At 38.5% G+C, this 72089-nt stretch overlaps 1 protein-coding gene and 1 pseudogene across 19 annotated transcripts; one reads left to right on the forward strand and one right to left on the reverse strand.

The window, feature by feature from the left end:
- LOC109835151 lies at positions 7929-12436 on the forward strand (annotated as a pseudogene).
- Positions 19626-23903, reverse strand: LOC109834176 (translation initiation factor eIF-2B subunit delta-like). 19 transcript variants are annotated; one of them, XR_002245485.1, is made up of 8 exons: positions 23382-23903; positions 22868-22932; positions 22705-22755; positions 21421-21517; positions 21278-21332; positions 20381-20589; positions 19932-20150; positions 19626-19796 (listed from the first exon to the last, which is right to left on the reverse strand). XR_002245485.1 is itself a non-coding variant. In XM_020402115.1 (4 exons), exons 1-4 carry the CDS (start codon positions 21807-21809, stop codon positions 19764-19766), a joined length of 375 nt encoding a protein of 124 aa, XP_020257704.1. In that variant the 5' UTR covers positions 21810-22698; the 3' UTR covers positions 19636-19763. The 19 variants fall into 19 exon arrangements, 1 of the variants encoding a protein (XP_020257704.1); XR_002245483.1 differs by having other exon boundaries at positions 23376-23903; XR_002245489.1 differs by lacking the exon at positions 23382-23903 and adding an exon at positions 23313-23345.

The following is a 72089-nucleotide window of genomic DNA, read 5'->3' on the forward strand; positions in this document are numbered from 1 at the left end:
CAGTTCGAACTGGGCAAAGATGAAGAAATTATTGAGAGACCGTTTCTTACCTTCTAACTACAAGCAATGTCAGGTGTCTTTAAAAGATTCTTTTACCTTAGCTGCTACCGTCCTTCTAGCAAAGAAGGTGGATCGAGAACTTGAGCAGAAAGACATATGACCTTTATCATGGATGTTTTTAGAGAGTTATCAAACTAGTTATGGTTATGGAAAAATTAAGAAACCTCAATTCATCTCTGAGAAAGAGTTTGGATTTGTGAAGAGCACCGAGGAAGTACCAATAAAGACTTAATCAATTATGTCAATCATAGAACAGAAGTCATTTAAGATAGAGATTGCTAAGGAGAAGGCTTCTCTAGTGACAAACAACAAGACGCTCACCCCCAGAAAGGAAGATTTTACCATCATTAAGATTCATTCTGAGGTTCCTGATGTGATGATGATATGTTAATGAAGATTAATATTCTACATGATATCGTGAATGATATTACACATATTGATATTATCCTGATGGAGGAGAAGGATAAAATAGAGAGTGAGACAATTGATGGTATGTGTGCATTTCTTGGTGGAGAGCTTGAGATAAAGGAGATGAAAGAATTGTGTATGGAGTATGAGGAAGAAAACTATTTTTTTGGAAGCAATAGTCATAAATAATTTCAACAATGGTGAGATGATACCGTCGACACTAGAATATAGGAAGCAACAAGGGAAATATTTGGAGGAGTTTTTCATGTCGACTACAAAGCCATATGCTACATGTTACATACACATGTTATAAAAAAGATTCATACACAAGTTTGATACAAAAGAAGTCCTAGCGGAGGAGGTAAAAGAACAAATGGAGAAAATCAATACTAAATACAAGGCGGATGCTGATCGTTGCAAAAGAAGAAAATTATTTATCAATAAAACTACTATTCTAACAAATATAAGCTCGGGGTCGAGCTTCTTTCAATAAGGGAAGACTGATGTAGGACGCTTAACGGATAATTTTATGGAGAATTCGGAGAATCATGAGCTACACGTATTATTGACTTCTGTAAAGAAATAATCATATTTTTCAATCCGGAAGGCGAATTCTGACATATTATATATGTAAATCACCTATCTCGATGATACAGAGCCAACCAGATTGTTAGATTTTTAAAATCTCATTAGTAATACCCAGTTTTGACTAAAATCTGAAAATAATCAGCTCTAATTTATTTTTAGTAATAAAATTAGAATCTATTTAGATTAAGAAATAAATTTAATGTTAGAGTCCAATTAGATTAGGAAATATATTCAATTTTGATTCATGATTTGTTTTCTCTATTATATGGAGTCTTTTTAAGATAGAATTTAATACTTTCTATTTCTTTGTAATTCTAGTCTTACTAAGAGTCTTATTTATTTTTTCTATTTAAGAAGAGCATTGTAACCTCAAAGGAGAATAATAACTTTTGATCAATAAAATTTCTCTTTTCAATATTTTCTTTGTGGTTTCGAAGTTCTTCGTGGATTCGAATATTGTTCTTTATGGATTCAGAGAACGCCATTGGTGGATTCTGAGGCTATCACTTCCGCGCTGTGTCAAAAAGAACACCAAGATTTACATGGTTCGGTCGACCAACTTTGACCTACATCCATAGGCAACAATATAAGAAATCCACTATATATCAGAGAGAACTACAAGAGGAATTAATCACTCAACTCTCGTCTCTCAATCTCTCAACCTCGCATACATAATCAACTCTCATATTATCTCTAAAGTCATCTCCTTACAATCTTTTGAACGGACAAAGACTACGAAACCCTCTCCCAATAATATATTAATCTTTTACACGGATAAAGACTACAAAACTCTCGCCTCTCGTACAATATTCTTGAATCAGGCTACGCCCTCTGCTTACCCTAGATTATAAGAATATTGGCTCTCTCTCTCTCCTCTGCATGGATTTCCTCTAACAATAGAAGAATATATATAGGGAAACCAAAACTCTATCTCTAGCCTAACTTCCTAATTAAAATAGGTTTCAAACTCCCAATTATGATAGGACCCAATCTCTTAATCATGATAGATCTCTAACCCTATCTTATTCTCATGAAGTTATACAAAGAATCAAAGACACAATCGTAACAGTTATGAGGGGTTATCTAATAATAATCCAAACTTAAGGTGGTTTCTGAAACTAAGCCTTCTTTCCTTGTATGTTTCTCTTTAGGGGGGAAAATCTTTGAATGTGTTAATTTGGCAATCTATCAAGAACAATGTTAGGATCAGTCCCGACCTAGTTTAGTCATAAACTAGTTTTAGATGGTATTAGAAGAGGGGCGACCAAACTAAAATTAGTTTAGTGACTTTTTTTTTAGCTAAAAAACTTGGGTAACTTTAATTTAGTTCAGTTTTTTGACAAATAAAAAAGTATCCGGAAATCGCAGTTTCAGAGCGTTGCCAAATACACCTTTTGTATTGATCCTTCGCCACGTTTTCGCTTAACACAGCTGTTCAATGGACAATCTACTGTAACAGTGGGCCCCAAGATAGCATCTCGCACACTGCTTCCCCTCTCGCAACAACCGCACACAAAATAGAATTTACTGGGGACAAATATGAGCGTTCATACTTTGTCCGCGTGCAGCATTCATTTATACGCTTTTTAATATGTTTGTTTCCTTCATAAATCATCTAAATAAATATCTTAAAAGACCGACGCGCGGCTTAGGGGTGTTTGGTTCGATTTCTAGAAATTATAGGAAATGTTTTCCACCTAAAATATGATTTCCTTGTATTTCTTAAAAAAAAATATAGGAAAAGTTTTGAGAAATCAAAAAGTATCAATTTTCTTGTTTTTTGTACTTTGCTTGTTTGATTCAAAACAAGAAAATAGCTCATAACTTTATAGAAAATAACAAGATTTGGTAGGTTTTTAATTAAATATGGTATGTGTCAGATTTCTGGTGATTTCCTCTCATTTTGAGAGGAAATTGCTTTTTGTAAAATTTGGTAGGTTTTGATATTTTATAGAAAATATTTCTGTAAATTTTTTGTTGAACCAAACACAATTTACAGAAATCTCTAAAAAACTTTTAATTACAAATTTGTCATTGTTAAATATTTTGAGAAAAGTTTTCTCAAAAAGTGCGCAACCAAACAGCCCCTTAGAGTGCAGAGGAACTCATGAGCCGGGTGTGAGAAATATGAAAGTGATGGGAATTGGTTTTGTTGATTCGTGGCAATTTTTGCTAATTAATTCATTTTGTCTTAAAAATCTTACACCTTTTAGCTACCCTTACTCTTCAAAATAATAGTATAAATTTGAGTAGTCATTTTAACACGTATCATAAAAATTTCAAATTAGTTTTCTATGATATGAAGAAGTCCTGGCCATATTTGATGTAGTGCAACAAAACCATTTTCAATCCTGGCTCTAGTTTGGCAAAACACGGGTCTACGATTTTAAAGTGGTTTTGTTTGGATCCACCCCCACCTCTAATAAGCTAGAACTAAATTGGTTTAAGTAAAAACTTGTCTGGGAGGGAAGTTACCAAAATGACACTGAGAATCCATTATCATAAATCCTTTGGAAAAGAACCTTTCTAGGCTAAATAGCACAGAATTCACTTTTTCCAATTATAAACGTCTGTCACTGTCGGTTGTAATTGTTATTTATATGGAAGAAAAACGCGAATAGGTGTAACTAACAAAACTTATACATTACTAGTTACAAATTTCAATGTTTCAGTTACTATGGAATGTTATGATAAAAAAAAAAGATAACTAACAAGTTGTCATCCTTTAATTTGTTAGTGATATTTATCAGATTAAGATCATCTTCGCTATCAAAGAATTTTAGCGGTGAGACCGCTATTTAATCATAACTATTGATTATCTAGTGGATGATTATGATTTTTTTTCCTTTGAGTGTACATTAGAAATGAGTGCAGTACATAGTAGATACGGTGAGTGTTAGATTTAGAATGTATCACAATCACTTATTAGATAATTAACGGTTAGAATTAAAACTACTATCATCCTTTGTAAGGAAGAGGATCCAAATTGACATTTATCATCCTCCCAGTGGAAATATTTTTGTTATTGCTAAACTAGTTGACAGTGTTTATTGTTAGGGGTTGTTTGGTTCGTTTCCTAGATATAGGAAAATGTAATTCCATGTAAAGAAACACAAGTTTTTAGTTTTGCAAATTTTTCCAAGAAATAGATTGTTTTGGTTTGGTTCGTACCCAAAAATGGTGAGAAACCAATGTATTTACTTTTCTTGTGTTTGGTTTGCATGAGAAAAAAAGAGAAAACTTTTGTTGATTTGACATTTCCCACTTTTCTTGTGTTAGGTTGGTTTTGAAGGAAAAGTGTTTAGAGTCACCATGGTAAGATTACCCCCCACTATAGACAAAAATTATTTGTGCTAGTTATGGGATGTAATCTTAATCATATAAAAGTACGAATGTATCATGAAAAAATAATAATATCCCGAATGAATTATAAATTTCTGTTTGTATTAATGAAACCATACGAAACCTAAAATCATATGAAACTTACTGTAACATGCACTGCGTACGTGATTTGACATGAAACATACCTGTTTGAGATGAAAATAATCACACAAACTGTTTTCCAATAAAAAAAATAAACAAGACCTGTAATAACCTGATTATTCATAAATTTATGAAATATGTACCTGAATTAGCGAAAAAAATCTCTGAAGCCTATAAAAACATATAAACAGCCTGAATAGCCATATTTTAGTATATAACATAGCAAATAGCATCGAACCTGATAATTTATGCATGTTGAACTTTATGTGCAAAAAATCATTTGAAATTATTTCTTGACATCATGTCAAATAAATCAGCCACATGTATATGCGAATTATGGATGTGGGCTCAGAACTTGTTCAATATCATCATTGTTAGCCATCCAGTGCAATATCAACAGATATTGCAGGTTGCTAATCTCAGATAAATTGACAATCATCATAGCCTAAATTGAACACCCACAAACAGTATCATAATCAACAAACAGTGCGTAAAATCTGAACACACATAGAACTTGAGCAAAAAAGAAGATGTCATATGTGCACAAAATATAGCACAAACCAGAGCTCACAAAACTGATGTGCACAAACATGAGCTCAAAGAGAAGTTGAACAACAGAATATGCAATCAGGAAACACCCACCAACCTGAACAAATAGAAGTTGTCACAAACCTGGACACAACAACAAACCCAACAACCAACCAGAAAACACTCACTAGCCAACCAACAACACAAACCAACCAACCACCCAACCATCAACACCAACCAACAATCCCGAGCATATGTAACCAATGCATCAGATTGTTACAGCTGGAATGAAATCACAAACCCAACAACCAAAAACAGAAGGAAATCAAAACATCTTTTAGCAACCACAAACCATAACATCTTTTAGCATCCTGGAAGGAAATCACAAACCCAAATATGTAATCAACACAAACTCAAATATGTAATCAATCACAAACATCTTTTAGCCTCCTGGAAGGAAATCACAAACTCAAATTATGTAATCAACGCAAGCTGCAAGCACATTCAGTGTAACACCTTTGCGGCCTCGAAATTATGCAACAAGATTAATCGAAAGCATTGCATCAACATGAGTCTCATCTATCATACCAATGCAATCCTATAATACGTGTATCACATTACTAAGTTATCATTTATTTTCATTGCTTATACATGTAACTGTGGTTAAAATGTAGATATACCTTGAAATAAGGATAGTATAGCTGATTGTTAACGATCTCTTGGGGAGTATCATTGATGGCTTGTCTCATGTAGTGTCCACGCAAACAGATAATTGCTTGTAAAACCTTGTTGAAATATCTACTGACTGTCTCCCCTGATCTTATGAAATGAGATCTCACAATGCGATTTTTAGATTTATGACCAAAAATATTCAGTGTCATGATAAGTTGTTCTTCCATTGTTATATTCCTTGAGTCTTTTAGAAGCCTATTGTTCCTCATTATACTTACTAGCTTAACAAAAGCATCACTCCGTATTCTAATATAATTCACACAACTATCACTAAAACCATTATAAATACGCTCTATATGTTCAATTCTAGACCTCTCTTGTCTTTTTTTTTTCCTCACTTGGACCACTACGTATTGATTTACGTCTAGCTTGCATTCTCCTTATGAATGTAATTACTATAACAAGAACGGATAGTGCAGCACCTTGAACCACATTAACAACACTTTGTTCATCGGTACAATCCCCATCACCATCCATCTACGATGCAAAAATCAAATTGAAATAATTAATATACCTACCAAGCATTTATATGCAATGTCAATAATCAAAACTTAAATGACACATAACAAGATCTAAAGTTAATTTTCAGTTAATATTTTCATCAATATTTTCAGTTTCTTTTACGACCATTTAAGATAATTCTCAGTTTATTTATGTTCTCTTTTCAATTATATTTATAATAATTAATATAATTTTTAGTTAATTACAATAACATTTTTAGTTAATTACAATTATATTTTCAGATAAATTTCTGTTAATTTATAGGTAACTATAGAAAATGCAAAATTTCATCCTAATAATTCAAATCATACAAAATTTTTAACCAATCAATTCTGAGTTGAGAATCATATCTTAGGTCTGAAATCAGTTTCCAGGAAGATCAAAGTCGGCAAAAAATCCCAAATTTTTTCTAATAAAGGCGCTGATAAAATCCAGCAAGCCACGAAATCCAGCAAAAAATCCCAAATTTTAGCAAAATCCAGCAAAAACACCAACAAATAGGAACTCCCGCAAGCCACGAAATCCCGAGATCTGACAAAATCAACAGTATAGAACTCCCGCAAGCCACGAAGAGAACCCCCGCAAGCCACGAAGAGAACTCCCGCAAGCCACGAAGAGAACCCAAGGCGCGAAGAGTGAAAAAGCGAGGGAAAGAAGAGGAGGTGACCCTAGCCCTCAACTGTGTTTCCCCCAATTTACCCGAGATCTGACAATAGTACAGATCGGAGGCGATTTCCTCTCGTTTTTGAAGGAAATGGGGCGAAGAAAAAAGTCCGATGTGGAGGGGATTTCCGCAGCTTGAGGGACGAGGGGAAGAAGCGAACCAAAGCTGGGAAACGAAAACCCTAGAATAGGTTTTGTCGATGTGGAGCGGGTGTGAGGAGGAGAAAAACATTTCCATGGCTCAAAACAGCGAACCAAACGGACCCTTACACAAGATGAGCATGTGCACGCTAAGGGTGACACCTAAACGTAGGGGTTTTAATGTGCAAAAAATGGGGGATGGTGTTTTAAGTGAGGCGAGGAATATCAGCCCGAAGGCCCCCTTCGAACCTCACTTAAATGGCGACCTCTTCAAAGCATCAATGTTTGTTTAAGGTGTAAACATTGGGATAAACCACCGGCAATCACAAGCCCAAGCACGATCAGGCTCGCATTTCTGCGAACTCTGCTTTCAAACGGGTTAGGGTAACGAAGAGGTCCACGGCCCACCATCCCCTGGCGCTGGGCGGCATTACGCACCTTGGTTATAACCAATTGACGATTGTGTCTGCTTTCCGATGTGGGACTAACTTTTTCAGCCTCCCTACTTGGGCGGGGCGGGGCCCCGGGGGGCACTCAAAATAATTTGTACCCCAATATCAGGCCAAAATTTAATCTGCAGTCCTGGTCGGGGTCAAAACGAAATTCTCCCCTCACCCAGCTCGTACTTCTGTGAGCCGTGTGAGGTGTGAAGAACACGTCAAAGTCTCACCATAAAAACCCCACCAAACATCCATTCCACCAAAGAAAGAAAAAAATAATAATAATAAGGGAGAAATTTATAAAATTAAAAAGAAGAAAAGAAAAAAAAACCTAATTTCTTTCCAATTCAAACCTACTATCGATCGAAAGAAGAGAGAAGGACGATGCTCCGATCGTTGTTCCGTCCTCTAGACCGCTGCTTCGGCCGCCTGAGCCCCGGCGACGCCCTCTGCTGGCACCTCGAACCTGCGAAAGCCCCACTCCTCCGGCCGACTTCGGTCCATCGCCGTCGTCCAGCCAATCCCTCGTTGGGGAAGACCAAGGGGCCAGGTCTTTCACTCTCCGTCGCCGGACCTAACGTCGGCGTATACGACGGCCCACGGCCGCGGACCCGAGCGCCCTCCCGCCTTCGTCAACTCCCGCCTCTTCCCCCATCTCCAGAGTACGAACCCTAGCCCTAACCTTCAAATTTCTCAATAAAATGCGACCAAAGTTTCGACTTTTCTGCAGAATTCGCGTTGGAGCAAGGGGGGTTGTCGGCGGACGTCATAAAGAAAGCCTTCGACGCCACGGAGGAGGAGTTCTTGCATTTGGTGAAGCATTCGTGGGTGTCTCGGCCGCAGATTGCGTCGGTGGGGTCGTGCTGTTTGGTGGGGGCGATTACTGAGGATGTGATTTACGTGGCCAATTTGGGGGATTCGAGGGCGGTGTTGGGACGAAAGGGGGTTGATGGGAGAGTGGTTACCGAGAGATTGACGAGAGATCATAATGTGGCGGTTGAGGAGGTGAGGAAGGAGATGGCAGAGAATCATCCGGACGATTCGCATATTGTTGTTTATACCCGAGGTGTTTGGAGGATCAAAGGGATCATTCAGGTGAGGAAAAAGTCTCAAATCTTTGATTTGGTGATTGGGTTCTAGTGTTATGCAGTGAAATTGTCTGGAATTTTCGTTGTGCTGCAGTATAGATTACTTGGATGGTAGAATTTATAGGTTGGTGGTCTACTGTTTTGAATTCTCTAATTTTGGATGTGACTTGAATTAGAACTAATTAATGAGGAACTAAGAAATTGCTTTCTTACTCTAACGTTTGTTATGTTGTTTTAAACATCCATTTCACTAATATTTATCTAGTGTCACATATCAGGGGGAAAACTTGTGTTTAGAGTTTTGAGCGAGGACTAGTTTGTATGATTGTTTTAGGCATAGGTTATGACTTAAATTGTTAACGGCCGTGGTTGGTTCCTTAGATGGAAGATTGGTGTTTCATGACATTTCTTATATTCTACAATCCGGAATAGGGAATGAATTATAAGTCATCTTCTTATTATCGTGGACTTTTTGTTGAACAGTTGATTATGGCTGTAAATTTTTCTGAGGAGTTGTCAGATTTCAGCAAATCATTTAATACAACTCAACATAGGTATTCAAAGATAAAGCAGATTGGTTGATTTGAGGCCAATAGGAATACTTTTTTCCGGAGGAATAACCATCACGTTAATCTTGTTTATCATCTGATATATTCCTCTAAGGCGCTCAATACAAAATATAAGCCAGATGTTTGCAGACACCGAGTCCGTTTCAACTTTTATCATTTAATGTTTGAGCTCTTTGTTAGATTGATTATTCCTTCCAAATGTGGAATTTGGTTTATCATTTTGTGAGGCAAGGGAGTATTACTTTCTTGCAGCCATGATGGATAGGTAGACAGGCCAGACAAGAAAGAATATTTTCCTGCTGCTTCAATGGGTATTGTCCACCAGCAGCACGTGGCGCATTTTATTTGCAAGAAGATTTAAATGCTCATCCTTCAGTGCTACTGAATTGGACTTTAATGAAGGTCTTCCATGACAATAATGTCCTTGATAGAAATGTCACATGGATAAATGGAGTAGGACCTCCACGAGTGTTATGTGAAGATTCTTGTTGTTGTTCTTGGTCCTTTATCCCTGTAACAATCATTATCCAGTCAAATAATCTATAGGAATAATGCTCGTCTTTGATAAAACTTTAACATTCTTTTATTTTAAGAGAAGATATCAGCAAACTGATGCTGCTGCTCTAGGCAGTCTCAAGTTTATTTTCATGTTTTTAAGTTGAGGTTTGTTAGAAAGGGAATGATTTTAGTTTATATTTTACGTTCTATTAGATAGCTTAGCTGGGGTATTTGGGTGAATATGCTGATCCTGTTGTGTGTGTAGCCAATTTTTGCTGTTACGCGTCAAGTCAAACATAAGATATGAACCCCTGTCGCAGCTATGCTAAATGGGGCAATTTAGTCCATAAAGGAAACAATATAGATTGAGTTATTTGTTTTAAAATATTTGAGTTATGTCTTTTGATAATGATGAAGTTAAAAGTAATAGTTCTGGAAGTTCCGTACAGAATGATTTGTTTCAATATATAGTTAAACTTTTATTCCTTGATGGCTTGGGATTTGGGACCTCGCTTATCATTCTTCTAGCTAATGATACTGAAGTTGCATGCTTCATCCTTTTTTATTACTGTAATGATGTGATTTTCTTCTCCCTCAGAAGCATAACTATTATTAGCTCAACTGTGAGCTTTAACATCTCGTGCTAGCTTGACTTGCTATAAAGTTGTATTCTATTTGCCGGATAAAATTCCTGAATTTATTTCTTTTTCTTTTTGTACTTAATAATATCTTCATGGTTCCTTTGTAAGTTATTATGCATCTGAAATTCTCCTTTCCGAAAGTTAATGTTATGCAGTATTAGCTTTTGAGATCATATTCTTTAAAGTAAGAAAGCTATGCAAGTTGTAGCATTATTTGTTATATGGAAATCTTATCCTCGCCATTATTATTAATAGCACTAAACTCGAATCTTTCTAAACATGGTTATTGAGACCACATCATATTGTATAGCTAATCAGTTGTTGCAGCCTTTTCGCCAGAAGCTACTAGTCGCTTTCCGAATTATTCTGTTTTATAATCATTCAAATCTATTCCATGTTTTGCCTTCTAGTGGTGATCTCTTTAATTGGAAGGGTATTGCTTCTATGCCTCGTGAGATTCTCATTACGACCTATTGTCCTGTCCCATATTCAACATTCTTAACTTCGAATGTGAAACTGATGGTCATGTACTGATATTCTGATCTAAATAGAATTGAAATTTGATGCTTCCTTCGAGTTTACGTTGCACTACTTTGAGAAATAACGAAGCCATTTTTCCAGAGTACATTGATATTATACAAACTCACATGTAATCGCACCTTTCTGCTACTTAATCAAAAATTACTTGCTTTAACCAATAGATTCAAGTGCAATATGGAGAACTGTTGGCATCTTTAGGCAATCAAGCACATTGCCATCTTATAATTCAAATTTTTTGTTATTGCTGCAAGAAATCTAGCATGAATATCAATGATCAAAGCTTTTCCCCCCCTCTAAGCAGGTATCAAGGTCTATTGGCGATGTATATCTGAAGAAACCCGATTTCAGTAGAGACCCATTATTCCAGCAATTTGTAGCTCCTGTTCCATTGAAGCGACCTGTCATAACTGCAGAGCCCTCAATTGGAATGAGAAAGCTTAAGCCACATGATCTGTTTGTGATATTTGCATCTGATGGCCTATGGGAGCAATTAAGTGATGAAGCTGTCGTCGAATTGGTCTTCAAGAACCCTAGAGCAGTAAGCTTCCTTCCATCTCTCCTCCGTTCAATTTTCTTGAGGTGAAAAGCTTTTATATTTTCAAGAGGTAATTATGAATAGTTAAAAAGAAAAATAATCTTACTGACGGCTCCCCATAGAATATGATACGGGGAGGAAAGCCAGGTTGACGTCTGACATATCACGAATTTTGATGCACAATATCGATAATAACTGTCAATATGATCACTATTATCAGTCAGTTGTGCTAGTGAATGCACTTAGATAGTGATTCCACTGATATGACAGGCCTTACCATCCTCTTCTTCTTCCCTATATGAGATTCTACGAGGACCCTCTTTGGATATCATGCTATATGGTTTTTATTTGTATTCAAATCTCTGTTATTGTCATATTTGATTACTTGATTTGTGGTCAATCTCAATTATGGAATGATGCTCTGTTTTCTTTCAATTTTTGTTTTAAAGGGAAATCATGTCTTCCAAAACTACTTCAGTCTTTTAACATTCTTCAAAATTTTGTAGGGGATTGCGAAGAGATTGGTAAGAGCGGCACTAAATGAGGCTGCAAAGAAAAGGGAGATGAGATATGATGACATTAAAAGATTAGAGAAAGGAATAAGGCGGCACTTCCATGATGACATAACCTGCATTGTGATTTACCTAGACCAACATCAGCAAGGCAAGCCATTGAGATCCGATGGCAAAAATAATTATGACTATACCAGTGCTCCTGCTGATATCTTCTCCTTCAATTCTGATGAATCTGAGGATCCTCTTCGGCCTGTGAAATGAACTGTGAAGTCATGTCGTAAACAAAATATATATACACATGTATATCTAACAAAAAATATGGTGGGTGGCAGAAGTTGGATAAAATAAATTTGCAGGTGATTGTGTACATATCATGTGAGTGCTGAATCTGTTCATAGGTTAGATTCGCAAATTTTGTGTTTTTGTAGGAACTTTTCTTATTCATGGTTTTGCATTGTTTTCTTGTTGAAGTCGAATAAAAAATTGATCTGTAATGTATAATTTGATCCTTTTGAGTTATATCTGTTTCTTCTCAAGTCTGCTGATGCTTACGTTTATGTTACAAAGTAATACATCCTACGTGTGGAGCAAAGTGTGTATATATATATATATATATATATATATATATATATATATATAATATATATATATATATATAAATATATTATATATTAATATATGAGAAAATGAGTATACCTGGTACAAGCATAAATTTTATGCTGGTAAGTGAGGTGTTCATTCCATGCCACAGTCATTCAATTAAGGGGACCGCCTTCACCCATGTGAATGTGGTCCCCCTAATTTGAATAAGTGGGAGACTAATATGCACCTCACTACCAAGCAAAATTTTATGCTTGGTACCAGCATACCCGATATCCCCTCTATATAATATAATATATATATATATATATATATATATATATATATATATGATTATATTCTTATGGTTAGTGATTCTTGACTCATATTCGATAAATTTAAATTTGTGTTCAGATTTTTTTTGGGATACCATTGAATATGATTGATAATTGGAGGGGAAAAAAATAGAAGAAGAAGAAGAAGTTAACCTTCAATTTTAGTTCGTTGTATGTCAAATTAAGAAGAAATGTATCACATCAGCTATTCCTCAATAATTTTGTACTATATGGATTATCATCCATGTGCATTAGATCATCACCATTTATTGCATATTTGGGTGCCAATTTGATTTTGAGGTATAGCTTGTGGTCTTTTGTGTTTGTATTTTAAATAAAAAGATAGCAAACGTCTATACTTCGTCAAAATGAGGACGTGAAATTTATGGCTTCAAAATGAGTGGAGAGGGAATGGAAAGTGATGGAGGAAGGGAAAGAAAAGATTAGGACCCTTCACTAGAAAGAACGGTCTCTCTTTGTTGAATATATTCTCACATAAATAAATGCACCTATATTTCTTAGGAAATAAAAAGTAGCTCTGAAAGTTCTGACTTCTGACATGCTTAGGACATGCTTCATTATAATAAGGATGGGAGGTATCCACCTTATTCATTAAAAATGTCATTTTCTTTGTTTCTTTGAAAAACATAACTATATTCTCCTTTTGCCGCTTTGAAACATACAAAAATGCCACTACTCTTATAAACTAGCTGATTATTAGACTCTGGTAGGTGGTCTATTCAACCTACCAAATCTAAAATTTTCAAAAGTATTCAATCAAAACGAGGATATAAAATACGTGTAAGGTATACAAAGACAAATTTCAAAGTCTTTGTATCTCTAACATATAGGGCTGTCCATTCTGTCCCAAGGCCTAAACCCGGCCGGACCAAAGCCCGGCCTGGGCCCGAGCTATCTTGGTGAAGCCCAGGCCTGCCCAGGCCAGGCTCAGGCTGTCTTGGTGAAGCCCGGGCCCGGGCCGGTATATATGCATATACATATGTGTACACATATATATGTATATAAATATATGTGTATATACATATATACATATATATAGGTATGAGATTAATGGGTATCCTTGTCATAGGAGAGGATTTCCTCCTTGACGCCTATGTGGCACAATCCCTACCATCCTCATAAAGGAGGAGAAAGAAAAAAAATCCCTTTAGAGCTGTTAAAATGAGCTAACCCCTCAAAATGAATAGTTTATAAATTCACATATTTATACGGATTAAGAGATAACCCCTCTATTAGAGAAAATGATCATAATTCTTTTTATCCCCAAACACGAAATAATAACCACAAGAAATAAAATAAACTAACTTAATGGATTAAAAAATATAACCCTTCAAATTAATAAATAGACTAACTATTTTATTCCTTCCTTTTAACCCCTTCTCCTTAACCCTTTGCCAAAGGGGGCCTAAAGTATTAAAGTTAAGAAGTGTAAACTGTAAGATATCAAAGTGTGAAAAAACTTTGAGATATTAAAGTTAAAAAGTGTAAACTTTAGAAGATGAAATTTTTTAAAAAGAATATGAGCTTTAAGAGATAAATCATAACTAAGGGGTTTTGGTCACTGAATGGTCAAATTGCAAGTGTCCCAACTCCTGAGGATTTGAGAGACTAATGAGCAATTATTAAGATTTGAGGGATTAATATGGAATTATTGAAGATTTGAGTGACTAATATCTAAATAACCATATTTTTCCGAGGGTTTTCAAGTTGAGCATTGCTCCAGTACTTCTATAGCTCTATTTATTGTGAATAGACCTCCCTGTTCTAGAGGGGGGGGGGGTGATTAGGGTCTTATGCTAATCTAATCCAAATTAATAGCAATTAAAATTATGTTGATCAATTTGTTCTTGCAAGAATAAATATGATATGAATATGAGCAATAAAGATGAATAATATGTGAGACAATCAAAGCACAGACACACGATATGTTCACGAGGTTCGGTCCCCACGACCTACGTCCCCGCTCCTCACCTCGAGGAGATATCCACTATCACAATCCGGTTTGGAAGCCGGAACTTCTACACACTCGGTTTACAAGTTCACCGAAAACTCTCACACTACACAATCACTCAACAATCACACTTTACACACTAAGTGTAGGAACCTAGCCCGTGTCCTCCTCCTCAAGTGCTCGATTACAACCTCTCCCTAGGTTCGTCAATCGACGCCACTCCTATTGGATTTGACCCCGTCTCTCTCTCCTCACACTTCTCTCGGTGTACAAGTGTGTTACAAGTGAATCTCACAAATAAAGGTTCAATACAATGATTTGTTCTCAATTAACAAGTGAGAACACAATAAAGCTCACACTCACTAAATCCCACACTACAACCCACAATATATAATATGAGAATATCAAGCTCAACAAGTGTGTGTTAATAGTGAATGAAACTCAATAAATATAACTCAATGAATATAGCTTAATCAAATGAAAGTGAAATAATAAGCTATATAGGAAAGAGTTTAGAAAACTTCTCAATGAACAAGAAGAGCTGAAGAAATGATGATTCCAATAGGGTTTGAAAGTCTCTTCTTGTTGTAGAAAAACTTCTCTTGAAAATAGATTGATGAAACAACTCTTAAACAGCTCTTATACGCGATTAATAACTTGTTAAACAACAAACTTGGATTTCTTGGATCTTAATGAGGAAGAGCAGCAATGGGGTATATATAGCACCCCAATACTACAGCTAGAAATAGGTAAAAGACCAAAAGACCCATTTGAAAAAACTAGTCGTTAGGCCGGTCGACCGCTTAGTTCAAAAAACTCAGAAAACGGGGAATTAAAGCTGTCGGTCGACCGACGAAAAAAGCGGTAGACCGAATTGGAAATTTTGGTCGTCTGATATAAATTCCGGTCGACCGGAGGGCTCTCTGGAAGTTTACTCAGAAACGGAACAACAGTCGGTCGACCGTACCGGTCGACCGAATTCTGATATATGTAAATATACAGGTTTTGGGACTAGTTTGAAAATCCAAAAAAAATGTCAAATCAAGTTCAAAAATAATGAAACTTTGGGGAAAGTTTCTAAATGATAAAATAAACATGTTTAAAAAGAATTTCTGGAAAATTAATTTTCGTTTGTGAAAATTACCTGTTTTTGAAGAATGCTTAGAAAACCTGTAATTTTATGAAAGTGAACTTTGATATAGGGGCTTAGAAAACCTGTAATTTTATGAAAGTGAACTTTGATATAGGACTTGTAAATATTCATATATATATTGTGCATATAATATATGTATATAGTGAAGTATGAAGGAGCTGTAAACATGAGACAAAGTATTTTAACAACGTTTAATGAAAAATCATCTATATGATAGAAAACGTCAAAAATCGTGTTAAGGGTATATATATTGAGCTTAGATATAATCATACTATATATGTAAGTAAACTAAACATATACCTAGGTAAATCCACGCAAATGAACTTGAATCTTTAACGCTTGATTAACGCGTGTTGAAATACCTGAAAAAAGAACATAAACACAAAACACTAGAAAACTTATTAGTAATAAATTGTTTGTCAAATCATCATCAAAACTATAGGGTCAACAATCTCTCCCTTTTTGATGATGGCAAACAATTTATACATGAATATGAAATATATACTGATAATCCACATATAAGCCAAAACAAGAGTAAATCATAACAAGACCATATATATATATAAAAGAATCAATTTGTAAGCTATATGTGGTATTTTCTTCCCCTTTGACAACATCAAAAAGGGAAAAATGAAAGATAGGAGCAATGCTCCCCCTGTAACGTCCCGCCCCGGAATCCCGGAGTCGGTACGCTATTAGATCTGATGGACTGGCCTCACAAACCACTACATGTCTTTTCAGCACGTTTTGTCCTCACTCACGCGCTCCCTGGAAAACTTCCCAGGGGGTCACCCATCCTAGAATTTCTCCTGTCCTCACTCACGCGCTCCCTGGAAAACTTCCCAGGGGGTCACCCATCCTAGAATTTCTCCAGGCCAAGCACGCTTAACTTTGGAGTTTCTAAGAGTTGGGTTCCCGAAAAAAAGATGCATCTTGGTGGTATGAGTATTCCAATCAAATCTATCAATACTAATTACATCACCCTCTCAAGGGTTGGGGTATTACACCCCCTGCTTATAAGCATAGATAAAAAATAAAGAATTATATGTCAAAGGCTCCCCCTGTCAAAAAGACTGAATGACATCTACTGATCATATATACAGGAGCTAAACCAACAACTATCCATCAAACATATGCAAAAATGATACGAGTAACTCAAATTCTATAAACAAAACATGATTATAGTCTTAACCATGCATTGATCATAACATGATAAACTGGCATAAGTAATTACAAAACATCATTTTAGCATCATAGATTTGCATAAATATACAAAACCTAAACAGTGCAAAGAACTCATGACAGGCAACTAATATTTACCACACATCAAATTATGAATGTTGTTTCAACAATGCATTGATTTATAAAAGTAATAAATTAAACACAATAGGCCACAAAATATCACATAAGCATTAGAAGCAATATAGTTTTGCACAAAACATGAATTCGTTCACAAGATAGTAAATTTTACATAAAAGATCACACAAAACCATACATAGTTTGTTCCACAAAGTATCATAGAGTTATTACACTCAAATAAAACAGAGTTATCAAATCAGTCATCTCCAAAAGAGAACATCAAAAACAAAGATAACCATCACATAAAGAAACTCAAATCAGTCATCTCCAGCATCATCACCACCATCATCACCACCATCATCATGACCACCAGAATCAGAAGAGCCTGAGCCATCAGCAGAATCCTCACCAGAATCAGACTCAGAATTAGAAGGGATCCCGAGAGACTGACGCTGAAATGAAAGAATAGTCCTAACATCCTTCTGAATAGATGAGACTTGCTTCTGAATACCTGAGTACTGAGTCTCAAGGCGATCCAGACGGTCACAAATATCAGAAGTGGAAGAGGTTGAGGCTCTAGAACGGGAGTGAGAAGATGATGAAGGAGTGGAGTCAAGGGCCATCTGCATTCTAGAAAGAGAGACCTTATCAAAGAAATCTCTCGTAGATTCAATCTTGGGTTCATTTGTAAGATCAACATTGAAGTGTTTGAAGATATATTAAGAATCCCCGCAAGTTCGTTGGCAGAAAAGGTAATTTCAACATTTTTAACTGATGATGTAATGGTCAAACTACCATCAGCAGAAGATGTTGTGGACAAGTTCGCATAAAACAGATAAACAAGAAATGGATAATAAGGAACTTTATGTCCCTCATCTAGCAACCTGTCTAACCCAACATTGTGAAGGATAGTCTCAGTGTTATACATGAATAACTCAGAATATTTGATATATCTGGTAGGAATGATTTTCAATTTGCACAGTTCCCTGTATTTCCTAACAAGAGATTTAAAAAGTAGATAATCCTCATAATGTGAGGCTTTTATAGATGAGGAACTCGACTCTGGTTTTGATCTCTTTTTAGGGGGTTTGGGAGGCATGATGAGTTAGGGTTAAACAGATAGAAGAAATTTTCTCAATTTCCTGTAAACAAAAATAAATTTAGAGCAAATTAACAAAATGCCCTAAAACTAAAACCCTAGATGAGAAAGTAGACATAAGAACTCAGAAATCAAAAGGTAAAGGAAGAAATTACCCACAAAACTGATGAGAAATGACTGAAAGTAGCAGCGGTTGAATCCAAACGGGCGACCGAAAAATTTTGGAACCCTAGGTCTGCGATTTCAAAAAGAGGAGGAAGAAGAGGGGTCGGGTGTTTTGGGAGAGAAGACAACGGCTGGGATTGAGAGGATGATAGATCAAGGGAGATGTAGAGTTCAGGTTTAAAAACAGAATCCAATAACACAACCAAAAACCCGATAAAGAAAACAAAGTTGCTGCAGTATTTCATTTCGGTCGACCGACTCGGTCGACCGAATCGATTACAGAAAGATCGTCGGTCGACCGGGTCGGTCGACCGAGGGAGGGTAAAAGAGACAGGTAAAGGGAAAATTTGTTTTTGAGAGATTTTTCAAAGTAAACCTTTTGGAAATTTGTTTTATAACATATTAAAGGTTTTATAAGATATATATAAATCACTACAAGAAATTACATCTTTAACGAAGGGATTTCCCTTCGTTAAAGAGCTGAAAACCTTCGTTATTGTATGCTAACGACGGGAAAAAATCCCTTCGTCACCCGTCGTTGAAGCCCTCTTCGCTAAAGGGTCACGACGGGATATACTACCCATCGTTATAGAGTCTATAACGACGGAACATATTACCGTCGTTAATATTTATGACGGTAATTATCACCGTCGTTACTATCAGTGACGGGAATATTTTCCCGTCGTTACCATCAGTGACGGGATATTTTCCCGTCATTACCATTTATTACGGGGATATTTTCCCGTCGTTACCATTAGTTACGGGGATATTTTCCCGTCGTTGAAGACTAATTAATGACGGTTGAATACCGTCGTAAAAGTCTTCATAATGGATAATTAGTAACCCATTAACGATGGTGCTTTCCCTTCGTTGATGAACAAAATACGGTTTATAAAACCGTCATTGTAGACTACAAATTTCTAATATACATTAATAATAGTTTTTCCATTCATAGGAAACTATCATATTATTCTCAACCTGATACTAAGATTCACAACACAAATATATTAAAAATACCCAATAATGAATAAAAGAGAAAATATAAATTCCATTCATTAATAACATCAATAAATAAAATTCCACCATCCTCAAATATTCAATACTAATAACAAGAGTTAATATCCTAATTGTTCCAAAGAAAAATACATGAAACTATCTATAACAAATTAAAATAAAAGTTTGTGGAAGACACATTCTTTCATCTCTAATCATCGTCAAAAGAAGACTCGGTCTACCCCACCTCTCCTAATCTTGCATGGATAACCTGAAAATTTTAAAAACAACATATAATTAAGAAACATCAATTAATAAAATATTATCTTATTAAGTAAAATTCACATTTTTTAGTGCAAGTAGTCAATCACAAAAGTATATAAGAGATTTTACAAAAAATAATTACCTAGTCCTGCACATGTTCTCGAGTTTGATGAGTCAATGAAGGTGATTGCCTAAAAAAAAGTTCTTGCTCATCCTTTGTTGTTGTTGTTCTATATGTAAGAGGAATGCAAGGACTCTCCAAGGTGAAAATGACATCGTACCAATTCCTCAACCATATCATTGACCTCCTGATTAAAGAAAGTTTCTAACTGCTTCATGCTCATTCTTCATTTACTTCTCACTAAAGAACACGGATGTACAATATATACTCATTAGGTAAGGTGTTGAATTAATGCCAAGAATAAGTTTATTTTCACGCTAACATGATGGAATGTCATTAAAAGAATGTATTGTTGGGATATCCACGGGTAAGGCAATTGTCTATACGGATCATGAGCTAATTGTCTCGGATATTAAATGGTTAAGTCAAGTGAAAAACTACACAAACGAAGTGGTTACCATGATTCATACCAGTAATACCATCACCTAGAAGATGTTTCCAACTTTGATGGCCTCCATTTTTTTATATATCCTTCTTGCTCTGTTCCATATTTGCCTCAGTATCTTTCATGCGCTTCACAACCACAGTCATGTGACTGTGACCCCTTTCTGAAATTCGTTCAGTATGTCATAAAGTGGAAGATCACCATATACCCTTGTCGAAAGAACAAATTATTACCCTGGTCGGAAAAGAAATTGCTTTTATAAAGAAATACAGCTATAAACCGTGATTTTTAATATTATACTATTAGTTCCTGAGAATTTACTCTAATCTTTGATACTTAAGTTCAAAGATGGCTTCTCATGGCTGAATATTAAACTGAACACAGAATCCAGGGGTTAGCGGATGAAGGTTGCCTAATGCACAGAAACATATATAGCACAGATACTCTTATCTCCAAATCATGCCACACTGAAGACATGATAGAGACATAAAAACTCTTGCAAGTACCGATTTTATTGATAAAGATCGTGTGACGAATGGAAATTTATATATGGGACAAGAAATCTGGCACTACACCATGTTGTAATCGATGCAAGGATGCACACTTCCATCCCAACTTTTCTGAACACAAAGTTTTGAAAATTGTTTTCTCTTTTAGAAGTAGTATAGATTCAACTATTTTTAACAAGTCCTTCAATCTTATCCAACAAGAAAATTTGTATTGTTCTTCCAATCAATCCGTTGGAACGTGGTGATCCTACTAAGGCATGAAAACTATCCCCACACCCTAATTATATTCCTAAATAACTAAATCATTAATTCATATTTTTATGTTAGAGAGAATGTAGGCACTAAACATTAACAGATAACATAAATTCCATGAAACAGATTCAGAGTTTGAGAAAGTAGTAGAAATTACTCACCATTCCGTAATCTGTAACAATCAATGATACATAGTCATTAGGTGTCGTATCATAACTGTATACAACATTTCAGAATAAGGTCTCCCAAAATGTATCTCATTAAAAAACAGGTAAATTATTTAATAGGCAAAGTAAGAAGTTACATTAAGTTTAGAAGTTGAAGATTCTCATCTTCAGCCCAATTATCCAGATGATTCAACTCTTGCCTTCCAGTGACCTTTGAAATCATATCTGGATCCCCTGTGGAATAAAAATGTAGGTTTCTTAGAAATGTCCACCAAAGCAGTGACTAAGAATGAAGAAAGATGAAGACAAACCCAAAACAAAGATGTTTAGACGTACCAAGTTCATTAGAACATATAGAATCTAGTTGCACCCTCTCATGAAATTTATATGCCTCGCAGCATATCAGAACTGGAATATGGAATGCATGAGCAACCATAGCAACACATGTTGTTCCAACTCTTGAGTAAACTGTTCCGTTTGATAAAACAGAAGAAGCCCCAAGAAAAACTCGTGTAACTTTATGCATAATATAAGAGACGGCATTTATGTGAGTGTAAGTACAGCTGAGCCCCTTTCAAGGGCCACCCTTCCTCCATTATTTTTATGTTAGAGAGAATGTAGTAGGAATTTATGTTATCTGTTAACGTTTCAGAGAATGTACACACACATCAAATTAACATGAGCAAACGCCACAATCCCCTCATTGCTAAATTCAGCTACTATTTGGTTTACTATCCACACTCCTTATTTTCTACCAAATTTAGCAACCTGTTACTATTAAATTATGCTAATTATTCTCAAACTCAATTGCCAACCCTTCATCATTCCTCTTTATAAGATGTCCCAGACTAGCTTTGTCTTTCAAGGGCCACCCTTCCTCCATTCTTTTTATCCTTCTTTTTCTCCTTATCTTTTTCTAGCAATTTTTTTCTTTTTTTTGTTATTTTTGGAGTCATGTGTGCTTTTTTTAACTCCTATAATCTACCACTCTCAATTATGAAATGAAAACCCTAGCTCCTTTCTCCTCTACCTGTAAGTCCCTCCAAAGGTTGGAGTCTAGAAATCGGCCGTTGTCTCACTGGCCACTGGATATGTGCTTTCTATCGGAACTAAGCACAATCCTCTACTTCTAAGGTCCTGCCTTGGTCCCTCGTCGTCCTTGGATTTTTCTGAACTATGTGTACAAAATCAAACACAAATCTTATAAGAACACTCTTTGTACGAGTGGGATGTTCCAAAACATAAATTTGGAACTGCCCCTCTACTCTACTTGTGAATGGCTAAGAACATCATGCTAAATACTCCAGAATCCAATAAATTTTGACTATTTAAACATGTTTGTGCTTAATTTGTTTTCTTCTATTGTTTATTTTGTTCTTGTTAAAGAAACATGGATAGAAAAACAATGAATAATATAGTACTTGTTGATGTTGCACGGGATGCCCATTCTTCAAGTATGGAGAGCTCAAGAGCTAAAATCATACAAAATATCAAGAATTGAGAAACAGGTTGATTTTATTTTTCAACCAAAATGTAACTGCTATATCTTAATTAAGAGGACAATTAATTAAGCAAAAAACTTACACTGACTTGCTCATGTAGGAACTTAATGTATTCAATTGCCTATGAAGAACTGATGCTGTATCAGTCTGCATATAATAACAAAGTTAATTAACCAAGGAAATTAATGAAACTAAAAGATGAAAGAAGAAGGAAAACATATATCATCTATCCAAAACGCGAAACCAGTTGCTGGAGTGTGGTGATTCTGTCCCCTAATTTTTCTTTTCTAACCTACAACCATAAAATCCCTAAAAGCTATCACCACCAATTTTAAAGAAAAGGAAAAAAAGGATCAAAGTTACAATCAATTGAAATCTACACGGAATCCATCCTTAATTTAAAGGTTGGCAAAGGCGATGATGCTTGTACTCGAGTTAAGTTAAGAAAAATAACAGAGTGAATCGAGAATTTAGATGAGGCATTTAAACGAACAGGTAGAGTGCAGCGCAAACACACATACCTTTACCTGAAAATGATGGAGACACGAGCAGTTTTGAAGACAGGTAGAGTGCAGCGCAAACACACATACCTTTACCTGAAAATGATGGAGACACGAGCAGTTTTGAAGCTAGAAGAGGAGAATAAGAGATGTCATCCGCTGAAAATCCCGCCATGCGATCATCTTTCTTTTACCTCTGGATTTGGATTCAGCGCGTCCTTGCTCTTTCACCGACCATCTCTTCCTTGTGGTAAGCCCGTTTTTAATTATGGCGGTGCTCGACGATGAAGAGGTCTCGACGGCGAAGAGATCTCGACCACGAACTGAAGATGATGATGAACCGGACTTCGAACTGGAGCCGACAACGAATTTGAGACGACGACGAGTCTCGACGTCGAACTGGATTGGCTGACGACAAGCTGGAGATGATGACGAGTAGGAGCCGACGATGACCTTGAACGACCACGAGTGGGAGCCGACGACGAGCAGGAGACACACGACAAGATGGAGACGGGCGATGGTGATTTTTTAAAACTAGGGTTTAATTAATATTGCGGTGGTTATAGGGATGATTAGGAGTAGTTATGGGGGATTTTGGATTTCAGGTTTCGGATTCTACTTGGGGCTTTGGGGATTTTGGTTGTGGGTTTTGTTAATTAATAGTAATTGGTTAATCTATTAGTCCTATTAAGATTAGGAGTATCATTAATGACGGTAATGGACCCCTTCATCTTTAAGGAGACCCAATAATGACGGTATTAGGATCAAATCAATGAAGGGATTAGAAAACCGTTATCACATCTCACATCATTTCTCTAATTTTTGTAATCACTTGACGAAGGCTTTAAAACCCGTCGTTATTATATGCATATTAATGACGGTTAACTGGTCCCTTCACTAATTTTGGTCGTTAAATACCAGATTTCTTGTAGTGAATGATTTTGACTATTAAAAAACATATAAATAATTTATTTTGACAAAAGAATATAATTTGTCATTTAAGCAAAAAAAAATCAATTATTCAATAAAACAAATCAAACCAAAAAAAATACTATGTAAGTCTTTTTGGTACCCACATCATTTTGGTACCACTAGAACTTGGGACATGACCCCTATTATTTAAATTCAAGGCCCTAGGGTTATGAACCCGCTTGGGCGTATTTTGTGCACCGATACGATCAAAGCAAAAATTGTAAACGTGACCCATACGATTGCAATTAGTGCAATGTAGAGGTTTGAATGGTTTGCGTTGACCAAAATGGAGTGCACGTGGTTCATTTGCAAAAATAGATTTTTCTTTGTAATTATTTTGCAAACGAAAATTTCTTTTTAAATCGAAACAAAACATGGCCAAATGACCAAAACGACCACAATAATCACATTTGTACACATAAGCATGTTTATGATTTACACTATGTGTGTGTACATGTGTATGTGATGAAGAAGCTTGATGGGATGCACAATCATGGTCCATAAGCTTTTTATTATTAGCAATACAAGTATTTAGTGTTGAATCTAAGGTAGATATTCTTTTTCTCATTTGATTCAACTCATCATTGTGCATACAAGCATTGCTACTAGAAGTAGGATAAACAAGATTACTCATCATAGATTTCAACTTATCTACTTCTAACATAGCATCACGTTTTTCATGAAGCAAACTAGCATTTTCAATTTTCAAATTTTCATTGCATTCTTTAAGAATTATATTTTCATTTGCAATAAAATTAAACTTAGTAGCTAGTGTTTCATGAGTGGATTTCATATTAACATACTTACTCTTTACATCAATATAGCAATTGTGTAATTTTTCAAACTCAAGAGCAAGTTCATCAAAAGTAATAATATCATCGTTATCGCATACCTCACTAGGGTTATCACCTAGTGGTATTGTACATGGAGATGAGGCTTCCTTAGAACTCAAAGCAGGATTTTCCAACGCTTGTTTAATAGCCTCCAATTTTCCTTCATGTGCTTCAATAAGTTTCCATAAAGCATAAGCACTATCAAAATTAGCAAGTTTGTTAGAAAACGATGAGTGAAAAGCGCTAATCAAATATTCTAACAAAAGCTTATTCATGTTAAACAATCTTTTATCATTCTTACACCATTTGGATTTTTCCAAGGTGGGAACAACATAGCCATCCTCAATAATTTCCCACAAATCAAATTGATTAGATTGAACAAAAAGTTTGAATCTAATACGCCATTGAGCATAGGGGAAATTATCCAAACGAGGAGAAATATTAATAGCATATCCTAAACAAGATGAATCATACATATCCATATAGATGAAATGCAAGAAGCACAATGTAAATAAAATTAGATTGGCACAAATGCAATAACTTGGATCTTTAACTCAAGACGGTTAGTCCTTAAATCAAAGAGCACCAAGCTCTGATACCAATTGTTAGACCCTAGAGAGGGGGTGATTAGGGTCTTATGCTAATCTAATCCAAATTAATAGCAATTAAAATTATGTTGATCAATTTGTTCTTGCAAGAATAAATATGATATGAATATGAGCAATAAAGATGAATAATATGTACGCCAACCAAAACACAAACACACGATATGTTCACGAGGTTCGGTCCCCACGACCTACGTCCCCGCTCCTCACCTCGAGGAGATATCCACTATCACAATCCGGTTTGGAAGCCGGAACTTCTACACACTCGGTTTACAAGTTCACCGAAAACTCTCACACTACACAATCACTCAACAATCATACTTTACACACTAAGTGTAGGAACCTAGCACGTGTCCTCCTCCTCAAGTGCTCGATTATAACCTCTCTCTAGGTTCGTCAATCGACGCCACTCCTATTGGATTTGACCCCGTCTCTCTCTCCTCACACTTCTCTCGGTGTACAAGTGTATTACAAGTGATTCTCACAAATAAAAGTTAAATACAATGATTTGTTCTCAAATAACAAGTGAGAACTCAATGAAGCTCACACTCACTAAACCCACACCACAACCCACAATATAATATGAGAATATAAAGCTCAATAAGTGTGTGTGATAATAGTGAATGAAACTCAATAAATATAACTCAATGAATATAGCTTAATCAATTGAAAGTGAAATAACAAGCTATGCTGAAGAAATGATGATTCCAATAGGGTTTGAAAGCCTCTTCTTGTTGTAGAAAAACTTCTCTTGAAAATAGATTGATGAAACAACTCTTAAACATCTCTTAAACGCGATTAATAACTTGTTAAACAACAAACTTGGATTTCTTGGATCTTAATGAGGAAGAGCAGCAATGGGGTATATATAGCACCCTAATACTACAGCTAGAAATAGGTAAAATACCAAAAGACCCATTTGAAAAAACTAGCCGTTAGTCTCTTTCTGACAACTCGGCGGTCGACCGGTCCGGTCGACCGCTTAGTTCAAAAAACTCAGAAAACGGGGAATTAAAGCTGTCGGTCGACCGACGGAAAAAACGGTCGACCGAATGGAAATTTCGGTCGTCCGATATAAATTCCGGTCGACCGGAGGGCTCTCTGGAAGTTTACTCAGAAACGGAACAACAGTCGGTCGACCGTACCAGTCGACCGAATTCTGATATATGTAAATATACAGGTTTTGGGACTAGTTTGAAAATCCAAAAAAAATGTCAAATCAAGTTCAAAAATAATGAAACTTTGGGGAAAGTTTCTAAATGATAAAATAAACATGTTTAAAAAGAATTTCTGGAAAATTAATTTTCGTTTGTGAAAACTACCTGTTTTTGAAGAATGCTTAGAAAACCTGTAATTTTTATGAAAGTGAACTTTGATATAGGACTTGTAAATATTCATATATATATTGTGCATATAATATATGTATATAGTGAAGTATGAAGGAGCTGTAAACATGAGATAAAGTATTTTAACAACGTTTAATGAAAAATCATCTATATGATAGAAAACGTCAAAAATCGTGTTAAGTGTATATATTGAGCTTAGATATAATCATACTATATATGTAAGTAAACTAAACATATACCTAGGTAAATCCACGCAAATGAACTTGAATCTTTAACGAGGTAAATCCACGCAAATAAACTTGAATCTTTAACGCTTGATTAACGCGTGTTGAAATACCTGAAAAAAGAACATAAACACAAAACACTAGAAAACTTATTAGTAATAAATTGTTTGTCAAATCATCATCAAAACTATAGGGTCAACAGTGATGTGTCACATCCTCATCCACTCACTACACATGTGAATTTGTTCTCACATTTAAATAAGTGGAGGGGGATTTGACACACTACTACCAAGTATAACTTTTTATGCTTGGTACCAAGCATACCCATATTTCTATAGTGTACCGTCTTATATACCGCCGTCATAGTATACGCTATAACTATGAGAAAAACGATGGTCGGTCATCACTTTGGTACCAAGCACAAATTTGATGCTCTGGTAGGTGACGGGGGTGTCTCATTCCCATCTACTCATTCAATTAGGGGCGACCACATTCAGACTCATGTGTCAAATGGCGTCGCCCTCATTTTGAATGACGGGGTGGAGGATGAAGTTATCGCCACCTCACTACAAGCCCACAAATTTGATAGAACTTTGGCAAGCGTAGTAGACCGGTCAGTACTATACCTGATGATGATACGTAGTAGGTGCATTGGGAGAGTCTGATCACGGCAGTAGCAGGTCTATAGTCTATTACTTAGTATAGCTGACCGGTATACTATATATTATATGGGTATACAATATATAGTATATACTATATATTATATTGTAAGTATGGTAGGTGGTGTGATTATGAGCGCAGGAATATGCTGGAGGGCAGGCGCTTGTACACAGTTCTTTCACTTGGAACGCGTTGGTAGTGAGGTGGCAGAATCTTGCCGCGCTACATCAGTGCCTCGGAGATGGAGGCCCCGCTTTTTTGAATGGTCACTATGATAGGATGAGCGCGTCTGCTCTCCGAGCTCATGATGGTTCAGGCGTCGTTATTTGGCACCTCACTACCAGAGTTTAAAAGGAGGAAACTTGGTGACAAGGCTTCTCCATATTTCTCTCTCTCTCTCTCGGCTGGTTAGTACGGCGTATGATTATGATGGTACGTCAGTAGTCAGAGTATGCCTGGTGGACGCGTACTTGTGGTTTTGTCAGTAGGTAGGTATATATGGTGTCTGTTTTGTGTTGTGTGTGTGGTGGTTGTGTGTGTGGTGTGTGTGTGTGTGTGTGTGTTGGTGGCGGTTATTTTTTGTATTGTGTGGGACTGATGATGGAGAGAGACTCTTGTCAACTTAAGTTGATAAGAGTCCTTGTCCACCAACGTTTCTAACCGTTGGATTAAGTTTTCAGTTAAAGATTTGATCAATATGATGTGACATGAATTAATTGCAAAAGGGGTATTTTTGGAAAATAAGAACCACACAAAACCGGAAAGAAAAAAATCTCTGAAATCTCTCATTTGTGATTCTCCGATTCCAGAACCAAATCAGAGACAACCCAAATCTTTCTCCTCTCCGATTCCGAACCAAATCAAAGAAGCGACGCTGCAATTAATTCATAGTTTCCAGCCATCCAAGGGAACTCCTTTGCATGTATCAACTAAAAAAATAGAAACTTTGGTTGCATAATTTCCAGTCATCTAAGGGTTCGTTCTCCTCTCTGATTCTGAACCAAATCAGAGAAGCAACACTGCAAAAAAAAATTCCAGTCATCTAAGGGAGCTACTTTGCACGTATCAATGAAGCATTAGGTATTGCGCTAAATTTAGTAAAGTACTTTGAACATTCAATCTTCTATTTTTTCATATATCCAAAATTTATCAAATTGTGTTTAGATATGCTGATATTTGTATTAAAAAATACATTCCTTCATACTTTTTGTAGTAGTTTTGTTTTTAGCTAACCCAAAGATGTTACATGAATTGAAACTTTACCTATTATGTGACTCTGTGCTACAAAATCCTCAAATAAAAGATATTTAAGGCTGTAGTAATCAGATTATGCAATCTCACTTTTATACTAGGATGAACCAACGTCTCAACTCTTTTTTCTTGTTCAACTGTATTTCATCATCAATTTACATGTTAATTTGTAATAAAAAGTCAACATTATGATTTGTGTCATCTCTGCGCAGATGGGTCCAAAAGTTGAGGATGTGAAGAAGCCTGTCAATCCATTTTCCTTCCTCTTGCGTTTCATTTTGGGTACCATCGCTGCAACCTACTATGTCCTGGCGCCCATTTACATGTGGATTAAGGATCAGATATTCTTATGCCAATATGAAGAGAGCATAGGCAAAGCAAAGAGAGATGTCATTTATCACTACAAGAAATTACATCTTTAACAAAGGGATTTCCCTTCATTAAAGATCTGAAAATAGGGCTTGGCATGGTTCGGTCCAAACCGTAAAAAAAGACCGAACCGACCCGAAAAAATCGGTTTTATGAGTAGGACGGTTCGGGTCGATTTGAAAACTTTTCAACCCGAACTGAACCGAACCGACCGAATATAGTGCAATACTACCCATTCTGATCTCAAACCCTACCTGACCAGTCTCCAAAGAGTCAAAGACTCAAACTCTAAACTTATTTTCTGGATCATTATGGGTTGAATACAGTATCATTATATTAGTGTTTAATGTTTCATAATCTCCTACTTTGTTGATATTTTTTTCTTTAACACAGTTTGTTGTTTGATAAGAAGTTTGATGAAATTAGAACCGAACAAACCGAACCGAACCGCACCGAACCGACTTGCAACAGTTAGGTTCGGTTTTGAATTATAGGTGGTTCGGTTCGGTTGTTCAAATTTTGGTAAAAACCGAACCGAACCGACCGTTGCACACCTCTAGCTGAAAACCTTCATTAATGTATGCTAACGACGGTGAAAAATCCCTTCGTCGCCCGTCGTTAAAGAGTCTATAACGACGGAACATATTACCGTCATTAATATTTATGACGATAATTATCAATGTCGTTACCATCAGTGACGGGGATATTTTCCCGTCATTACCATCAGTGACGGGATATTTTTCTATCGTTACCATTAGTTACGGGGATATTTTTTCATCATTACCATTAGTTACGGAGATATTTTCCTATCGTTGAAGACTAATTAATGATGGTTGGATACCGTCGTAAAAGTCCTCATAATGGGTAATTAGTAACTCATCAACGACGGTGCTTTTCCTCCGTTGATGAACAAAATACAATTTATAAAACCGTCATTGTAGACTACAAATTTCTAATATACATTAATAATAATTTTTCTATTTATAGGCAACTATCATACTATTCTCAACCTGACACTAAGATTCACAACAAAAATATTATTAAAAATACTCAATAATGAATAAGAGGGAAAATAAAAAGTCCATTTATTAATAACATCAATAAATAAAATTCCACCATCCTCAAATATTCAATACTAATAATAAGAGTTAATATCCTAATTGTTCTAAAGAAAAATACATGAAACTATCTAAAACAAATTAAAATAAAAGTTTGGGGAAGACACATTCTTTCATCTCTAATCATCGTCAAAAGAAAACTCGAGCTACCCCCCTCCAAATCTTGCATGGATAGCCTGAAAAATTTAAGAAAATCATATAATTAAGAAATATCAATTAATCAAATATTATCTTATTAAGTAAAAATCATATTTTTTTAGTGCAAGTAGTCAATCATAAAAGTATATAAGAGATTTTATAAAAAATAATTACCTAGTCCTGCACACGTTCTCGAGTTTGTGGAGTCAATGAAGGTGATTGCCTAAAAAAAAGTTCTTGCATAGCTTTCACTTGTGACTCCAACTCAGACATCCTTTGTTGTTGTTGCTCCTGCTCATCTAAGCGTTGTTGAAACATCTAGTTCTTTCTCTTTTCTTCTATAACCCGTGCTTCCAAATCAGATCGACTAGGGAGCGGTCCTCTCAAATCTTTTAAAGTAATCCCACCACCAAATACAGTGATGTGACCATGAGATTGCTTCCCCCAGATTTTCTCAACTATCTCAATGTCAGAAAGTGAAGGGTTTGCTTGTTGACTTGAATAATTTCATCCTATAAAAATTAAATTCATATGTTAGTGCTATATAATGCATCATTATCAAACTTAAATACATATTCTACTTACATATTTATCTTGATCCCCGGTATCTAGTATTTCATTAGCTTTCTTTCGAGTTTTATGAAACATTTTGCCACATCAGGTGGATTTCTTGACTTGCCACCCTTATTCAAATATTAAATAAAAATGAGTACAACATCAAACTAAAAAACAAAGTAGTTTTAAATAAATAGGAAATTAGTTTTGAATGTATACCAATTCCCATGCAATTTGTCTAAAGGGTTTGCTGCCTGTGTAGTGGAGCATCTTTCTTTTGCCTCTGTTAAGTGTATTTTTTTGGCTTGCTTTCTATACATCAAGATTAAAAGATAATTTTAACAATCCAACAATATACATGGAACAAAATTAATAAAATTAGGAGATTAATACCTAAAATTTTGAAGAAAAATAATGTTCCTTAACTAGCCAATCCCAGTCATCAACACTCACTTCTATAGGTTTATTTCTAAGTGCAACTTGCAATGAATTTTCTTTCACATATTTTCTGTGCATGTCACCACGCCACTTATTCCACAAATCACGCAAGTGTCTCATTATTGACTCTCTCTTTTGCTCCATGTCCTCAGCATCAAATTTATCCTATATCAAATTTGAATCAAAATTTAATTTATAATAATTAAAAATAAATTGCAAAAAATTAATTTTCAATGTACCTTAAGGGATGCCCACATACAATCTTTATTTTGTTGTGGTATTTTAGCCCAATTCTCAAAAGTTACTTGGCAAATATTTCTATCATGAATAATAATTCTAAGATACCGTGAAAATTCTAGTTCAATAGCTCTATTCTGATAAAAAGTAATGATTTTTTCTCCCCATGTGACAAATTATTCAACTTTAGACACTTATTACTACCATGAGGTAGATTTTTTTTCTTTTGAGAATTATCAGCTGCATACATCATATCATATGTTAGAAACAGGATATAGTTTAAAAAATTGATAAAAATATTCCAATTTTCAGCGAAAGTTGTTTCCATTGTCGATTCTACTAAAACTTCAATCGTTTACAGAAAATTACAATGGAAAATAAACAAATTACAACTCTCGAGAAAATAACATAGAAATCGTTTATCGAATTCTGTTTTGTGGGACTTTGCCTGTGCCGGGAGTGCTTTGGCTCGTGGACCACCGATTCACAGATTCTGATTGAATCATGAAGGTTTTGGGGATTCTTCCTTCGTTTATCGAAGTAAGAATTTGAAGTGAATATCTTATCAAAGTAAGACGATCACTCTTCTTAAGATCAAATCAAAGCTCGAATCTCAAGGAATTGCCAGAAGCTCAAGTACTCTGCTCTGTCTGCTCCAAAATGCTTAGCCCTCGTCAGTAATGACCTTAGGGGGTATTTATAGCCTCCAGGAGCAGTTCAAGTAAAAACACAAAGTTTTAGAGGAAACATGCCCGCGAGACAGCATTTGCTGTCTCGACGACCGAGACAGTGTTTGCTGTCTCGGCGACCGAGATAGAGTTTACTGTCTCGGGTTCCGAGGACCGAGACAGTGTTTGCTGTCTCGGCGACCGAGATAGAGTTTACTGTCTCGGGTTCCGAGACGGTAAACACTGTTTTAGAAAACCCAACTGCCTAGCGGTTTCCACTGTAACTACCTTCCCACGTTTAAACCTCTGTTATTTTGATAGTTATCCACGTGATTCTCACCCACTACGTTTCCCATGTTCTTTGACAGTTAATGGACACGTGTCGACGGTTATACAAAACGGTTTCTGATCCTTCGAGAGCTGTCTCATGTACGAGACAGTAAACACTGTCTCGCGTGTGAGATAGTAAACACTGTCTCGCGTGCGAGACAGTAAACACTGTCTCCTACATTGTTCCTTGTGTTCTTTTGATCTTTGGATGATCTCCTCTTGAGCTGTATTTGGATATCTTTCAGCATTTTTTAACGCCTACAGATACCCCCTCCAAAGTATTCCAGACTTATTCTTTTATAGAGGAGTCTGAGATACTTTGGATAAGATAGATTTTACTTACGATCTCTTTAATACTTGGTTGAGTAGATTGTGTAGAAGGATCCGTAAATGGTTTCAACTCCTGATCTCTTCATCCCTTAGTCTATTCAGTTCCTTGTAGAATAGCTAATATTCTTTCGGTACTACGTTTATCGTTTGACCGTTGTCGAGATCTTGAATCGAAGCTGGAATTTGTACTTGTTAATTCAGTTTTTGTCATCAAATTGATACTGGATTGTTAATCACTGTATCAGTCTTCATAAGAACACAGTTTATACTCATGTATTTTTTGGAGTTTTCGAGAAATAGTTAACCTCATATACTCGTTGGGAGGTAGCCAGGTTATTCTTAAGAATATTCTAAGTGATATTCTCCAGAAACTTCCTGTTGAGGGTAGGAAAACAGTTTAGACTCGTGTACCTAGTTGGAGTATTAGGTTATTCTTAAGAATATTCTGAGTGATATTCTTCAGAAACTTCCTGTTGAGATTAGGGAAATAGTTTAGACTCGTATACCTATTGGAGTATTTTGGTCTCTTTTTTGTTGGTAGAGGTGAACCCGGTGATGGAGAGGAAGAATTTTATATTCTATTCTCCTGGTCTCTTGTTGTTGGTAGAGATAAACCCAAAAATCAGAGAGGAAGAATTTTATATTCTATCTCCAGGTGTAAAGAAAAACTCAAAGTGGAATCTCCACTTAGAGAATCTGGACAGGTTTGAATAATCCTAACTGTCATAAGGTTTGATTATTCAACTTGAAAATGGACCCCTCGTTCGTGTAATGAATCGAGAGAAGATTCTGGTTATGGTCCTAACTGTAGTAAGGTTTGACCAAGTGGGGGTTTGAGACGATCCTAACTGTTTAAAGGTTTGATCGCTCGATTTGCGAACTTCTCGTTCGTAGAAGGAATCTAGAAGAGATTTTGACTTTGGTCCTAACTGTAGGAAGGTTTGACCAAATGGGAGTTTTGAGATGATCCTAACTGTAGGAAGGTTTGATCGCTCGATTTGCGGACTTCTCGTTCGTGGAAGGAATCGAGAAGAGATTTTGGCTTTGGTCCTAACTGTAGGAAGGTTTGACCAAATGGGGGTTTGAGACGATCCTAACTGTTTAAAGGTTTGATCGCTCAATTTGTAGACCTCTCGTTCATGAAAGGAATCGAGAGGACATTTTGGCTTTGGTCCTAACTGTAGGAAGGTTTGACCAAATAGGAATTTTGAGACAATCCTAACTGTAGAAAGGTTTGATCGCTCGATTTGCGGACTTCTCATTCAAGGAAGGAATCGAGAAGAGATTTTGGCTTTGGTCCTAACTGTAGGAAGGTTTGACCAAATGGGGGTTTGAGATGATCCTAACTGTTTAAAGGTTTGATCGCTCGATTTGTAGACCTCTCGCTCATGGAAGGAATCGAGAGGGGATTTTGGCTTTGGTCCTAACTATTTAAAGGTTTGACCAAATAGGAGTTTTGAAACGATCCTAACTGTAGGAAGGTTTGATCGTTCAATTTGTGGACTTCTCGTTCATGGAAGGAATCGAGAAGATATTTTAGCTTTGGTCCTAACTGTTTAAAGGTTTGACCAAGCAAAAGTAGGGAGTTGAGGTACAAATAACAGTAGGAATGTAGATTTGTACAAATCACTCACAAGATGTTTTTGGTAACCAGTGACGAAAGAAGATTTGGCAATTGTCATGGATTGAAATTTTGGGTGTTGTGTCAGAGCTCAACAGTGGGAGTGTTAAAGGCTTGGACACAGCGGGAGTTCAGATGGATTTAACCACAAAGTATTTTGGTGGACCCACCCCAGTTAATTTGATCGGTGAGGAATTTTATGGTGGAGGACTGTGAATTATCAAGCACTTCGCAATTAGAACGTAGGAGTTTCGTGAGGAAAAACTGACCTAATGAGGTCATTGAATCTCATCTCAACGATAAAGTGCTTGGAAAGTCACAGTGGGAGTTGACAAAATTGATCCCAACGATTGAAATCAATTAAGCAGCAGATGAATGATTTCAGAGTTTTGTGAGGGAAGATCAACTTGATGAAGTCATTGAATCTCATCTCAATGAAAGAGTACTCTAAAAATCACAGTGAAAGGGTTTTAATCATTTTGGACATGATTAAATAGCCACAACGGGAGGTTCTTAATCATTTTTTGTCATGATTAAGGGTGGATTATTCAGATGATTGGTTTTCACCTTGAACAATCGATTAGTTTTGGGTTATCCTTAAAAATACCATATATAGTATTCTCCAGAAACTTCCCGTTAAATAGGTTACCCTGAATGTACTAGGGATAGTACTTTTTCAGAAACTTTTCGTTTGTGAGCAACGTTGCTGTTCTTGATATAGAATCAGGTCTTGGTTCCTGTCTTCGTATTCAGCCATGATAACCTCATATCCACCCCCAGCTTTCAGGTGAACCTGAGTCTAATCACATTTGGAAGCAATTTTTAACCTCTTATATCGGTCGGAGGTTCGGGAAACAGTTTATACTCGTATACCCTTTGGAGTGTATGGAGAAGCAGTTTATACTCGTATACTTTTCGGAGTTAGGGAAAACAGTTTATACTCGTGTACCCAATGGAGTAAAGGTCGTCTTTATTTAGATTGTTTCGCCGTTATGACGCCGGAGTCAATTAAGGCTTGGATTTTGTTTTTGAGTCCAAAGCAAACCTTGGTGGGATGAAAAACCCTTCTGTGGTACGCACAGTAGTTCGGATCCGTAATCCTCTTAGCTCCCTCCTGATCTTTAATAGGTGGCAACTCGATTTTGTCATTGTCGAGGAGGTATTTCAAGATGGTTGGAGTTTCATCATCTTTGAAAGAATACTCTTTTTGGAACTTCGGATCGAGAGTTGCGTTCACAGCGATTGCGGATATCGTCAGTTGGCTTCTCTCAGCTTTCTTTCTTTTAAGAAAGTGTTCAGCTTGTTCGCCACGAAGTGATATCGTCAGTTGGCTTCTCTCAGCTTTCTTTCTTTTAAGAAAGTGTTCAGCTTGTTCGCCACGAAGTATTAAATCTTTCCAAGTGGTTGAAGGCACAACCCCTAGGGCTTCCAGGATGTCGATGGAAAGATTGTTGTGGCATGTCTGCAGGATGAACTCCTCTGTGACAGGATCTCTGCAATTCATCGCTTTGTTACGGAAGCGCTTGAAAAAATTGTCGACTGACTCTCCATCTCTTTGCTTCTCATCCAGAAGGGTTCCGATTGACACTTCGGTATCATCCTCGAAGAAATTACTGAGGAATAAACTTTTCATGTTATCCCAGCAATTGATGCTCCCTGGCTTGAGACGTCGGTACCAATCGAAGGCGGGCCCACGAAGGGTGCTAACGAATGACCGGACCATTAAAGCCTCGTTTCCAGAGATCATGCCTAAATGAGACTTGAAATAAATCAAGTGCTGAATAGGCGAGCTCTTCCCATCAAACGGTGTGAAGTTAATCAGATTGAACTTTGCCGGGTACGGTATTGAATCCCATTCTCTTGGATAGGGACATGGAATATCCGTCTTCTTCACTTCTTGAGCCGTCATCAAAGCGTTGACTTTGTTTTCAAGCTCTTTTATTTTTCCGTCATCGTCTATGTCTTCATTCGAAGGACGTTGAGGAGAATGAGTTAGACCACCCCCTGTAAGAGGTGCCATTGAACCACCCCCGATATCATTATTGGGAGGATCCGTTAAACCACCCCCAGCGTTATTGCTATTAGGAGGTGTATCAGCCATAATGACTTCATCCACTTCTGGATCACTGTCATCTATAACATTCTGAATGTGGCGGCTGGATTCAGGAGGTTGAGACCATTGAGCTAACAATTATCTCATTTGTTGGATAGCCAACTTCATCTTTGTCTTCATCTCAACTCTAATTTCTTCACGTTGTTTGGCTAGAGCTTCTTGAAGTATTTGAGTGAACTGATTAGAGGTGATTGTGAGTACTTCTCTGGTTTTCCCTGTGCTAGATACTGTATCATCCGAAGTGATCGCAGAGCAAGTGTCCGAGAGCTCATCCTCTGATAACATTCCTTCATGCATTCTCTCGTAGTCCCTATGCCTGATGGCTCCTAACTGGAGTCGGGACATCCGTTGGGCAATTCTTGAATTAACTTTTTCTCTCGGGAAAAAGTCAGGATTTAAGTCACCTGAATGCTGCTTAGACTTTCTTTTATCAACCATGTTGATAGTGACTTCAGGGAATTCATCATATTGGACAGCCGATCTTCTCTTATGGAAACGTCTCGGTTTGGATTTGGACATTTCAGCGGACAGTCTTTGGAATACGGAGACTCTTGGCAAAACTGATTCAGAACATTTACACTCCGACAATACCGCCTTGATGAGTCTTTCACATACACAATGAGGACTTATTTCTTGAACAGTCCTTTTTCGTGACTTATTTCCTCCTTTAGTTTGATAGTACAGCTCATCAACATGATAATTTGAGCAAGCTATCTTTTACTTTTGAACTTTGTTATCATACTCATGGTTGTGCTTCTTCTCAAAGGATGATATGATCCAATTTTCTTCATCATCTAATTTCACACGCATACTTGCTTTGCAACCAGTTCGAATGCTAGATATCTCTTTCGAAGGACTTTTCTCGAATGTGTTATCCTTAAGTAATGGCTCCTTCCCTTTGCTTTTAGGAATGAAGCAATCCAAGGTGCGTTAGAAAGCTCACGAAGAGCTCTACAACCTCCCATGAGCAATACACCCATGGGATGAGTGAGACATGAGTGGTTCTTACTCCTTTGTAGGTGAAACGTAACCCCAGGTCGAGTCGCTTCTTCGTTATTGTACCATCTCGTTGATTTGTATGCTTTATCAACTCACTTCATGCATTTGTTAGCTTCTCTATAACATCAGATAATCCTCTTTGATTCGAATAATGATGTTTATCGTCTTCTCTTCGTCTCGAGCTGTGTACGGGAACCCATAGGCAATTTTTAACGCCTACAGTACGTCGAGCAAAATAATCCAAATAAGGAAACCTTCATGTATATACCATATATCTCAAATTGTAGACAACTAAATATCAACACTGGACTAAGAATAAAGGATAGCAATACAATAAAGTAAAATCATCACAATATCAGACCAAAAATATCTTCCACTATCCTTTGGAAGATAATGTAAATAACTGCATATAATTCCGCGTACTTACAAGAGTAAAGTACATCGGTCATATATAACTCAACGATGAGTCATGTTCATAAATAGTGTCCTCCAAGTCTCAGGCTATCAGATAATTATCACAATGTAAATCCTTACAAAGTTTATAATTCATCGCATTATCATGCGGGACAAACTACCAAATTGGCATCCTAAAAGTGTACACGACTCATTAGTCTCATCGCATCAACGTGCGGGACGGACTACCAAATCAGACATCCTAGGTATACGGCTCCAAGCCTCATCACATCTACGTGCTGGACGAACTACTAGATCAATCATCCTAAAACTCGACTCAATGGCCTGTACTAATGGTATATCAACGCACTATCCCAAGTAGTACTGAGCGGTGATCATCAACGATATTCATATAAGTATATAATGTTTAAATAACTCATATCTCACATGTAATTAAAACAATAACTGTATTAATCCTCTTCTGGATACCCATGTGTATGCTACGACACTATACATGTATACTCATGATTGTACGTGTATCATTGTGTGCCTCGAACCCCACGTTCAAAAATAAAAGGTGTAAAAAACAACACTTCAAATAAAAGAGAATACAGGTCGGTCGACAGCCCCTAGGGCATCGGTCGACCGAACGTAAACGTGCACAAAGTGCACTCACAAGATCTCACCGGTTGACCTGCTAGCCTTGGTCGGTCGACCGGCCAGAGAAGATCTTCACAGATCAGGTTTTGGTGTTTGTGTTTTTTTAACTTTATTTAAAAACTTATTTTTATTAACATGAGGCATATAACAAGATTTTAACTTTCATATTTGCTTAACAGGGATTAACTCAGCATGATTTAAACTCTTGAATTAATCTAGTTAGGGTTTAGCATCTCAATTAACCAAAATTTCTCAAATAAAAAATAAATTATCAACATGATTAACTAAGCAAGATTGGGACCAATCATTGAACAGATAAAAAATAATGTAAACACGTTCACATTACTTAGGTATCACAAACCTAGGGTTTATACATCTTAAATTAACAAGAAAACTCAATTAATTATTAAACTAGGGTTTAAACATGATTTAAGAATGATTAACAAGTTTAAAACAAAATTAAATACAACCCTGATCATGATCATCAAACTAATATAAACAGCAACTAAAACTACATATTTTCGCATTGGTTTAAAGATTAACATCATAAACTAAGATTTTAAAACATCGGGTTACGCTTAAACATGAGATTCATCAATTAAACATATTAAATCTTGAATTAACTATAGGGAAAGGTTTGGAGGAAGATAATATTGCCTCAAACGTTATGTTAAACTCTTGAATACGTGCAAGCAAGATCCCTCTTCACCAAAGTCGCAAAATCCCGCATTCCTCTCGACAAACGCCTGAAAAGCTCTCCCAAATCTCACAAATTATGATTAGGGTTTGAGAGAGAGGAATAGGGGATGCTAGGGTTTGTAATACTAATGAAAATATATGTTTTTTTTTGTGGGGTTTAGCATCTCAATTAACCAAAATTTCTCAAATAAAAAATAAATTATCAACATGATTAACTAAACAAGATTGGGACCAATCATTGAACAGATAAAAAATAATGTAAACACGTTCACATTACTTAGGTATCACAAACCTAGGGTTTATACATCTTAAATTAACAAGAAAACTCAATTAATTATTAAACTAGGGTTTAAACATGATTTAAGAATGATTAACAAGTTTAAAACAAAATTAAATACAACCCTAATGATCATGATCATCAAACTAATATAAACAGCAACTAAAACTACATATTTTCGCATTGGTTTAAAGATTAACATCATAAACTAAGATTTTAAAACATCGGGTTAAGCTTAAACATGAGATTCATCAATTAAACATATTAAATCTTGAATTAAACAAACCCGAATTAAAACAGCCCAAACCCGAAACAGGAAACCTAGTCAAACTAGAAAAAAAATAGTCTTTAATTTTTTAGCTATAACTTTCATGTACGATATCGGAATGAGGTGATTTAAGATGAGTTGGAAAGATATTGAAGATACCTACAATTTTTATCTTTTAAGTTTTTCCATATTTGAACTTTATCAGTGTGTAATGTATATATACTCTTAACTGGTTAATTTTTCAGATTTCTTCTTTGTGCATGTTTAACCTTTGTATACTCTCATATATACTCTTAATTGATCTCAAATCAATTATTAGCATAATCATTCATCCATAAATAATATTTATCATAATCATAACTCATTTATCAATATAATTCTCACTATTTTCCAAAATTCACGGGGTTTTACAATTTACCTTAGAGTTATATATAAAAACGTTTTCTCGAGTAATAACTAGCTTCAATTAGAATGTCTAAATATATCCAGTAAATTAATTATATAATAACTTCTTTAAATTGTCAAGTTGACTGTATTTTGTGGGTATATTCTCTAAAAATCTTCACGAGACTACAACCCGTCCACTAGGATAACCTAGGGGTTTAAAGGCTTATTGTATATGCTAAATACAACCATGATTCCTGCGAAGTGAGTTAGGATTTTTAATTTCTTTCTTTGCTAGAGGACTAGTAAAAGTTTAGGTGTGGGGTATTTGATAATCACATTTTAATTATATTTTATACCCTTATTATTTATTTAATTTAAATAAATATGTCACTAATAAACGTGTTTTATCTTAATTGTAGGTTAATAAATAAAAGCCCAAAAAACTCAATATCTCATCTCTCAAAAGGCCCAAGAGCCCAAGTCCAAGAGAAGAATAGGTCAAAGAATGAAAAGCACTAGAATGTTAAAATGCCACAAACACTCAACCAAGACTACAAATCTCAAATACACATCAACCCAAGAGAATGTTTGTAGCCAAAGGATCAGAAGAAAACTTATGTTTTAATACTCAAACAACTCTACATGGAATAAAAGCACCACAATATTAGAAAGACCATAACTTAAAGCTAACCGTTGAATCCGAGTCCAAAACTTCCTGAATAAGCGAAAAACACACATCAAACTCCCCAATTGCACGCAAGCCTTCATTAACATAATGAAAGCTACGGAGTCGGGTACGATGTTTAGTTGGAGCATTTTGTCGAATAGCTTGAGGGTGGAGTGGGGATTGGATTGGGAAAGAAGTAGAGTCCTCGAGAGGGGGTTGTGGGGGTCACGGGATTGGGAGAGGAGGGTGGGGCTCTTGGTGAGGTCATAGGAGAGGGCGAGGGAGGAGAGGAGAGGTGGGGGTTTGATAGGAGGTTGAGCTTGAGAGCGAGTGAGTGGATTTGTGAGCTGAAGGGAGGGGAGGAGAGGGGTGAGGTTGAGGAGATGATGAGGGAAAGTGCGCGGGGGTCGGGGAGTTCACCGGAGAGGAGGGTTTGAAGGGGGTTGGAGGGGAGGAGGGAGCTCCATTTGAAGGTTTTGTTTGGGGTTTTAATGGGGGTTGCTGGGACTTTGGGTTTTTGGGTTTCTGACATTTGGGGGCTTGAAGGGGCTGGGATTAGAAGGAAGAGGATCGAAGAAGTGGGGAGGGGTAAAGTTGGGATTATGGGTAAAAATATATAATATTGGGCTAATTATGAGCTGGAGGGGCTGGGGATAATTTTTTTAAAATTTGAGGGCTGCAGCACATTACAAATAGTATGAGGGGCCAGGACACATAGTTTTTTGGGTTTTGGGGCCTTGAAGTAAATTTTCCTTAAAAATAATTTAACAAAAGAAATTTTCTTTATTGTTTCTAGAACATTCTATCCATATTGTATCATAAATATAGATAGAGCTTATACAATTAAATATTTATTTTCTCTCTTTATTGTTTCTACAATATTTTTCTATAAACATATATGGTGTCTATATAATTTTTTTATAAAATAAAAGTTTGTATAATTATATAAAGTTTAATTAAATAAACCAAGGTACAAATAAACAATAACGAATCAAGACTAACATTTTAAGAAGGATTGTGGTCATCACATTCAAATGATAAAATGATTCAAGGTGGATTATAGATAGTCACGAATTCAGATCTCCATGCTATTCATCTCAAAAAAATAAAAAAAATTCATCTGCATCTGTTAAATATAACTTTACTCCTTTCATAGAATTACATGAATAAATTTTAAACAATAACTTCCGTTGGGCGGCACATAAAAGAATGTCATTATCAATATTAAATTAATTTGATAGATTTTTTTCCAGGTGCTTAATGCACATGCCTGTAATATAGTACTAATATATAAAGAACTAAATGAGGGTAAATAATAAATTTTGAATAGAGATGCCTGTAATATAGTACTAATATATAAAGAACTAAGTGAGGGTAAATAGTAAATTTTGAATACAGGACAAATCATCCAATTCTATTGTTGCCTTGAGGGTATAAGAGTAATTTCATCTTAAGTTTTTTATATTCTCCGCAATGGATGCCATACGTGGTCCCACGATTAAAAATTCAAAGAGATCAAGGCGCTACCTATGAAGATCAGAAGGTGGAGATCTGTTAAGTTTCAAAATAAAAAATAAAAACTTTCATATAAGACCCCCAACACTTTAACTATTTGAATGGGTACCTTATTTCCTTACTATTTTTTGCTATAAACTTTACGAAAACTTAATTTTTATGAAAACACCTATTAAATTAGTAGCCACATTTCACTTTTCCGTGGTCGATTATATCTTTTCCAATAAACTCTAGAAAAACATTTAGTTTTTATGATAAGTACTTTTTAAGGTAAAAGTTCTTTCCAGTGTTGGATTTCATACAACAATGTTTAATTATTCAATACTTTTCTTCTCTCTTTAAAAGGATTATACTAATAAACTATTGCATAGTGGTTTAAAAATGTTAAGTCAAAATAATCAAATTTGATCATGTCATTATATCTACTACACTCCTAATTAGAATTTAGAAATTTTCATTCAAAAAATACTGTAAAGTTATAATTTCTAGAATCATATGAAGATAAGTTTACTCTTTCCTCATTCCTCCTCATCTAAAGAATAATGGGAAAGAGAATTCTCTAGAACTCGGATCTTCTTTAAATTAAAAGAAAAATCTTAATGAACAATGCATTTTTTTGCAAAAAGGCTCACAAGTTCTCCTAAAGCAACAAATATCTTCTTAAAGGGGAAAAAAGAATAAATAGATTCAAGAGTATAAACCTTTTAAATCAACGATAAAAATTTCATTACTTGTTTAATGCATACTTTTCCATTCTAAATTTTAGAATGATTTTTTGGAATAACTCCTTACAATTCTTTTATGTTACTGTGAAAAAAATGTCAATATACAACTATTTTAAAAATTATATCCTACAAATATTGAAGTAGTTTTTGGTAAATTTAAACTTTGGGACATCAAAGTTAAAAAATAAAGGAACCTTTGGCTTATCAAAATTCAAAATTAGCCTTTTTCATAAAAGAATTAGGATAAATATGTTGTAATGTTTATAATCCTAGTGGTAAATAAAGAATTTCCTTTAAATATTAGGATGAAGCGAAGCTCCAGTCTTAATGGAGTTGGAAGGACTGGCCCAGCACTAAAGTGGGACAGTGGTAAAACCCCAAGCACATTACAGTGGGCTCAGCAGGTTGTTGGGCTTTATTTGACAGGCTTGTCAAGTGCTAAATTAAAATTCGGATGATTGGTATTGTCCTCATTTCCGCAGTTCACTTATCTTTCCGCATTCAATCATTGAATTAAATCATTTGACAAGGATCTTTACTTTCATGTTGTGTTCTCCTTTCTGGTAGATATACGAATCAAGCTGACGATAAAAAAAACTAAGATCACCGGCAATATTTGACAGATTGTATATTATTTACTTTGAGGTCCGTGTCCTCCCCTGTTATTCAATCTGTTAATGAGCAGTGAGGAAATCTGAGCCTAAAACTTCATGAAAATCTCAAAAGCAAGTAAATACAAGCGTTGTACACGAATTTCTGCAACATTTTAATGCGCGCATGATACTTTCCGTGATGACGAGGTTGTAAAACTCACGAAAAATCACAGCATGGCATTATATACTGATCGAAGAGATAAGTATTATGCACGTAAGAGCATCTCCAAGGGATCCCTATAATCTCCCTTAATCTAGGGTTACTTTTAAGGGAGGGGAAGGTTCTCCTCCAATGGCTCCCCTTTAAAAGTCCGCCTACCCCTTAATTATTCATATTTAGTGTTTTAATTTTATAGATTAGGATTTAATTAAATATGTGATTTATTTATAAATGGATAAATAATAAAATATTAATAACTGAAAATAATTAATTAATTTAAATTGAGAAATTACCTTATATAATCATTAAATTAATTAATCATATTAAATTTAACAAATAATTAATTTATATAATAATTAATTTATATAAATCATGTTAAATGTTAAATATTAATCAAATTGAATTAACTATACATTAACTAAATCTGACTAGCTATACATTAACTCCATTAAAAAAATATATTAATATAAAATTATAAGGGGAATGTTAAGGGACTTTAATCTTCTCCTTAATTTGGGGAGAGAGTTAAGGGGTTTGGAGAGAAGGGACGTTTTTTCAGACTCATGGAACAGCTTCCCATCTGAAGTTCCTTAATTAAGCTAAGGAGCTTCCCATCTGAAGTCCCTTAATTAAGCTAAGGGGCCGGATCTTTCCAGCCCCTTGGAGATGCTCTAATACATCAAAGTTTCTTTCAATTTTTTTCCCTAGCAGTTTGTTCAATTAAGCACGAATAACAAATTACACTATCTTATCACAATAGTTGTTCTGCTATTAATGGATTTTGAGATTAAAGTTCAAACCGATGGGCCGTCTTCATAAGAAAAGAGAGCGTAAACAAGTGGCAATAATTTTTTTGTGCGTGTTCTAATCAAAACCATCATCCATCTCTATATCATAACAAGTGAGCAAAATATCAATGGTTCAGTCAAAAAATTGTGTCCAAATAGAACCTTACATATCTCCCTCTCTAATATAGAAAAAAAATACAGATAACAACAGGCACATAACAATGTCAAATATGTCAATAAGCCAGAGCTGAGTCATAATAGAGAACAAAATAGAGACAAAACAAAGATGAATAAATCCTGTTCTCAGTCTATAACAGAGAGTCTAGACAGCCAATAGGGCAGCAGCGCCCAAGAAAAGCCCTGTGATCATCCCAACGGTGGTCCTCCTCGTAGGTGATGCGTCGCCCTGCGTTGAAGAGAAGGGAAGACAAGAATTGAGCATTCCAAAAACAGAAGACATGAAAATTTATCTGATAAGAAAATTACTAGGTTCGTTGTGTTCTATTTTTCTCCTCTGTTCAAAGAAGTTGTAGGCTTGACAGTACGTGAAGCATAAAGCGTAATTGGAATATACCTTGCTATAAGAATGCACCTTAATGCCTCAACAGTTTTTACAATCATCCATCCTTTTGCATCACCAGTATCACTTAATGAATGCTTTGTGCCAAAAAATTTAGATCTGTACATGAATCTTCAAAAAGATTGCTTCTGATGTTCTTAAAGTGGTATAGTTGTTAAGGCTGTCAAGAGTACAAAATTATAACCCTCAACCCTCATCAAAATTTAGGGGCTTTAGCTTAGCGATGGGGACTTTAAGATGGCATTAGAACAACCCATGTTTTGTTATTGCATGCCAGAATTTCTAAATCAAAATTAAAACAATATCGCTTTGTTAATCCATATTTCGACCCATGAAAGGACCCTCAACTTGCAAGAGCATGTTAAGAGTATAAAATTATGACCTTCAACCATCATCACACTTCAGAGTTTTAGTGTAGTGGTTAGGCAGAACTCATACTTAGTACTCTCATTGCAATAACGTACGTCGTGTGAAAAGGCTCTACCACTAGATCTAAAATATAAAGGAGGAAAAGTCTAAAGTGACTCTCAATGTACCACAAACTAAATGCAATATTTCAGTTTTCTACCACTAAGGTTCTATCACAGCAAAAGTAGTGCACTAATGTTCTTTGCACAAAGGTTCTACCACTAAATCTAAAATATTAGGATAATTAAGAACTTTATCCCACACTAAACTTTCGTCAAACCCATTTCTGACCAATTTCCTTTTTAACTTCCAAATCTTTTTCTCCAACTAAGAAATCTTCTCAATAATTAATCAAACTTTTAGTAAAGAAAATTCACAAGTCCTATATCTCCTTTTCACATTCATTTACTAAAATCTAAAAATAAATTCCTATTCTCATTTTTTTTAACCCATTTGAATAGTGAGACAGAAAAGTAAATTTACAAGAGAAACAACCAAATAGTTTTGATTGAAGGAACAAAGGAGAAAGGTGCCAATGATGGGAGAATAATTAGATGCAGTGTAGAGGATAGCGATCAAGAGATTAATAAGACGAATTGAGAAAATGATGAACAATTAATAAAAAGCTAATACGATTTCCCCATAAAGCCAAATAAATTACAAACATGACAATAGAACTCCTAACGAAGTAAATTGCCCTGACGAGGGAGATTGAGTGCAATAATTCGCTTTTTTTTAGTTGGCAAAGTGCGTCATTGGTGCTCCAATAATTATTTTTTGAAGTACAGAAGTTGCCCACATATTTTAATCCCCCCATACTTTTCCGACCAAATTTCTCCTAAATTTTGGCTGAAACCTGATTCCCATTTTCAGGTGACTTCTCAAGATTTTGGTCAAAAACTATATTTACCTCACTTGTTATGATTAATTAGGCTAACATCAACAAGGCTCTCTGATATGATACTATGTTAAGAACAGAGCTTTTGGAAGTAAAGAGACTATTTTATTCATTGCACTAAGGTGTTTAAATACAAGAGCAAGAGCAAAGGCAAAGGTTTTAATATCCTAAGCGATAAGCGATGTGGGACTAAAAGAAAGAGATACAATATACCTAATAACTATATTTAGGGGCTGTTTGGTTGGTTTCCTAAAAACCAAGAATAGGAAATGAGAGCATGGAAATCTCTCATTTCCTATTTTCAACCATTTCCATCCCTAAAACCACCCAAGCTCAAGAATAGAAAAATGGTTTAGTTTTTTTTTTTCAAGATTTTCCACCCCAACCAATTTAGGACTCGTTAACAGTTTACATTACATCTTAAATCACTGATATACCCTTAATTTTTCTTCATTCCTTCAATATGTGCAGATTAGTTTTTTGTAGATTTGACATTATGGTATTAAGATTATATTTCGATCAAACAACGACTTACAAATGATACTAGCTTTACTTAAAACTAGGCTTCCATACAAATCTAGGCCGTGACAGACACGTGCCAAAAAAGCACACAGGTTTTCTGGCCGTTGAAGTGCTCGCGACCGAGGTCTGACAGTCACCGCTGCATCTCGAGAAGCACGGATCAGACACAAGTTGCCTACCACTTCTACCCCTACTATATATTTTTTTTAATATTCCACAGTAGGTAAACAGTAAATAAATCCTGGGTCTGATGTAAATTGCAGGAATCACGTGAGCGTACGATTGTCTAACGGGCAGAGACTCGGGGGCCGGAACTCTGCGGTTTCACAATGTCGGATTTTAATCCGCATTTGAGTTCCGCCAAAAAAATACGTCATGGAAAAAAAAAGATCGGCGTAAACGTAATATTCTTAGGCGACTTCCTGCGGACAAATTTTCAAAACCGATATATTTAGATTTTTATTCTTAAAAAACGACTTAAAATTTTAAAAACCGATTTGATTTCAGCCTCACTCTTACAAAGTTTTAGAATTTTTTTTTTAAAAACCGACCTGGTTTCAGCGCTGACACTGAAACAAGATCGGTTTTTTAATTTTGTTTAAGAGGTCGTTTTTTAGATTGAGTTCACAAATGGGTCGGTTTTGAAAATTTTGTCCAAAACCGCGACCGCACTCTCCCGCGTACGCTAGCAAACCGCTTACGTCCCGCTATTATGCGCCGGACCAACCCCTAGACGAGTGAGACTACACAAGAAGAAAAACAAAGAAGAGAAGTTTCTAATACCGATATCATCGAGGCGCCGCTAGGCCCAGGCGAGAGAGCGACGGGTCCCGACGGCGCCATGCCGGGAGCAGCCGCCACAGCGCTCGTCGCAGGGGCCGGAGCATCGGCCCTCTTCTTCGCCTTGCCCGGCAGCAGGCGCCGGCGCCTCGCTGTTGCATCGCGAGAACTCACCGGAGCGGCAACGATCGGAGTGGGAACAGGAGACAATGCCGGTGGTGGAGTGGCCGCCACCGGTGCGGGTGTCGGCGGGGCGTGACGCGAGCGGGAGTCGGCGGGGCGTGACGGCGACGGAGTCGGCGGGGCTTTGGAAGGCGCCACGGCGCGAGACCGGTGCTTTGGCGGGAGCCGTAGCTGGAGGTGAGTTACCGCGTGGGTGGGGGAGCTGCGGTGGGCACTGTGGCCGGCTGCGGAGGGGAGGCGACCGGGGGTCGAGTGGTGGGTTTGACGGCGTTGGGGCGGCGGAGACGGTGGGGATGCGCGGGGGACTGCGGCGCGGCGGAGGAGAGGGCGAGGAAGAGGAAGAGGACAGCAGAGCGGCGGTGCGCTGATCCATTCTCTCTCTTCCCCTTTTTCTTTTTTTCTTTTCCTTTTTTCTTTTTAAAAATTGCGTTTTCTGTGTTTCAGAGAGGGAGGATGAGAGTGGGGAGAGTGGGGGTTGAAGTAGTGGGCAAAGCGGTTCGAGAAAAGGGTGAAGGGTACAAAACTGACTGGCGAGGGGGACGCGTGTGGGGCCCGCTCGCATGTGAGGGGTCTGAAGCCCTGTTGGCGAGCTTTGTTGCTTCTCGGGAGGCGGTGCTGAGCCTAGGGTCTGTTGGCAGTGGGATACGTTGCCTTTGGAGGGACGGGTTTAGGATTGGGGGGGACCCTCCTTGTGTGTTCTTAGTTTGTTGGCTTTTTTATGGCTTTTTTGTTTTTTTTGTAGTGCTGAAGCTTTACAGCGAGAAGATGGTAGCAGGCTGATTCCTGCAAAAGAGCGGCGAGGGTTAAACTCAAAGAGGAGAGATTGTGGGGATAAAGAAGTGAAAATTGCTATTTATAACTAATTGTAGTTGGTTAGTTTGACGTAAAAATTGATGTTGCGACTGGTAATTAAAGAAGACTATGCACATACGACTACAGTGATAAAAATAACATTATTGAGCAATTACAGTTGACAACTTAGTAACTCACGTGGACGTTACTTAATTAGTAAGTGTTATCTTTTCCTCGAACTGCGAATGAGCTTATGCTGTGATTCCAATCGAAAACCCAAATTTTGATCAACACCTGGCTAAAGTCTTAACGGAAAATGCTAGTCGCGTTGCCGCTACATGATTCCGGTTTCCATCCAGCTTAACATGAATGATTGTTGTATATTCTTATTGTTGACATGTTGTACGCGGCGGAAGCTCGAAACCACACGAACAAGAACGGGATAAATCACAACCAATAAGTCAAACACAATGTCACAGCAAGACAAAATGAATTCTACGTGGCTCGACAAGTTTCCTACGTCCACGGGATAAGAATGTGGGAGTTCTTACTACTAGAAATCAAGAGAATACAAATAAGGTTATAAATCTCACCAAAAATCCTCAAACAAAGCTCTCTAGATCTCTCACAATAGGATGCAACAATTCTCTCTCAAAATTACTCAAAAAACGTCTTTGATTAACCCTAATTAATTAGGATTAAGATTATATAACTCAGAACGAAACAGGTCAGAAAACCAAACTCAACTGCAGACCCGACTCGCGATCGACCGCAGAACCACGCGCGATCGACCGGATCCAACGACCGAGACTAAAAACCCCTACAGGATTTTCCCGGTCGACCGCAGAACCCATCGCAGTCGACCGCGAAAAGTCCAGAGACTTTTTTCAGTCGTGTGCACGTTTACGGTCGACCGTCACATCATCCGAGGTCGATCGCAAAACTGCTAAAATGTCTCCTGGTGTATTTCCTGTGGTCTTCGTCGATGTGCTCGCTATTTCTTTAATTCTTCACCTCGGCAAATATTTCTGCCAAAACTGAGCTGACACCAAAACATCCAACTATCCCACTTGTTGCGTTCAAGACGAAGTGAAAAATACCCACTTCAATGGACTCAATCCACAATAAGTCGGGAACCCAAACGAGAGCTCAAACAATCTCCCACATGGAAATCAACAAATTCAACCGGCTGCATAAAACATGACTGCCTAAGTATCCTCTTGCCCAAGGAATCAAGTTAAACATAGTTCACCTAAATGGCCTCCAAAGACCCTCAACACTGAAGAATGTTCAATAGCTTCAAACAATAACCAAATTTCACACCTGAAACAACATTGGTCAACATATCTGCAGGGTTGTCCTGGATGTTCTCTAATATGATGTCTCCATCATCCAATATATCACGAACAAAGTGAAATCTGACATCTATATGCTTTGTGCGTACATGATAAATATGGTTCTTCGTCAAATAGATAGCCGGCATGCTATCATAATATACCCGAAGGGTCTCCTGTGCAATCCCCAAGTCCTCCAATAGTCCACGCAACCAAAAAGCCTCCTTAACAGCTTCAGCCCCCGCCATATACTCCGCCTCTGTAGTAGAGAGAGTAACTATAGACTGAAGTGCACATCTCTAACAAACCGGTGCTCCTGCCAATGTAAACACATATCCTAAAGTAGACCAGCGCTTGTCAAGATCCCCTGTATAGTCTGAATCCACGTAACCAATACAATCCTGCTCATTATTCTCACTCTTTTGAAAAATCAATCCAACATTCACGGTGCCTTTAACATACCGTAGAATCTACTTCACGGTCTTCCAATGACCCTTCCTGGGGTCGTACATGTACCTCAATATCATGCTCATGGCACGTGACAAATTTTGTCTCGTACACACAATCTCTGTCCTCAACTGAAACATGTGACATATTAGCTGAAAGCTTAAAGTGGGGAGCCAATGGAGTGCTAGCTGCTTTTGCATTGCCATCAAAGCTGAATTTCTTCAACATCTTCTGTAAGTAACTCCTCTGTGTAAGCTTTAATCTCCCCTTCACCTTGTCTCTCTCGATCTCCATACCCAATATCTTTTTTGCTTCTCCAAAATCTTTCATCTCGAACTCGGATGACAGCTCCTCTTTTAACTTTCGAATAGCCGAAGAATTCCTAGAAGCAATAAGCATATCGTCAACATATAAAAGCAAATATATGTGCTCACCATCTTGTAGCTTGTGCATGTAAACATATGAGTCATATGGGCTCCTCGTGTACCCATGACTAATCATGAAGCTGTCGAATCTCTTGTATCACTGTCGTGATGATTGTTTTAATCCATAAAGAGACTTCTTCAGTTTGCACATTAAATCTTCTTTTCCTGTAGTTTTGAATCCCAAGGGTTACGTCATATAGATCTCCTCATCTAAATCTCCGTGTAGAAAGGTTGTCTTCACATCCATCTGGATCAAATCTAAATCCGGTTATGCCACCAATGCTAATAAAATCTGAATCGATGAATGCTTCATAACGGGTGAAAATACCTTATTGCAATCAACGCCCTCAAGCCATATCCCTTGGCAACCAATATGGCTTTGTACCTAATGTCCCCAATAGAAGATCCCTCTTTCTTTACATATACCCACTTGCAACCAATAGCTTTCTTCTCCTTAGGTAGCCTTGAAAGTTCCCAAGTGTTTGTAGGCGTCAAAAATTACCTACGGGGCCCTCGCACGTAGCTCGAAGCATAGAGAAGATGATGAACGTCACTATCTGAGTCACAGAAGCTTAACTGATATTGATGAGTGCATGAAGTAAGTCGACAAACTGTGTGAAGCGACGAGACGGCAGAATAGCGAAGAAACGGTCCAGTCGGAAATTACATTTTACTCACAAAAGGCGAAGCGCTACTCATGTCTCGTCCGCTCCACATATGATTCACCCATGGAAGGTTGTAGATTTTTTCTTCAGCTTTCCAATGCATTTTGAATCGCGTCATTCCGAGATCGGGCCGAGGAATTATGGTGAAAACAGTCAAAAAGGAGAAAATGATGTCTCGGCCTTGGCCGAGACGGTCAAGGCCCGGACTGTCCAGAACCGCCGTGGACTGTCTAGAACTGCTGCGAACTATCCAGAACCATCGCGGACTATCCAGAACCACTGTGGACTGTCCAGAACCGCCCTGGACTATCCAGAATTATTGCGGACCGTCCAGAACTGCTGCGGACTGTCCAGAACCGTTGCGGACTGTACAAAACCGCCGCGGATTGTCCAGAACCATCCTGGACTATTCAGAATTGCTGCGGACTATCTAGAACTATTGCGGACTGTCCAGAATTACCGCGGACTGTCCAAAACTGCTCCGGACTATCCAGAACAACTACGGACTGTCCAGAATTGCTGCAGACAGTCCAGAATTGTCGTTGACCGTCCAGAACCACCGCGGTCTGTCCAAAACTATCCCGAACTATCTAGAACTGCTGCGGACTGTCCAGAACTACTACGGACTGTCCAGAACTGCTGCGGACTATCCAGAACTACTACGGACTATCCAGAACTACCCCGGACTGTCCAGAACGGCCGCAGACTGTGAAGAACTACTACGGACTGTCCAGAGCCTCCCCAACTGATTTGAGGTTATCTATAAACATGGTTACGTGGTTATAACTGAGGATAAAAGTGAATTGGCTGTTCTTATCCAAAAACAGAGCTCCTGAAGCCTATAAATACAGGCCTAGAGCCTTCATTTGCAGAGATCTGGAATTTTCGAGCCTCAGCGAAGCCCTGCTGAATAAGAGAGTGAGGAGCACGAATTTCAAGGAGGAGATCTAGGTGAGCTATTCAGCATAAAGAGGAAGAGTTCGAGAGATCTTCATCCGGTTCATCCACTTCCCTCGAAATCGCACCTTGTTGTGATTCTCGAGAAGAGTGGGTATCTCACCTTGCTGAGATATTCACTTTAGTTTCTTATCTCCTTTGCGAGGCAACGAAACCGTTCTTTGGATCTGATCATCTGGTAGTCTACGGATAAACCCCGGTACCAGTAAAGATCCCACGTAAGCAGAAGACTGATAAACGATCTCTGCGTGTATTCTCATTGTAAGGAAATCTTTCTGTTTCTTTTCATTGTAAGGAAATTCTTATAAAAAGACTTAATTTTTCTTTTATTTTGAATCGTTGTAACACTTAAATTTGTAATGGATTCGAAAGCAATGAAATTGATTTCCGACGCGAACACGCTGGCGACCACAGTGGGAGCCAACAGCTTCACTGCTGAAGCTGTCGTGCCGCAACCAGTAATCAAGATCTTGGTGAAAGAAGAGGTCGAATACAAATTTGATCAGTAGAAATTCGAAGAGTATATCTCTTCTTCCTCCTCCGGATCTGTCTCTCCTCGCAAGCGCAGGAAGACCTCCTCTTCTGGAAAAGCTCACTGAACTTCGGGCTCGAAGATCCAAGATCCTCTCGCCGCCGCTACACTTACACCTCACGACGCCCCTCCAACGTCCAACTTTTACAACCACCATTATCGGTACTAATTGCTTGTTGAGTGATATTATAGTTAATATATATATAAAGCTTGTTAGTACCACTTATGGAGGATTGGATGGAATATGAGTTACAACGATGATATCCAAAGGAGGATGAGGCATAGTGATGAAGCAATGTTTATTCAAGAACAAATAAATGCAATGAGAAGCTTCATCAACTCAAGCTATATCAAGACTCAAAGAATTGTAATTCTATGTGAGGATATTAGCTAGTTTTTCTTTTCTCTCTAGTACTAGAATGTAGGCAAGTACCTTAGATTTTATTTGAAGCTATTAGGATATCACACACATATTTTCATACTTATATTTTTGAGCGTTTTGACAAAATATTATTTTTTACAAGTATGAGGACCTATTAGCAAAATTCCTTTTCTAAACAGTTTGTTTTTAGTGTCAAAAACAATTTATAAAGTTACATAATTTTTTGAAAATCATTTGAATATTTTTTACAGTTTCTCAAAGAGTCATAAACATGTTTTAAAAATAGTGTCAGCATATATCAGTTCGCGATCGACCGCCACGGTCAACCGTGCCTGTGTTCTTTTTCTGAGTGTGCAGCAGAAACTTTTGCGGTCGACCGCCACGGTCGACCGCCACGGTCGACCGTCAGCTCGAAATTTCCCACGATCGACTGTCACGGTCGACTGTCACGGTCGACCGAAAATATCTCTGGAAAATTTTTCGTGATCGACCGTGAGATTTTCACGGTCAACCGCCGCTTAATCCAACGAACATTTTTTAGTACAGATTTGCAAATGATTTCTTACGGGTTTTAGGGGATCTGGGTATGGGTTTTAGCAGCTGATCTTTTTCCTATTTAAACTCTCATACCCCTCTTCTCTCAAGTGCTCTTGTCCATTTGAAATATCCTGCAAACTTGTTTTACTGTTTTCAAAAGAGCCCTAAACTTTTAAACATGTTCTCTGTTTTTAAGTTCGCATCCCAGCTTCAGTGTAATCTTTCTCCTTACCATAGGGACATTGTAAAGAGAAAGTTTTTACACCATTACTAGTGTTGTGAGCTTGATCTTATGGAGATCAACTGTGTGGGAGTTAGATCTTGTGGTGATCAACTGTGTAGTTTGTTGTGAGCTTGATCTTATGGAGATCAACTGTGTGGGAGTTAGATCTTGTGGTGATCAACTGTGTAGTTGTGAGATCTTGTGGAGATCTGTGGGAGTTAGATCTTGTGGTGATCAACTGTGTAGTTGTGAGATCTTGTGGAGATCGTTGTGTAGAAGTTCCAGCTTCCAAACCGGGTTGTGTAGTGGATTCTCCTCGAGAGTGGGGAGCAGGGACGTAGGTTAGTGGGCCGAACCTCGTTAACACATCACGCGTCACTTGGATAACGATTTCTAACTCTATCTCCTTTACTTTAGTTGTTCATTATTATGGTGTGTTGGTTGTCTTAATTTTATTGCACAATTATAGCCTTAAGACCCTAATCACCCCCCCTCTAGAGTCCAACAACGCCAATGCCGTGCGCGTCAACTTGCTAAGGCTTTGGAACAAATGGATGAGATTCGCTATGATGTGGATCTGAAATCCAGGAAGTGCCAAGAAGAACAGTGGCGATCGAACAACCCCTCCTCCAAAGCAAAGAAGAACGAATGGGTACGCGTCGAAAGGACCCGCTCTACTCTTGAGGAGCGAATCCAGAAGTACCGCGCATTACTTGCACGTGCCCGAATCCTTGTGCGAGAAGCACGAGAAATGTAGAAGGAAGAGGTGGTGAAAAAATCACCCAAGCAGAAACGGGTTTGGATGCCAAAGGCCAAATCAACGCCTAAGGCAAAAGTAGATGAAGTTACCATTCAACCTCCGTCAACTCTGAATCCTACTCTCCTTGGTAGTGTGGACCTTACCAAATTCAGAGTTTCTCTGAAAAACCGCCTTGGTCCTCTCCCCGAAGATCGAGGTAAAGTACCTGTTAAGGAGCGATTGGGACCATTGAAAGGCTCCCAAACAACCATTCAGGCTGGGGGTCGTACTAATTTCCCCAATAATAATAAAAGGAAAGCTCTTATGATTGACCGCATTGGATTGCGTGTCAAAGTCCAGGAGCCTGTTGAGATCCTACGCTCACAAAAACATAGCCTCAAACATGTGACTCCTGAAGACGCTAATAAAGCGTTAAATTCTCATAGGAAAGTGTATTCGTCTGACGACGACGTTATACCTAGGGAGTCGTGCCAACACACGATGGGTTGTTCCGATCATCACACCGATGAGTTGTACTATCGGGCTGGGGGTACAAATAAGTCTCGAAAAAGGAGTAACCGAGAAGCGGACTCTCATTGCCCATGTGCTAAAATCATCAAGGTAGTATTGTCAGAATATTGTTGTCCCAAGACTACCCCTGAGAGAGTTTCAGTGTTTGAAAGAATCTCCATCGGAACATCTGAGTCTAAACTGAGGCGTTTTCATAGAAAAAAAATCAGTCGCTCGAGATGATGAATTTCCAGAAGTGTCTGTCAACATGATCGGTAGAGGGAAGTCGACACGATGCTTTAGTCCGATGTATCCCAACGTTTAACTCAGTTACGCACGGGAACTACTAGGCATAGGGGCTATCAGAGGATGAATAGAGGATTATCCTCGGATGATGAAGCATCAGACACTAATTCTGCAGTCGCTTCTGACAAAACGGTACCTAGTCCAGGATAATCCCGCGAAGTGTTTATGGTTAATACCGAGGAAGTAGCTAAAATGGTTGAGGATGCTCTAGCCAAGTAGAAAAAAGCATTCAAAATCGAAATAGAAATGGCTATGCAGGAGATGAGACAAATACATGACCAACAAATCCGAGCTTTGTCAAATCAGCTAGGTGAATCCGGTCGTCACAATAATGTTAGCCAAGCAGCTAACGATTCAGACATAGATGAATACATTAATGTTGATGACCCTTCCATTGATCAAAATACTAGGGGTGGCCCCACTGAGAATAACAACGCTGAGGGTGGTCCCACCAATGATGACAACACTGGGGGTGGCCCCATTGTTCCTGCTCAAAATCGACCAAGGAAGGATACGAGCGAGGATAAAAAGATGAAAGAGCTCGAGAGCAAAATCAACGCTCTGATGTCTGCTCGAGAGGTAAAGAAGACCAGTATAGGCTATCTAAAAATCATAATAGATAGCTGATCCCCCCATTAAACACCGATAATGGAAGTTACAATCTGACGACTTCCAGAAGGCTATAATTTGAAGACTTTTACATAGATCGATAAAGATTACAATCTGACGACCTTCACAACAACCGATAAAAGCTCTAGTTCAATAGCCTTCACAATCAACATCGGGAGTTACAATCTAACGACTCTCATATTTTCAAGGAGCCAAGATGAAGATTACAAGATGACGGTCTTTGCAAAGCTCTACAGAAGAAGTTATAAGTCATTAAGCTTCTTCTAAAACACGGAATTCACCTTCACGTTTTAGTTCTAGAAACGTAGGTGACCCCGCGTTTCCAACCTTCAGCATACGAAACACAGGTGACCCCCACGTTTCCAACCTTCAGACTCCAAAATGCGGCGGCCCTCGTGTTTTTCAACACCCAGCGGGTACCCAACTCCGCGTATCCAGTCTAAAACGCGGAGTTAGGGTCCTGAACACCAACTTGGGCGTTGTTTGACTCATTCAACATGAGCTAAACGGTTCCAAAACCGTTTCCCACGATTCGGGGGCGGTTACACCCTACTTAGGAGTGATTTAAGGGGCGGTTACACCCCTTAATCCCCTATAAATAAGAAAAAACTCAACCGAGTTAAGCGTTGGAACTTCTTGGCTTGGATTGACCCTGGAGCTTGGCAGCGAGGAGGAGATCTTTGGCTGACTTTTTGGGGGATCTTCGATCTGGCATCTTGGAGATTCTTGCAGCAACAAAGTTCTTGGAGCATTCCCTTGACTTATTAACCAAACTTTCGGTTCAAATCAACTCTTTTTTAAGAGTTTAAACTCGATCTGAGTTATCAACTCGTCCAGAGTTTCAAACTTGCTTTGCAAGTTCTCCATAGCATCAAATCGTGAGGAGGAGATACCGTTCTAGTGAATCAAGACGTACGGATCGTCAACGAAGAGCAAACTCAACGCGAACATTCGAGAGAGGCACTCCATCGCCACCGTGAAGAACCCAGAATTAAACAAAGGGGAGAATCCAGATCATTCTCCTCCCTTTTGTAATCAGGAAATCCAATTGTAATCGAGATTGAGAGGGTTGTAATTAATTTTTTTCTAAGCAGTTAGAGAGAATAAATCAAATACGATTCTTTCATTATTTTTCTTATTATAATTTTTTTATCAAACAAAAGATGACGACTCCGCTGGGGACTAGCTTCTCTGACGAAGAGGTGGTGGCGCAATCTGACGTCATGCTCATTAGAATGACCGTTGAAACTCTGATCATCGAGTTCGATCAAGCCAAGTTTGAGGAGGCCATCTCCTCTGGACCCCTTAGTCCCAAGGCTATGCACAAGATCTACACAGTCTCCAAGGAGACTAAAGCTCCAATTGTTGCTCCTATGCCGAAGGAAGCCCTCTCCTTTAGCCAAGATTGCTCAAACAGCCCCTCCTCCGAAGGAGTGGGCTCAGCTTATGCCAAACGCAGCCCTCAGTGGCGCGTTGTGCAATCAAAATGCAACCTTCAGAGGTGCGTTCCAACATCAAAACGCAGACCTCAAAACTGCGTTGATCTGGCTGAACGCAACTCTCAGGAGTGCGTCCTAGAACCAAAACGCAACTCTCAGGAGTGCGTTCCACAAACTAAACGCAACTCTCAGGAGTGTGTTTCAGAATCAAAACGCAGATTTCAAGATTGCGTTTCATCAGCTAAACGCAGACATCAGGACTGCGTTTCACCAGCAACACCTGGAGCTCAGGCATACGTTTGGGTAACGAAATCTGATGCAGAACCTGGAGCTCAGGCAACACATGGAGCTCAGGCATACGCTTAGCGAGACCCCCGAATACTCTGCGTAGCATAACTAGATTAAGGAGTGGATATAAGAAGTTCATGGATTCAAGACATCTCAACCAGATCCATGTTCACCAAGAGCCAGTCTTGTCCGATTATGGACTTGGAGTTCCAATTCAAACCTCACGAGCAGTGGGTAATTCTCCTTGAATCTTCACAACAGATTTGAGAGAATTCATATCAAGAGAAAGACTGATGCAACAAGTCATTCGTTCATTCTAATATGAACGACTGAATCCTACGATCCTCTCGGGATATCAATACTGCTCATATGCGGCCAAACTGTGTTCGACCAATTTACGAACGTTGCTTTGCCCAACCAACAACGACGTTCTCACAGGAAAAAGTCTCCAGAGACCGAGTATCCTGGGGTCACTATCAATGTGATCGGCAGAGGGAAAGCCTCATGTCCTAGTTCATATGACTCTGAGACAAGTCGTTCACCGACCGTCAGAGAAATCACTAACGAATTTGAAAGAATCTACCAACGCACTCGGACGCGAACAGGAGCCATTCCCCCTATTAACTATCGGAGGTTAGCTAGAGGAACTAATTCCGATGATGAACACTCAGCCATTGCATAATCCCAATCATCAAGCTCTTTTGTTGAACATGAGAGCTCCGCTTATATGACGGGAAACCATGAAGATCTCGCGAAGAGACTTGATGAGCAGGAGGCCATGATCAAATCTCAGCAGGAGGCCATCAATGAACTCTTGGCCCTGATGAATCAAATCATCACAGACAAAGCCAAATCTCAGAAGACAGATTCGCCACCTAGGCAGGAATCTTCCCGGAATGGAAAAGCGTCTTCATCCCAACCTCACACAAGCAAAGGGAAGGGAAAAGTGATTGATGATACTACTTCTGACCAAGAAGCCCACAACCTAAAATCTTCCTCTGATAAAGAAAGAGAGACTGAGAACGAGCAGAATCTCCAGTCTGTCAAAATGGAAGAATTGGAAGCTCGCCTCAATGCCATTGATAATAGAAGCGAGCTCCAAGATGAGGAAATTACCAGGCCCTATCCTGTTGAATGGGATGCAACCCCTTATCCTCCAAAGTTTGAGGTCCCGATGTTATAAACTTTTGACTGTACGGGATCACCGAACCAACATATCTATCATTTTAAGTCACAAACTGGGAATGTGATATCAAACGATGCCATACTGACTCGATTGTTCATTGGCACCCTCAAGGGAGTTGCCTTTGAATGGTTCAGGAAACTACCTGCGTGATGTATCCAAAAGTGGGCGGATCTAGAGAAACTCTTCCTATCAAGATTTTTTGAAGATGATACAGAAGTCTCCATCCATACCCTTCTCACCACTAAGCAGAAGAAGAGGGAGTCCGTCAAAGCCTTCATCAAGAGGTTTCGAAGCATGGCTCTCCGATGTTCGTCAAGTATGACACAGTCTACCTTAGTAGAGACCTATCGACATAACTTGCAGACCGACCTTCTAGCACAAATGAGGGTTGTAGAATGTCGTTCCTGGAGACAACTAATTTCTCAAGACGAACAGGCTCAAAAGATTATTGTCAGGGTTAAAACTGAAGAATAAAGTAGGCAGGATCAACCTGAATAATCGAACCAAGCCCAATCTTCTCAGTCAGAAGGGGAAGATACCACGGCCACTGAAGCCAATCCTCTTTAGCAGGATGACAGGTCCAACAACTGTCATGTTAACAATCATCTCTGATAGTCAAACTCGTTAGATAGTGGCCCACTAGGCGATGTGTCATATCTATCCTTTTTCCCCCTGCACTTGTTCAAGACTGTGTATTGGTTTATTTGTAGTTTATTGGATTATGAATAATAAATTTTCTGAGTTGTCATGTTTAATAGAATACATCTGTCAACCACGAAGTCTACTAAAACTATTACATTAATGATCACATCTGATAGTCTGTTTTCTTCTAAATTCCCCCGCCAATCCTCTTCAAGCAGGATGGCGGGTCCACTAAAACTATCACGTTAATAATTACCTCTGATAATCTATCAACTTGTCAATTTTCTTCAATAGGATGGCAGATTTATAAAACTATTATGTTAACAATTACCTCTGATAGTCCATCCTTGCCAATCTTCTTTAATAGGATGGCAGGTCCACAAAACTATCATGTTAACAGTTACATCTGATAGTCAAACTCATCAGATAATGGCCTACCAGGTAATGTGCCTCTATTCCGACTTTATGGATAGTGCCCCACTAGGCGATGTGCCTTGTCTACCTCTTTTTATTCCCCTGCTAAGTCTTAATAAAGACTGGGGGTTGGTTACTTGGAATCTATTGGATTAAGAGTAACAAATCTTTCACATCGTCGAGTGAACATTACACTTCTGACGATCATCACCCCCATAGAGTATGAATGCAGCTTGCATCACTCCTAATTTGTCACGTTAATAATACATCTCTGACAATCAACTTATCAATCCTTATCAATAGGATGATAGATCCTCAAAATTGCTCAAATCGTAATCTTCCCCAGCAAGACACTAAGTCTTCAAAATCTTATTCAAATCACAAGTATCAAAACTCATTGCTTCTGATGATAAACTCACCTAGCAAGTTTCCCCAGCGAGACGCTAATTCCTAAAATCTTGTGTAAGTCACAAGTACACATTCCTGTCACGTTAACAATATACCTCTAACAATCCAATTATCAATCCTCTTTAATAGGATGATAAGTCCACAAAGTTGCTCCGATCGTAACATTCTCTTGTCACGTTAATATCAAACACCTCTGACAATCCACTTATCAATCCTCTTCAATAGGATGATAAGTCCACAAAGTTGCTCCGGTCGCAACATTCTCTTGTCACGTTAATATCAAACACCTCTGACAATCCACTTATTAATCCTCTTAAATAGGATGATAAGTCCACAAAGCAAATTCCTGTCATGTTAACACCAAACCTCTGACAATTAACTTATCGACTCTCGTCAATAGAGCGATAGGTCCTCAAGGTTACTCCGATCGCAACAAATTCCTGTCACGTTAACACCACACCTCTGACAAATTAAATTATCAATCCTCTTCAATAGAATGATAAGTCTACAAAATTGCTCCGATCGTAACAAATTCCCATCATGTTAACACCAAACTTCTGATAATTAACTTATCGACTCTCGTCAATAGAGCGATAGGTCCTTAAGGTTGCTCCGATCGTAACAAATTCTTGTCACGTTAATCCCACACCTCTAACAAAATCTACTTATTGACTCTCCCCAATAGAGCGATAGGTCTTCAAAATTACCCTGATCGCAATGTTCAATCTTGTCATGTTAATATCACAACTCTGACGACCAAATCAACTTATCGACTCTCTTCAATAGAGCGATAGGCCCATAAAATACTGTTAGGTTAACATCACACCTCTAATAGTCAAACCCTCTCCAATAAACTTGTTAATCATTTTTCAACAAGAATAGCAAGTTTTTATCATAAAATCCCCAGTGGATTAAAGATTTTCTGGAATTATCCTAGTGATAATAAAGAAAAATTTTGAATTTCACTCTAAGTGAAAATTCATGCCAAGTTAATACTGTACCTCTGGCGTTTCCAACTTTCTTTCAGTGTTTCAAGTAACACGGGAAGAAACAGTGACAAAGTCTACATATTCAATATCGTAGCTAGTGATTATCATTTAATTAATAATCTCTGAATTCATACCTTGTATGTATGGGGAATTTTATCCTTAATCCTAAGTAGGGATAAGTCAACGCCTAATACGCGTTACCGGTTAGTCTCTAACCGTAAGAAGGACAAAAACCCACGTATTCAGCATCATGGCGGGTCGTTATTAATAACGCCAAAATTCATGCCTTACACGTATGTAGGACTTTATTTCGATCCCTAAATAGAGATAAGACTGCATCTAAAATATGTTACCAGGTGGTTCATTCCCGCAATAATGGCGAAGTCTACGTATTCAATATCGTAGCACCAAAATCTATGCCTTACACGCATGGGGGACTTTATCTCGATCCCTAAATAGAGATAAATCTGTATCTAACACATGCTGCCGGATAGCGTATTCCCGTGAAAATAGCAAAGCACACGTATTCAACATCGTGGCAGGTCGTTATTAATAACGCTAAAATCCATGCATTACACGCATGAGGACTTTATCTCAATCCCTAATTAGAGATAAGTCTACGCCTAACACGCGTTGCCGGTTAGTCTTTTTTCGTAAAAATGATAAAGTCTATGTATTCAAAATTATAGCATCAAGTCTAAGAGGGTTCATTCTCTTAGCACAACATTATATGTGAAACGGATTCAAATAATTCACATGCTAGCTTGAGTCAATCGGTAGTCGGTAAAGGCTTATCAAATCCGTTGATGGCTGAGAGTTTACCAAAAATCCTATGCATGTTTACAGGCTCATCAGCTTACTGGATGTGAGCCAAGACTTGAAACAGATGAGCTAAAGATAAGTCTCAAAGACTTAGTCAAAAAAATGCATGAGAGCCACCTCTGCGTCTCAAGTCTACACGCCAAGGTCAGACCCGTGTTGCAAACACCAAAACGCCGAGGTCACACCCGTGTTCCAAATTCAAAATGCAAGGGTCCTGCGTGGCAAATCCCTTCAACCAAGATGCCTTTGAAGCGAATGCAGAGAACGACTCCTTTACAATAAGGAATCAATAGCTCCAAGATCAGAGTTGAGATCCAAAGTATTTCAAAAATTCGTCTCAGTCAACCGCGAACTTTCGAAAACTTTGGAGGGGGTTCTGTAGGCTGTCTAAAAATCATAATAGATAGCTGATCCCCTATCAAACACCGATAATGGAAGTTATAATCTGACGATTTTCAGAAGGCTATAATTTGAAGACTTTCATGTAGATCGATGAAGGTTATAATCTGACGACCTTCACAACAACCGATAAAAGCTCTAGTTCAATAGCCTTCACAATCAACATCGGGAGTTACAATCTGACGACTTTCATATTTTCAAGGAGCCAAGATGAAGATTACAAGATGACGATTTTTGCAACGCTCTACAGAAGAAGTTATAAGTTATTAAGCTCCTTCTAAAACGCGGAATTCACCTTCGCGTTTCAGTTCTAGAAACGTAGGCGACCCCCGCGTTTCCAACCTTCAGCATACAAAACGCAGGTGACCCCCGCGTTTCCAACCTTCAGACTCTAAAATGCGGGCGGCCCTCGCATTTTTCAATACCCAGCGGGTACCCAACTCCGCGTCTCCAATCTAAAACGCGGAGTTAGGGTCCTGAACGCTAACTTGGGCGTTGTTTGACTCATTCAACATGAGCTAAATGGTTCTAAAATCGTTTTCCACGATTTGGGGGCGGTTACACCCTACTTAGGAGTGATTTAAGGGACGGTTACACCCCTTAATCCCCTATAAATAAGAAAAAACGCAACTGAGTTAAGGGTTGGAACTTCTTGGCATGGATTGACCTTGGAGCTTGGCAGCGAGGAGGAGATCTTTGGCTGACTTTTTAGGGGATATTCGATCTGGCATCTTGGAGCTTCTTGCAGCAACAAATGTTAAACCCTAGAGGGGGGGTGATTAGGGTCTTATGCTAATCTAATCCGATTTTCTGCCAATTAAAAACTAATTAACAAATTATTCTTGCAAGAGAGATATACAATATGTTACAAGCAAGAATAAGCAATATGAACAAAGGTAAATATCCTAGCAATAAGATATACTATAAGATATATGCAAGGATATATAATTAATACAAGGGTAAATAATCTAAACTAGATAGTGGGCAATATAATCAACAAGCAATAAACAAAGGCGATATAAGATATGAACATAAAAATAAGTACGCCAATGCAATCACAAACAAACGATATGATTACGGAGTTCGGCCCCCACGACCTACGTCTCCGCTCCTCACCTCGAGAAGATCTCCACTATCACAACCGGGTTTTTTACGTTTACCCGAACAACGTTTACACCTCACAATACGGTTTTCTAGTTTACCGAAAACTCTACAACTCACACACTCTTGTAATCCCACTCTACAGTGTAGGCTGTCTAAAAATCATAATAGATAGCTTATCCCCCATCAAACACCGATGATGGAAGTTATAATCTGACGACTTCCAGAAGGCTACAATTTAAAGACTTTCACGTAGATCGCTGAAGGTTACAATCTGACAACCTTCACGACAACCGATGAGAGCTCTAGTTCAACAGCATTCACAATCAACATCGGGAGTTATAATCTGACGACTCTCATATTCTCAAGGAGCCAAGACGAAGATTACAAGACAATGATCTTTGCAACGCTATGACAAAAGAGATTACTTGGTGATAATCTCTTCAAGACAAGACGCGGAGGTCCTCCCCGTGTGTCAACAGTAAAACGCCAGGGTCGAACCCGCGTTACCACATCAAAACGCGAGGGTCGAACCCATGTTACAACATCAAAACGCTGGGGTCGAACCCGCGTTACAACATCAAAACGTGAGGGTCGAACCCACGTTACAACATCAAAACGCCAGGGTCAAACCCGTGTTACAATATCAAAACGCTGGAGTCGGACCCGCGTTACAACAAGCGAAACGTGAGTGACCCTCGCGTTCTGGATGTTCAGTCAACACCCAACCTCGCGTCTCAATCCTGAACGCCAGGTTGGGCGTTTAACTCATTCAAATATGAGTCGAACGGTTTCAGAACCGTTTTCCCCACGATCTGAGGAAATCACGCCCACTTAGGAGCGGATTTAGAGGGCAGTTACACCCCCTTAATCCCCTATAAAAAGCTAGTAAACTCCACTGAGTTCAGGGTTCGATTTTTTGGCTTTAATCGACCATTGAAGGCTGGCTTTTTGGAGCTGAGAATTGGCAGCTGTTTGCGTCGAAAATTGATGTATTCATTGCGGTATTCATTACAACTTCAATCGTTACAATGAAAACAAAAAAAAAGATTGTCTTTTTATAAGACTTTTACATAATGAAAACAAAAGTTTACAACTCTCGTCAAAACAAACGCAGAGAGATCGTTTATCGATCTTTTGCTTGCGTGGGATCTTTGCCTGTGCCGGGGTTTATCCGTGGACCGCCTTAGATCTGGATCCGGTTGATGGAAAATTCGGCAGAGCTTCGCCTTCGCCGAGGAAGTATTTGATTTGAAGCGCTGAAATCGACCAAGCGAAATCAGGGCTCTTCTCGAGATTAAGACCAAGCCTAATCTCAAGGGACGGACGGGAACGGGCGTCGGATCTCTCGAACTCTCCTTCTTTATGCCGAAGAACTCGCCAAGATCTGTCAACCCTCGCTGAAATTCGTGCTCCTTTGACTCCACAATCCGGCAGCACCTCCTCGTCTTGATAATCAATCGCCCCCGCTGAAAGGAGGCCCTATGCTTGTATTTATAGGGCTTCGGAAGCGGTTATTTGGATGAGAACAAGTGATTTGGCTCTATCTTCAGTTAATAACTGATTAACCATGCTAGGGGATGATATCAAGTCAGTTTGGATGCTCAGGAACCAACAAATCTCGAGAAAAACCATCAAAAACCAAACTTGGAAAGCTAACGAAGAGATCTACAACTTTTATGTTTTGAGATTTTTCAGATTCAAATCGCAGCATAGTCAAAACTTCACTTCTTTGTGCGGTCAGATCACTGTAGCGCGGTCCGACCCGTGGTTACTGTAGCAGCCAATCCGACCCGCGTTACTGTAGCAACCAGTCCGACCCGCGCACTGTAGCAACCATCCGACCCGCGGTTACTGTAACAGCCTTAACTCACTCATCCGACCTCGGAATGAGGTGATTCAAGATGCGTTAGAAAGCCAACGAGGAGATCTACATGCTCCCATAATTGAATCATATTTAGAATAAATGGGACACGAAGGGTGCTCCGCCTTTTGTAAACGACATGGGGCTCCCGATCAGCTCTCGTTTCCGTTATTCCGAAGTTCCGTTGCTTCGTATGACCCGTCGACTCACTTCATGTGTTTGTCATTGTCAAACGAGCTCCTGTGACTCTAATAGCGACATTTATCATCTTCTCTCTGTCTCGAGCTGTGTGCGGACACCCATAGGCATTTTTAGACGCCTACAGATACCCCCTCCAAAGTATTTCAGACTCATTCTTTTATAAAGGAGTATGGAATGCTTTGGATAAGATAGGCCATCTCCCCAATTTCGTAGAGTGACATTGAACTATCTCAATCCTTAATTTCTTCAGCCTTCAATCTATTCATTGTTTCATCGAATAGATGAAGTTCTTCCGGCGTTGCGTTTATCGTCTGACCGTTGTCGAAATCTTAAACTGAGATTGGTGTGTAAGTTTCTAAACTTAGCTCGTGCCATTGAGTTGACTTTGAACTGATCATCTTCGTCAGAAATTCATATCTGAATCTGATTGAACTCCCTGAAATCATTGTTTTCCTTAATTTGGAAAGATTGCTGATGCGTTGACTGGCATCGATCTTTACTGTAACGCGTTGTGTGGCGTTGACTTTTGTTAAAGTCTACACAGTTTAAGCTCTTAAGGTATTGGAGCGTGACGGTCCCAAATGTTGGGCTGCAGGACCAACTATTAAAGCTGATTCATCTGCATGTATGTATCTTATCCCGAAGTCGTTGGATGCTCAATTCTCGAGATCAACTAATGAAGCTGATACGTCAATGACTCACGTTTATAGAATTTTTGGTAAATTCTCAGCCATCAACGGGTTTGATGAGCCTTTACCGACTACCGTTTGAGTCGGGCTAGCATGCAGATTGTTTAGACCCGTTCTGCACGTAACGTTGTGCTAAAAGAGTTAACTATTTTAGTGCTACGATATTGAATACGTAGACTTCGTCTTTCTCGCGTGAAAAGACTAAATGGCGATGCGTATTAGGCGTAGACTTTAAGATTTTTGGCAAACCCTCAGCCTTCAACGGATTTGACGTGCCTTTACCGATTACCGTTTGAATCGGGCTTGCATGCGAATTGTTTAAGTCCGTTCCGCATGTGACGTTATGCTAAGAGAGTTAACTCTCTTAGTGCTACGATATTGAATACGTAGACTTTGTCTTTCTTACGGGAATAGACTACCCGGCAACGCGTGTTAGGCGTTGACTTATACATACTCAGGATTCAGGATAAAATTCCCCATACATAAAAGGCATGGATTTTTGTTGCTACGATGCTGAATACGTAGACTCGGTCGTTTTCATGGGAACGAACCATCCAGCAGCACAGGTTAAGCGCTGACTTATCCCTACTTAGGCTTCGGGATAAAATGCCCCAGACTGGATTCTGGTGTCTTTTTCAATCGGTGAATGACTAAACCGGCAACGCGTGTTAGGCGTTGACTTATCCCTACTAAGGATTCGGGATAAAATTCCCCGTGCGTGTGAGGCACGGATTTTAGAAGTTTGAAAAAGTGAAGTCTTCTCTTGGGGCAAAGACGAACCCGATGCGGGAGAGGAATAATTTTATATTCTATCTCCCAAAGCTGAAGAGGAAGAATTTTATATTCTATCTCCAGTTACAATTGAAAACTCAAAGTGGGATCTCCACTTCAAGAATCCGAGAAGGTGAAACTAAGAGTGGGATCTCCACTCCGAGATGAATTTCTCGTTTATCGAGAGTGAATTCTGGTTTTGGTCCTTACTGTAGGAAGGTTTGACCAAGCAGGAGTTTGAGGTGACCCTAACTGTAAGAAGGTTTGATCACTTGATTTGAAAGTGGACCTCTCGTTCATTGGAGGAATCGAGAGGGGATTTTGATTGTGGTCCTAACTGTAGGAAGGTTTGACCAAATGGACAGTGGGAGTGGGAGTGTGAGATTACCCTAACTTTTATAGGTTTGATCACTCGATTTGTAGACCTCTCGTTCATTGAAGGAATCGAGAGGGGATTTTGACTGTGGTCCTAACTGTAGGAAGGTTTGACCAAGTGGATAGTGGGAGTGAGAGTACAAATCACAGTGAGAGTATTGACTTGTACAAATCACTCAGTAGGGGTTCTTGATGTTAAGTGATAATGACTTAACACGAAGGGGTTCGACAATTTGTCAAGGATGGACAGATTAAAATTCCAAGCATTATATCCGGACTCTAACCATGAAAGTGTTGAGTGCACGAACATAACGGAAGTTTGAATGGGTTAAACCAGAAAGAATTTTAATGGAACCACTATCAATAAATTTGATCAGTGAGGGATTTTATAGTGGAAGACTATGAGTCGTCGAACACCAATGGGAGTTTTGTGAGGGAAGATTGATCCAATGAAGTGATCGAATCTCGTCTCAGCAAAAGAGTGTTCGGAAATCACAGTAAGAGTTTAGTGTTTATCACTTTATTCATAATGATTAGGTTATCCCTAAGAATATTACATTTAACATTCTTCTGGAAACTTCCTGTTACATAAATTATCCACCCCCAGCTTCCTTTGTGAAGCTGGGTTTACCATTGGATTCAGTTGCATGATCGGGTTATCCTTAAGAATATTATATGTAAAAATTCTCCAAGAGCTTCCCGTCAAGAGTGGGAATAGTTTAGACTCATATACCTATTGGAGTATTAAGAAGCAGTTTATACTCGTATACTTGTCGGAGTGTTAAGAAGCAATTTATACTCTTATACTTGTCGGAGTGTTAAGAAGCAGTTTATACTCTTATACTTGTCGGAGTCTTCATTCGACTCAATTGAGCGATATAACGTTGGCTTCAACCAAGGTTTGGATGCTATTCTTAAGAGCGAAGCAAGCCTTGGTAGGATGAAGGATCCTCCTATGGTACGCACAGTACATCGGATCCGCAGTATTATCAGCTTCCTCCTGATCTGGGATAGGTGGTAGCTTGATCTTGTTATTTTCAAGGAGGGACTCGAAAATAGCCGGAACATCTTCGTCCTTGAAGGAGTACTCTTTTTGGAGTCTCGGATCCGAAGTCTTTTGCTGCCTTCGGGGTTGTTGTGATGTCTGATTAACGTCTACAACCGCTGCATGTGCCTTTCCTTTACCACGGGAGGCGAAGTTTGAGTTCGGAAGATTCGCCGTCGGTTGGCTCCTCTCGGCTTTCTTCCTTCGGAGGAAGCGTTCGGCCCGCTCTCCGTGCGTCTTCAACTCTTTCCAAGTGTTGGACGGTGCGACTCCCATAACTTCTAACATCTCAATAGATAGGTTGTTATGACATGTCTAGAGGATGAAGTCCTCCGTGATCGGATCTCGGCAAGTCGTCGATTGTCTCGTCATCTTCTTGTTTCTCATCGAAAAGTGTCCTAATGGATACCTCGTCATCGTCATCAAAGAAGTTACCAAGGAATGAGTTCTCCATATCGTCCCAGTTGTTAATACTTCCGGGCTTAAGACGGCAGTACCAATCGAAGGCCGGCCCGCGAAGGGTACCAACGAATGACCAAACCATCAAGGCTTCATTACCGGAGATCATGCCCAAGTGGGACTTGAAGTAGATCAGATGTTGTGTGGGCGAACCCTTCCCGTCAAACGGCGTGAAGTTAATCAGGTTGAACTTCGCCGGATACGGGATCGAATCCCATTCTCTTGGATAGAGACATGGAATGCCGGTCCTTTTCACCTCTCGAGCAGACATTAGAGCGTTGATTTTGCTCTCGAGATCTTTCATTTTCTCATCCTCACTCGTGTCGGGCCTCGGACGATTCGAAAGAGGAATAACACGGCCACCCTCGGCATTGTCATCTTCGGTGGAACCACCCCCAGCGTTGTTATCTTTAGTGGAGTCACCCCCAGTGTTTTGGTCAACGGGAGGGTTATCAGGATTGAGACGTTCATCTACATCTGAATCGCTATTTGCTTGGTTAGCAGTGTTGCGACGGCTGGATTCACCAATTTGATTCGACAAAGCTCGGATTTGTTGGTCATGTTCTTCCCTCATCCGCCGCATAGCCGTTTCCATTTCGAACTTGAATGCCTCTTTCTGCTTGGTTAGAGCATCCTCGAGAATTTTGGCGATCTGCTCGGTGTTGATCATGAACACTTCGCGAGATTGTCCCGGACTGCATACCGTATTATCAGAAGCGATTGCCGAGTTAGCATCTGATGCTTCATCATCCGATGATAAACCTCTCCGCATTCTCTGGTAGTCCCTACGTCTGGTGGTCCCTACGCGTAGCCGAGTCAGACGATGCGATACGAGAGGGTCAGAACTAGAAGGTCGAATCGACTTTCCCTTATCAGCCATGTTAATTGTGACTTTTGGAAGTTCGTTATCATGAACAGTCGATCGCTTCTTACGGAGACGCTTTGGTTTGGACTTAGTCATTCCGTTGGAAATCCTCTCAAATACCGAGACCCTCTGCGGAGCGGTCTTGGGGCAACTACATGCTGATAATACTGTCCTGATTATCTTAGCGCACGGGCAGTGAGACTCCAATTCCCGGGTACTTCTCTTCCGAGACTTGTTCATACCCCCAAGGCGGGTAAAAACTGGAGTTTTCCCTTTATACGAAGGCTTGAAATTGTTGTGAGGGCATGTGCGACCCCCAGCTCGACGAGTCGTTCGGGGTTCAATCATCGGACCCGAGTGTCCTTCGATCAAAACTTTGCCTCGATCCTCATGCAAAGGACCCAGACGATCAACTATCCTCACCTTGAATCGGGACAAATCCATGTTGTCGTGGGGCTCCACCAGAGGTGCGGAACTCGAAGGGATCAACGTAACCGGTGCAGAACGTCTTTTATCTCGACCCTGGCGGCGCGGGTCAGATTTAAGTGACCGACGGGTTGGAGGGTCGGATTCAAGTGACCCGCGATTTGAAAGGTCGGATCCAAGTGACCCACGAAGTGGAGGGTCAGATCCAAGTGACCCGCAAAGTGGAGAGTCGGATCCAAGTGACCTGCGATTTGAAAGATCGGATCCAAGTGACCTGCAAAGTGGAAGGTCGGATCCAAGTGACCTACGATTTGGAAAGTCGGATCCAAGCGACCTGCAAAGTGGAAGGTCGGATCCAAGTGACCTGCGATTTGAAAGGTCGGATCCAAGTGACCTGCAAAGTGGAGGGTCAGATCCAAGTGACCTGTGATTTTGAAGGTCGGATCCAAGTGACCTGCAAATTGGCGGGTCGGATTGGAGTGACCTGCGTTTTGACGGGTCGGATTGGAGCGACCTGCGTTTTGGCGGGTCGGATTGGAGTGACCTGCAAATTGGCGGGTCGGATTGGAGTG

The sequence above is a fragment of the Asparagus officinalis genome, chromosome 3 (assembly GCF_001876935.1).
Source record: "Asparagus officinalis chromosome 3, Aspof.V1, whole genome shotgun sequence".
Classification (NCBI taxonomy): Eukaryota; Viridiplantae; Streptophyta; class Magnoliopsida; order Asparagales; family Asparagaceae; genus Asparagus; species Asparagus officinalis.

What these genes read in the sequence shown, in the direction of transcription:
- LOC109834176 (XM_020402115.1), bottom strand. Translation starts at nt 21,809, where the DNA reads ATGCATAAAGTTACACGAGTTTTTCTTGGGGCTTCTTCTGTTTTATCA. An exon ending in CTTCAACTTCTAAACTTAAT is followed by an intron (nt 21,333 to 21,420) that starts GTAACTTCTTAC and finishes TGTTGTATACAG; the next exon opens with TTATGATACGACACCTAATG. An exon ending in TTGTTACAGATTACGGAATG is followed by an intron (nt 19,797 to 21,277) that starts GTGAGTAATTTC and finishes TAAAATTTTCAG; the next exon opens with GTTATCCATGCAAGATTAGG.